The sequence below is a fragment of the Nicotiana sylvestris genome, chromosome 4 (assembly GCF_000393655.2).
Source record: "Nicotiana sylvestris chromosome 4, ASM39365v2, whole genome shotgun sequence".
In the NCBI taxonomy this organism is placed as follows: Eukaryota; Viridiplantae; Streptophyta; class Magnoliopsida; order Solanales; family Solanaceae; genus Nicotiana; species Nicotiana sylvestris.
Genome location: NC_091060.1, coordinates 19,889,652 through 19,961,740, shown reverse-complemented (window position 1 = coordinate 19,961,740; position 72,089 = coordinate 19,889,652). Strand labels below are relative to the sequence as shown.

Sequence of the window (72,089 nt, the reverse complement as noted above, 5' to 3'; positions counted from 1 at the left end):
TCCTTGGATCTTGTGTTTCCAATTTACCATAAACCGACCACCTCAACTTTTTTCACAATTCAAAACAAAACATGTTAGAATGGACTCAGTTGGTCCTTATTATTATCAATATTTTTTCATTTCTTTTTAATGGTGATCGAACCTGATGTAGGTTGCCTACGTATCATGTAGAAACATGAATCAGATCTTGCGTAGTTCGGGAAGATCATAAATAAAGTAAATAAACTAACTTTTTTGAATTTTTTATTTTATTTTTTCGAAAAAAAGAATTATAAAGAAGAAAGGGAATATTTTTGGATTTTGATTTTTCTTCAGCATTTTTGCAAAGAAAGACTTCTAAAGAAGAAAGAAAATATTTTTGGAATTTTATTTTGAATTTATAAAAGAAATGCTTCTAAAAAAAGAAAATATTTTTGAATTTTCTTTTCATTTTGAAAGAAGAATGAAAATATTTTTGGATTTTTGGAAGAAATTAAAAGAAATTATATTTTGAAAGAAGAATGAAAATATTTTTGGATTTTTGGAAGAAATTAAAAGAAATTATTTTTGTATATTTTAAAAAAACAATTAGGGTCTAAAAGAAAGGCTTTCTAAAGAAGCAAGTAATGGAAAATATTTTTGGATTTTTTGAAAATTGGGGTCTCAAAAAAAAGACTTTTCTAGAGAGGAAGTAAAAGAAAATATTTTTGAATTTTTTGAAAATTATGGGTCGGAACCGATGAGATTTGCCTACGTATCTTACATACGATGAGAATCAGGCCCACGTAGTTCGCCTTTTTTGATGGTACAAGGAAACATGACTTTTGAAAACATTGGCTTTTTTTATTTTTCAAAATTTCGGCAGAGTTTTAGGATATTTCAAATACCTACTTCTCACTCTCTTTTCCTTTTTTCTTCTTTCTATTTTTTTTTTTTTTTTTTTCTTTTTTTTTCTTTCCCTATACTAGAAGCCAGTCAACATGCAAGCCGAAACAGATAAATACGCAAGTAGCACGTAAAATGCATCAGGATGGTCTTTAAATTTCGGTTGCACTTATCCTAGACTGACCCAACCCCTGTATTGAGTCCCCAAAGTCAAATGCACATGATCCAAACAAGCGTTCCTACTAGGGATCCGGCATGAGGCTGAGTTATTCTAAACTAAAAATCTGGGTATATTGTTCTAGACTTGTGTACCCGAGCGGACAACTCGAGCCGAGGAGGGAGCTACGTACCGGGAACCAAAAGGTCATCCGGCTTTGTAACTTGTCCGAGCCTCTTTCTTATTTCAAGGTATGACACTAACAGAAGGAGGAGTCATGTCAGCGTGCATATCCCCGAAGATGAGAAGAGAAGGGTTTCGTAACAGTTTATATACAGTTCAAATAATATCAAAGCAGTAAAAAGCGGCATTTAGCACATTAGGCTCAAACATGCAATAAAATCAGATAATAAACAAAGCCAAATATAATAATTATTCTAAGCTCAAATTCTTGAACCATAAACCAGAAGTTCTGGGTTCTCATCCCCAACAGAGCCGCCAGAGCTGTCACAACTCCTTTTTACATACACTCTGGAAGGGTGTAAGGAGGAGTTTTTTCAATTAAAGTGACATCATTTCAAATGAGATTATTTATTTATCAGAGTCGCCACTTGGGATAGTTTATTTGGTGTCCCAAGTCACCGGTTTATTTTAAAATCTCAAATCGAGGAAATTTCGACTTTCCTTTTGAAGTTTGCAAACCAGAAATTCTGAATAAGGAATTCTGTTAACCCGAGGGAATGTGTTAGGCACCCCCGGATTCCGCGGTTCTAGCACGGTCACTTAAACTATCATAATTGGCCTATTATCTGATTTTAATACATGTTTTAACCTACTGTTCAATTTTAACTTTATAACCGCTTTTATTTAATTATTGGGAAAGATTCAACGTCATCTAAAACACGTCATGAACCACGTCACATAAATGCAACCGTGGTCCACGACACATTTTGTCTAACGTTGTTGAGATTTAGATTTGGGTCACATAAATTCACACCCGAGTTTAGGAAAATAATTTTTAAACAGCACGTCTAAAGCAAACTACAAAAGTTCAAGGCATTTTCTATACTAATTTAATATTAATGTGAGGGCCAAATATTTAAGTGATTCAATTGTGAATGGCACTCCTCAATTTATTTCAAATGATTTTTCCACCTAAAGCAAACTACGGATATTCATATTTAAAACTAATTTGAAATTAGGTATCATAACTACGCCACGGGAATCGTACCCGTAGTTATAATGATATAATTACGAATACCATCATAAACTAACCTTTCTTTCTAACGAACCACTCACCATTCAAGAGATCAACTTTGATCAACCAATAATTAATTTTTAGTCATAAACTTCTTCAAGTTAATTAAGTGATTCTTTTGTATATATTCCATACAATCATGCCGAATCAAATAATTCAAGAAACCCACTGTCAATACACAAAAATAATATATTTTTTTGGTATCAGAATACAAGGAAACATCAACATTAACAATTTACATCGTCCAAAACCTAAAAGAAATTCAATTGAAGCTCATGTTAAAAGAAGAAGACCATAACAATACTCTATCACGCCATTTCATTCCAGTAACAAATATAAAATTTCAGCACCTATTTGCAAGTACTCCAAACTTTAGATGCTTGAAATAAAATGTCTTCCTTCAAGCGAGCAAATGAAAATATAGGACTTCAACGGACGTGTTTTTCACTTGAGACAATGAACATAAAACCGCACAAATCAACAAATATACTAGCAAGGAGATACGCTGAATAGAGGAAAATGCCAACCCAAAAAAGCACACCTACTGAAGCACAATCATAAAGATAGAGAAAGAAAGACAGAGGTAGCACATCATTTTACTTCCAAATTTTAAAAAAAAATCAACAATAAAATAATTTCTCCTGGATTCTAGTTACAACACAAAATCATAAAATTTATTAAGTCTCATCAACAGAATTCAAAGAAGGCATTTCAATTTCCTCATTAAAATAAGCTACATCATCACAAACTCAAATACATTAAGGGATTACCGAAGTAGTAAACGGATTACCTCAAAAAGGACAAGGATGAGAAATTTGGACCAAATAAAGGCTAGAAAAATGAAAGATGGAGCGCAGCAACTTATCACGACAGAAAGAGCAAAATCGCAGTCCATTTCGGGTGACTTGCGAAGATCAATAGCAGCTATGGCCTTCTACATATAAGGCAATAAAAGTAGCTATTTGTTTAAAAATCAGCTGTTGTAACAGTCGAAGCAAAAGCAGAGAAAAGAAGAGTATGGCCCCTTTCACGGGGAGCCGATTGTCTTTCTTCTAAAAATAACCTGGAGATTGTTGTCTTCTTTGGGATATATGGCTGTAGATTGGTGAATTTTTGTTAAGAAAAAGCCATGGCCATAGTTGCTTTCTTTAGAGAAGCAGCAGATGATTCCATCCGAGGGTGGGTCCTTTTTGTTGAAAACGGCGGAATGGGTTATTTTTCTAGAGGGTGGGTCCTTTTTGTTGAAAACGGCGGAATGGGTTATTTTTAGGTCTCTCAATTTAGGCATTAGATACTATTACATTTGGGTAGGGATTTTTTTTTTTTTTACCCTCCCAAGTTAGGAGTATCTATAGTGTTTCCACACTTCTCCTCCATGGTGACTCGAACCCAGGACCTAACGATCGTAGGTGGAGGTGCTTTTACCAACTGAGCAAGCCTCACTTGTCTCCTGGGGTAGGGATTAGGTTAGGGGTATGGGCCTAAAAATTATGGGCTTGGGAATTATGTGCTAGGTCCAAAATTAGGCCTAAAATGGGTTGCTCGAGCACAAGTTTTATTCTTTCCACGCGAACGAGATTAAAATATGATCTCATTTATTAATTGGTCCTACTTAAATAAAATAACTATTAAAATAAGGCTGACCATTAAAACAACACTATTTTTGGTATTTTTCAAGATTAAAAATAACTACAAAACATTAATGAAATTATTTTTTTTTGTAATTTTCGTTTTCTTGCAGTAAAATAAAGTAAAAGAGTCAAAAGTAATTAAATAGCTATATTGGGCCTAAATTAAATATCTACGTGCTAAAGTGGGTAAAATTTCGGGGATGGTCAAAAATCACATGTCTACAATGTCTTTAGTGGGTAACGACGGAACTGATGTGAAATGATCGTCGACAATATTGTTGATATAATGTAGCGCTCAATATTATTAATAGTGACAAGGATCTTGAGCTTAAATCTGTCATGGAATTTAGACAGATAAATGATTGGTCAAATGAAAAAAATACACAATGAAATTTGATTTCACCTGAAAAATGTGAAGTTGGACGGTTAGTCCCAACACCTGAAAGTGAAATACAAAATCAAGTCGATAGAGATAAAGACGACTTGTGGCACACGATTTTTCATAAATATCCTGCATTAGTTATATGGAGACAGGTTCTCTTGTGGTGGATGAAATTGTTTTCAGGTTTTAATATGGCAATACATGAAAAACTTGATATGTGTATAATGAAAATCCTTGAAGGATTTAAACTGTTCTGAAGCATATAGAGGTTCCCAAAATTTTTTATTAAATAAAGCTTCAACAAATCCTTATGTGGATTAGAGCAAGCATAGTGTGTATGATTTATTTTTGTGTCTGTTGCAATTGGTGCACTATGTATCTTGCTAGAACCATTAGTATAACAATATGCTAGGAAGATCTAGTTTTATTTCTATATGAAGATATTGGAATACTATTAGTACTATACTGCAAAAGGAATATTTGATATATATTTGTTTATGAAGATATAGATTTGTTTATTTGATATAGAAGTCCGTTCTTCAAACAATCTATTTGTATGTGAGGGAATTATCATATTATCATTTTACAAGGTTGTCAATCATTGATAATTATTCAAGTCATGTCAATATACTAACAACTGATGAAGCAAGTGACTTAACACACTACAGATGTGTGACTTTTCTTCGAAGAGAAGATTCCAATAATAGTGAAGACGCTGATGTTTGCTTATCTCAATTGAAAGAAGGATACATTGAAGGAGACAGAATAAATCCTATATTTCATCAAAATTCTTTGCCAGACACAATCTTCAACAGAATGATGAAATAGATGTTCAAGAAATTCATTCAAGTGATAATTTGGCGGAATAATTCACCAAGGCATTACCGGTCTCAAGATTAGAGAAGTTGTTATACAAGCTTGGAATTTTTCGTCTCCGAGAAATAAAGTGATGTTTTCATCGGGGGGTACATACACGTTGTACTCTTTTTACCCTAGCTAAGATTTTATCCCACTGGGTTTTCTGACAAGGTTTTTAATGAGGCAGCAAGTAATGCGTATTACAATATATGTGTACTCTTTTTCCTTTACTAGGATATTTTTCACTGGGTTTTTTTTCCTAGTAAGGTTTTAACGAGCCACATTATCTATAGACATCCAAGGGGGAGTGTTGTGAAATATTATAATTATATTAGTGGATGTATATAACTTCTAAAGAAGTTACTCCCACTACTCTTCTCCATTATCTTCATAACTCTCACTACTCCAATACTTATGGTTGTAACTCGCATGCTTCCATAACCTCCCTCATGATCTTCCTCAATGATCTCAAATGTTTAATGTCATTCTTTTGTATACCTCTATGTAATCCTATAAATAGAGGGTTTTGGCACCACATTGTACACACTTGGAAAACACTTGAATACATGGAAGAAATAAGAATCCCTCTTCTCTTGCTCCCTACATTCTTGTCTATTTTCTTGTTTTATATTATTACTTTGAGCTAAGTTTCTATAATGACCCGACCGGTCATTTTGAGCTTTTGCACTTGATCGCTAGTTCTTGGGCATGACTTGCCCCGTGTAATGTAATATAACTGATGTAGATCGTTGGTTTTGGTTTTCAGGAAAATCGGAATGAATTTGAAAGAATAGTCTCAAATGAAAGGTTTGACCAAGAGTTGACTTATTTTTATATGAGCTCGGAATGGAATTTTTATGATTTGGTTAGTTTCGTTGGGTGATTTATAACTTAGGAGCGTGATCGGAATTGGTTTAGGAGGTCCGGAGTAGAACTAGGCTTGAATTGGCGAAGTTGAGATTTTGGCGATTTCCAGTTGGTAGGTGAGATTTTGATCCGGGAGTCGGAATGGAGTTCCGAGAGTTGCAGTAGCTTTGTTATGTCATTTGGGATGTGTGTGAAAAATTTCAGGTTATTCGAACGTGGTTTGGTTGGGTTTTTGATCGAAAACGTATTTCAGAAGATTTTAGAAAACTTAGGCTTGAATTCGATGAGTTTCGGGTAATTTGATGTTGTTTGAGGTGTTTTGATGATTGGAACAAGTTCGAATGATGTTATGGGTTATATTGGTAGGTTTGGTTGAGGTCCCGAAGGCCTCGGGTATGTTTCGGGAGGTTAAATAGATCAATTTCATGTTTTGAGAACTTAGAAATTGCAGGTTTCAGTTGCAGGCATGTTGGACTTTAGAAGCTTTGAACTTCAGAAATTGTAGAAATTGCAAGTTTCAGAAATTGGACTTTTGATTTGGGATTTGAAGGCCATTTGGAGTCGGATTTAAGAACCTTTGATATGTATGAACTCATAAGGAGATAAGGAATCTAATGATGTAAAAATTTCTGAGTTTTGAGAAGTGGGCCCGGGGCTCGGGTTTTAGTAATTTCAGGATCTATACTCAATATTGATTGTTTTTGCTTGGGCTTTATTTCCCTAGCATATTGTGATGTATTCGTTCTAATTTTTGATAGATTCAACGCGTGTGGAGGCCGATTTGAGGGGCAAAGGCGTCGCGGGCTAGGGATTTTGCCGGTTCGAGGTGAGTAATGATTGTAAATGATACTCTGAGGGTTTGAAACCCTGGATTGCACATCGTAGTGCTATATTGAGGTGAGACACGCGCTTGATGATGAGCGTGGGGTCGTTTACTATTGGGGATTGTGACTTGTTCCGTCCCGATTGATGATTTTACCGCGTATTTGACTAAAACTTATTTGTTATCATCATGATTTGGGTTGATCGCCATAATTGGGCTTCGTGCCAACTATCTTAACCCTTCAGGGATTTTTATCACTATTTCCTCACTGTTTTTGAATTATTACTTGAACTCAGTCCTGTTGATATCTACTGTTTTTACAAACTCAGCCACTATTACTCAGATTTGAAACTTAAATGATATTTCTAAATGATGTTTTGGGCTGAGAACTACTGTTTTACTAATGCCCGAGAGGCTTGTGATGATTTTCGGACTGAGTGAGGCTGAGGGCCATATGTGAGGATATATTGAGTGATATGAGGCCGAGGGCCTGAGATACTTTTATACGACACGGTGTGGCTTAAGTGATATGAGGCCGAGGGCCTAGATTTGATGCCACGAGATGGCTTGATATTGCGTTTGGGCCGTAATTGGCCCCTCCCGGAGTCTGCACACCCCCAGTGAGCGCGGGTACCCATTGTGATCACAGAGTAAGCCCGAGGGGCTGAGAGTGTTCTGAGAGTGAGCCCGGGGGGCTGGTACTGTTCTATGTGTTTACTTTATTTCCATTTGTCTGCCATTACGTGTTGATTGTGTTACTTTATGTGTTATCTTCCTGATTGCCTGGCATTACCTATTAAATTGAGTGTTGAGCCCGAGGGGCGGATTTCTGTGCTTATCTGCACTAATTATTTTGCATTCATTTGCATAACTGTTGAAAAAGCCATTTTCAAAAGAGGTTTAAACTGAGCTAAGATATTTCTAAAGATTTCACAGCTTCACTGTTTTTCTCAAGGGTTTTACACCGCTTTTATACAGCATGTTGATTTGCTTTACGTGATTTTTTACTGCTCAGTTGTTATTTACCTTTATTACTCACTGAGTTGGAGTACTCACTTTACTCTCTGCACCTCGTGTGCAGATGCAAGTATTTATTCACCCGGTAGCGGGGGTTGAGCTGATCGGAGGCTGAGTCATTAGAGTTTAGCAAGGTGGCTGCCAGCATTCGCAGCACCGCTCTTCTCCCTTCTCTTTCATCAGTCCTGTTTTGTACGTTCAGACCTTGTAGTCGTATTTATACTCTAATAGATGCTCGTGACTTGTGACACCTCGGTTTAGGCTGTGTAGGGATGGTTTCTACTGTTGTTATCGTTATTTCCGCAAATTATGGTTATTATATCATGTTTAGAACTACTTATGGTATTTAACTGTTTAAAAGAGGTGGTCTGTTTTGGTATGGCTGGCCTTGTCTTTACGAGAGGCGCCATCACGACCGGGTTCGAATTAGGGTCTTGACAGTTTCTTAATAGAAAGATATTTTTCCAAAAAAAATATTTTTTGCTAATCAGTTAACGAGTCAAAACATGGAAAAATTGAAAACCTTCCTACAGAAACACCCTTCATGAGAAACTTTTTGCATACAAACAAATATTATTGCATATTTTTAAAATAACAAATTTCAAAAGTTTTATAGTTTAAGACCACAAATTTCAAATATATCCTTTTCTTTTTTAAACTCCAAATGGGTTCGAGTAAATTGAAAATAGAGGGAGTACTACTTATACATGGAATTCTCGAAGAAAGAATCAAATTGACCAACTTGTCGTCTAATCGCTCTACATACAGAAGAAATTTCATTGGAAAACTTACCAACGAAATTCTATAGCAAGTCAGAAGAGGTGCAAGCGCACACATAGCCATTCTCAAAGATGCAATTTAGAGATTAGTCAGTATTTATTTTGTCTTGAAAAATTAAACTAAAAAACTAAAACTCAAGACGCATTGGCTAATTCCTAAATAACAGCCCTTAAGAGTAGCTACCTGGTGTCATTTCTACTCGAGCACAACTATGCGGTGATAGTTCACCCGCCTAGTGAACCATTAGTAGTATTAGGGGTCATTTGGTTGGAATACGATTTATACCGGTATAAATTATATTAGGATAAGTTATGCTGGAATTGTTGTTTATTCATTGTTTGGTATGTTGTATTAAAATGACAGTTGAGTGTTAATTACCCCATCTTCTATAAGGTATAAGTTATCCCAGTGTTAAAATTAACACCGAAATAACTTATACCTGATTTTATCCCAGTGTTAAAATTAACACCGGAATAACTTATACCTGATTTGCTAACCAGCGTATTAAAGTGGTATTAAATTTTTATACTACCCTTATACCTTCTTATACCTCATACCAAACGACCCCTTAGTAGTTGTGCTCCAACTTTTGAGTAGAAATGACATGTCACTCTAAAAGGCTGCTATGTAGGAATAAGCCAAAATTTTAGCTTTTAAGTTCAATTTTTCAGGACATAAATGTTCTGCATTGTCCTGAAATTCGAATTTTTAATTTAAAATTTTAAGACAAAATAAACACTAGTTAATCTCTAAATTGAATCCCTCAGAATGGCTATAGGTGCACTTGACCCCTAACGAGGACAGTATCACATCTCATTTATACAAATAGCGTTGAAAATGATGTGGAAAAAAGGCATAGATATTCTCAATTTAAAAATCGAAATACAAGTATTCTGCCATAGACATACATTGTTCAATATGCAAAAGAAACATTGTTGAGCTACACTTGATAAAAAAGTCCACCACGACACAAAAATAAACAATTTCATCTCCGTGAATGCGCCACTTAAAAGAGAGAAGTTCCCTTTCCCTTCTTATCTCCACCAATCTCAAAGTGCTTGCACCTCTGCAAAGCCGGTGTCAACATAGAATCTCAGGTATCAGCTATTACAATGATGAAAAGGAAGATTGAGAACCATAACAAACCTTGATTGGGTGCTGGGACACATGTTTGCAACCCTGGCATTGCAACCTTAGCACAATCTTCTTGGTAGTTTTTGCCTAGTTTTAGAGGAATATCAATTTATGAGATGAATACCGAGGAAAAGAAGATTATTGACCAGAATTAGTTTAGCAAATGCTAACGTGAAATCTCTTCTACCTTCTTGTGGAAAACGGGTTTCGTCTGCCCACCATAACCAGACTGCTTGCGATCATACCGACGCTTGCCTTGAGCTGCCAGGCTATCTTTTCCTTTCTTGTACTGTGTAACTTTATGCAGAGTGTGCTTTTTGCACTCCTTCGACTTGCAGTATGTCTTCTTAGTTTTTGGAACGTTCACCTGCAAGTACCAAGATTAAAGAAATTTAATCTCATTGCTTAGGCAACAATCAGCTTACACAACTTACGGAACTGGTACCCATTTGGAAATGTTATAGCTACATTAATATGCATATCACAGGCCAAAGACAAACATACCACAACAGAAATGAATATATTGGAGCCAGGAACTGTGATCTAGAGTACGTGAATGCCACTAGACAGAATTTCTCAATATTAGAGCCATTACAAATAGTGTCAAACCAGAGTTACAACAATCCTTTTTAGAATAAGCTAGCTTAACTAACTAAAGAAAAAAGATGGAACTCGATACATTCTTTAAAAAAAGAAAGTGGTTTTGCTTTTATTTAATACAATACAATACAAGGAAAAAGGTCTCTAGGGGTACCACAAATAATGGTTTTACTACTTTTTCTATCAATGATGTAGGGCGAGTCCTACCTAATTCATTGAGTTTGGTTTGGATATCAGAGAACTTTATCTACAAGCAAAATGCAGCGACTCACTGCAAATCACTGAATCAACGATGACTGCAGGCCATGCAGCATAGGTGAAGGATAGTTGAGACTTATCCTGTAAACAATTAAACCACAGCAATAGTTTTGCCACATCTCACAGAGCTGCAGTTTCCATTCTATATCTATGCAACTCCCAGAGATGCAGCATCAACTCGAATGAACTAATATAAGTAGAAATTGGTGCTCAGATAAGAGAAGATTACTACTGTGACCATCTGAGTGCTCATCCACAACTCAGAGGATAGATATACTTTCATACTACAAGAAAGCTTTTAAAAACATTGTAGAAAGAAGAAACATGCAAAACAGAAATATGCTTTCCATGAAATTAATCATCCTCCGTATATGTGTACCTCACAGAAAGGCCCTAGTACACTATCATAGTTCTATACTACCAAGTCCTTTACAAAAGCTATACTGTTGCAGGTGCTAACAACAGAGCAGCTCTATCTTTTTTATTTTGGTATATGGTCCATGACATAATGTTTTTGTCTGATAACTATGCAGTCCAACACATTTATTGGCTCTGGCTAGTGGATACTAAGACGGGAGCACCAAAGCATAGAAGGAAATAGTTAGGGTCAAAAGTTATTTCATGCAGTGGCTCTACTTTCTTTCTTGAGGATTTACACTATTCCTCTACTACTCTTCTCCTGCCTGGCAATAAGTCAAGTCCAGTCCAATCTTAGCCCTTAATTTACTGTTAGGATTTCACTAGGTTCAGCCTTTTATAAAATATTAAGTAACAGATGCAGTATACTGTTTTCCAGAATTCTTTTATGTACTTTAAAAGTTTCACCACCTTCTGATATTTTAGATCTTTCTTTTTCTTTTTTCTTTTTTTGGGATAAGCTTTCAGTTTTTTAGATCTTTCAGGTCAATTTTTATTGTCATAGCTTGTTATGCTTCATTGAAGAATTTACATAGGAGTGTGTTATCACGCCTGGCCAGGTAACAGCAGATTGCTTGTTACTTAAATCACTAATGGTGTATCCAAAGGCCAGGTTACAGTATCTTTTTCTTAATAAAGACAAGGTTACAATATCATATTTCTATACAAGCAACCTATTATTCACAAATATGAAACCAGAACGGATGATTGAGATAATGTGTTTCACGGAGCGAAAATAAATCTTCATCATACATTGAAATCATGCAACTAGAATGAGGTGTGTCATCCACAATGTGAACCCAATAAAATTAAGCTTATAAAAGCCATATAATAGAACAGACGCATAACATCCTTAAACAAAATGCAAAAAGAGACTACACTCTATACATAGAACAGACGCACAACATCCTTAAACAAAATGCAAAAAGAGACTACACTCTATACATAGACAATAGTATTACCATATCATACTTCCTATATTCTGAATATATCTGTATCGGATCGGGAAACAATCCGGTCAAATAGAGGTCATCAATGAATTGATGTTCTATTCTGCAAGCAACTAAACAGCCCTGCTAAGTTAAGAGGTGTCGTTAATTAAACTTTCCTTGATCCTCGAGATTTAGCCTAAAATTAGAACGCCATTGATACTGAAATGAAGCAGAGATCTAGTATATACATAAGTTTAACTTAAAAGCTTCAATACCCTTTGAATTCTTAGATTTCCTACACCAAAGAACATAGGCTGAAAAACCTTCCAAATAATGCATAAATAAGCACCGTTCAGCATATTGCAACTTAACAGCAAGTGTGAGGGGAATAAGCTAGCCCTTGACACAATCCAAGAGTTGCATTCTACATGTGGAATCAATAGACATGTTTGAACCTTTAAAGTATCAATGGCTATGATCGTCTACCAATGGCCATGATCGTCTATGTGTCAATACTATACACTAACCTAAGCCTGAAGTCCAAATTATATTAGATTGCTCAAAATAGAGGTGGATCTAGCATGTAACATATGGGTTCACATGAGCCCAGTAGCTTTTGACCATACCTTGTGTGTATATATATAAGAAAATTCACTAAATACCTATAAAGATATGACTGTGAACTAAGTTATAAGGTTATTGTAGGAACCTATAAATATAGGGCCGTGAACCGAGTTACTATTGCATATTAACTTGAAGTTACTCTAGGAGCCCGTAACTTCAAATCATGTATCCGCCTCTAGCTCAAAATGTGATCCAATGCTGCTCTATCATGTGAAAACAAAGCGTGCCTAGGTGAGGGCATCACAATGAATGCATTCAGAGGAATCTGAGACGAGTGACGGTAATTACACCTTTACCGAGAATCAGAGCTTCTAGTAACACTTTAAAAAACAACTCCGCAAAATACAACAAATTTATATACTAACGAAGACCAACTCCAATTTGGACGGAAACGGCTATACGAGCCCTCTGTATCTGTTCTGCTCTATCACCGTGGAAGTGGCATGTATCCAGATAGGCACGTCGGAACCAATAATAAATCTGATAAACGACTAATTTTACTTGAACTACCTTTCCTTTTTACAAGTGTCAATACAATTAACCATTCGAATAACAATGAGCAAGTTTTGAACTAACAAGTACTTATGAACATTTCATTTTATCACTTCAAAAACTAAAGCTTAGCAACTCACAGAAGCAGCAACAGAGAGAGAGAGAGAGAGAGAGAGAGAGAGAGAGAGTCACCATGGTCGGAGGCTGACTTCAAGTAAGGACAAAGCTGCAGTAGAAACCACCTTTGCTTCTAATGGCGTCCAGAAACCCTTGAAAATGAGAGAAGACGTAACCAGTTTATATGGTTAGGGTTTTTACTGGAATTTTTCCGATTATGGGCTCCTCATGTAAGCAGTCCATGGTAATTTCGGGCTTAATTATGGGCTACTTGGTAGTGTGTGTTACTTGGCCCGTCCTAAATGGGGCATTTGCACAAATGGCCTTTCTTGAGGTTACTATTTAAATTATGAATTTTTATCTCCTATAGCAAAGGTTAACACCTTATTCATTTTAAATAAATACCATTTTAAAAAATTATATTTTATAGATACCTTTTAATGTTTATAACAAAATATCTAATTTTGGTTACCTCCTACCTTTAAGCCACTAAATACACTATTCAGTTACACTATTTTCTTTCTCTTTCTACTTTGATACATGTCAGTCTCTCCCCCCATTCCCTGAAAACACGATACTCAATTTCAAAATCTTCTATTTTCTTAGAAGAAGGGGAAAAGCTTACTAATGGAAGAGTTGAATAAGATCGGAGGGAGGAGTATAGAAACCAAAGCAGTCAGAAAAATGAATCTGCGTAAAACCTAAAGGGAATGAAGGAGCTTATATAAAGAGGGGTAATAAATGTTAGGGTTTTATTAGAGGCGAGCCCTCAGCCCAGCAGCCTCCTTTTAAATTGGAATTTTTACCCCAAGCCAAAGTTTGCGTCTTTGAGAACTATATTCAGATTCTTCTTGCCTTTTGTAATGGATTCCAATGGTGCTGAAGCATCTCGTATTCGCGAGCAACTAGATTTTCTGTTAATATATTTTAATGTATTTTCAAAGTATCATGCTGTATTTTCATGTATTTCATTGTATTCATTGTCTTTTTTTTTCATTGTAATTCAATGTATCTCGTTGTATTCCATGTATTTCATTGTATTCACTATTTTTTTAATTGTATTTCAAGGTATCCCATTGTATTCTATGTATTTTATTGTATTCACTGTCTCGCTATATACCATGAATGTATTCGTATATTTTTTTTAATTAATATAATTTATGTATTCAGATGTATTATATAATTTCTCTGAAGATTGCTATGTTTTTGGGGTATTTTTCGGTTGAGAATCTTTTTCATAACTGGAAATACAAATTTTGTGTGTTATAATTGAGTTTGTTGAGTTATATTAGGAGTCTATTATGTTAATTGATTCACTTTCCGTTTAAAAACAGTGTAATCTCCTGTTTCACGCCGTGAATACAGTCGAATACAATAATCTGTCCAGTTGTAATCCCATGTTTCACGCCATGAATACAGTCGAATACACTCGAATACAACAACTGATTAGCTGGACTTCCCTGATTCACGCTTGTTTTTGCTACTATATTCATGAATACAGTAGCTTAAATACATCTAATACATATTATAACAACAAAAAACGTATCTACAATCCGTAATATAGCAAATGGTATCTATAGATAGCTAATTACCACTAAAAGATAGTGGTTTATGAAAATTTCTCTTTAAATTATGTTTGTTGCTAGTTCAATGGAGTGAAATTTATTTGCAAGAAAAAATATTATATATATATATATGTGTGTGTGTGTGTGTGTGTGTGTGTATGTGTGTGTATGTGTGTGTATGCATTTTGTATGTTATATACAAAATCTAAATAGTTTCTGGCGCGAACTAAAAGTGAAAAAACCAAGAAAAATTCCCCAACTAATTTTAGATACAGAGCTTGGCTTAACTGAGTTAATGCAAACATAATTTAAAGAGTGGTCAAAAAAGGACTTTATCATACAAATAATCCGTCCAAAATTATTGTTCATTTTGTGCCTCTGTGGATCAGAAAATGACAAAAATATGACACTATAAGGGGTGGTCTTTAGGGTAGGTCACCTGACCAATGGGCAAACCTTCAATGTCAAAAATATTGTCCATGGAACAATACTCGTTAAACTTAGAGCTTTGTCTATTTGTCGAGTGACCTACCTCAAAGATCAAAGTTCAAGAACAGTTTCTTTTAAGGTTATTTGTAAACTTAACCCAAAGTTAAGTATTAAACTTTGAGAACAATGACAATCGAAATTTAAAGATAACTTTGTCATAGATCCCTAAAATGTACATTAGTACAAAAAGCAGTTGTATTGCAGTTCATAGCAGACCTTTCACAAATTCTCCCATTTCTTGCATGGGAAAATTATATTAATAATAATGATGTTCGAACCAACTTGTGATATCACAAGCTTGCTCACACCTCGACTCTACCTCTAGGTATTCACTAAGAATTAAAAGAATAACTTGTTTTTTTCTCTATTTGAAGTAAACCCTAATCTCCCATGATTTTCACTCACTTCATTTGCGCCTGCACAGTTGTAGGCACTCCTGTAGGGGCGGCTCTTCCATAAAGCAAGTAAAGCAAATGCTTTAGGCCGCACATTTGTGGGGGAGGGGGAGGGGGAGGGGAGGGGGAGAGGGGGCATTTTTTGTTACACCTAATAGGCTATGTATAAGTTTAGAAAATGGTTAAGTAAAGTGAAAAGGTTTGATTTCTTTCTTTAACAAGTATAGAGAATAAGGATGTCACGACCCCAAATACCCCGGTCGTGATGGCGCCTATCACAATACTAGGTCAGCCAGAAACAACACCAGCAATACAGAGATCATTTATAAATTCACTTTTCTAAACAGATTAAGTCTCAAAGCTTTCAATTTTAAAATATTAAAGAAATACGCGAAATAAGTACGAAAATATATCAACCCAACTGAAATCTGGTGTCACTAGTCATGAGTCACTACATACAACCCACCAATGTCTGATCAATACGAAACTGTCACACCTCATTTTTCACACCCCCAAAAGGGTATAAGAGAGTTTTTTCAATTAAACTAACAATCGAAACATGATTATTTATTTATTAAAAATTCAGAGTCGCCACTTGGGATAATTTGTGGTGTCCCAAGTCACCGGTTCAAATCCCGAATTGAGGAAAGATTGACTCTGTTTTACAGTCCGCGAACACAAAAATCCGGATAAGGAATTCTGTTAACCCGGGAGAAAATATTAGGCATTCCCGAGTTCCGTGGTTCTAGCACGATCGCTCAACTGTTATAATTGGCCTATTATCTGATTTTAATACATGTTTTAGCCTAGGGTACAATTTTAACTTTATAACCGTTTTTATTTAAATATTTTTTTTAGGAAAACATAAAACGCATCTTGAACCACGTCACATAAATACACCCGCAGTCCATGACACACTTATCTAACGTTGTTGAGACTTGGATTTGGGTCACATAAATGTGCACCCGAGTTTAGGAAAGTAATTTTTTAAAATAGCGCGCCTAAAACAACTACGCACTTGAGAGTTGTTTATTTACTTCAACTTGATATTCTTCGTGAACTCATTGTTCATTGGCCCATATATGTCAAGCATTCACTCAATGTTATTAAAGTAATGGAAACGGCCTCCAAGTAATTACCTTAATACTAGCCAAAGATTGAGGCCCAAAGGACGTAACTAATCAACAAAACCAGCAAATCAAGCAATTGGCCAAATAATTAACTGTTGAGAGACTTGATAGAAAATTATATAATTCATTTATTAGAGCAAACGAAAACAGAATATAGAATAGTTGGAATGGAATTATATGAGCATAGAAAATGGGAGTAGAAGACCGCAATCAAAATGAGCAACTAGATTAGATGAGGAAACACAATTCACAAACCAATTAGTAGGAACTTCCAATTAAAGGTCGGTGCAACTCTTATTTGCCATCACACAAAAAAAGAAAAGAAGCTTCCCCTACACACACAAAAAACTTCCCCTTACATGAATTTTAAAAAAAACGTTCTCCATGACAGAAATCAACAGCCAAATAGAGATCTCACAAAATTAATCAACAAAGCAATATCAACAAGAAATCACATATATGAGTCAAAAGTGGGTAAGCAAATAGAAAAGAGGTAAAGAGTAAACCTCAATATAGCTGAAGATTGATTATTTCACTACTTTGAACTTAAAAATGCGACAAACCACAAATGGAACTACGGACGGAATCGAGAACCGAGCCGCAAACGGACTCAATTTGGCTTCTTCATATTTCTGGAATTCCAATGTAAATGAGAGGACTTCTACTTGAACTTAGAGTGAAACGGATACTCTAGTTCTTTAAGATAATCTATGAAATTAGTGAATAATTCTGACTTTTCCTTTTGAAATTTTGAATTAAGGTAATGATGGAGAAGAAGAGGGATTTTTTTGGCGGAATGAGGTGCTGCTGTCATTTTATTTGAAGAAAAAGTGACGTTCTTCTTTTTTTTCATCATATGCGGTTGACCTCAATTTTTAGGTGTAGTTACTATTATATAGGGGTAGGAATTAGGTTAGGAGGTATGGGCCTAGGAGTTATGGGCTTGGTAATTATGGACTAGGTCTAAAAATTAGGCCTAAAAATGGGTTGCTCGAACCCAAGTTTTATTCTCTCTCCGCGAACGAGATCAAAATACGACCTCATTTATTAATTAATCCTACCTAAGTAAAATAACTGTTAAAATAAGACTGATCATTAAAATAAAACTATTTTTGGTATTTTCAAAATATCATACTAAAAGATAAAAAAATAGAAAAATCATTAAGATAACATTCCTAGAATTACTTTTGTATTTTTGAATTTAGTAGACAAATTAAAAATAACTAGATAAAAATATTAACTAGCTAAATAAGAGAAAATAATTTTTGTAATTTTCATTTTTCGTGATAAAATAAAGCAAATAGAGTCAAAATTAGTTGAAATAACTATATTAAGCCTAAATTAAATATTTGCATGCTAAAGTGGGTGAAATTTCCGGGAGGGTCAAAAATCACATGTCTACAGCTGCCCCTCTTTGGCTGAAAATGACAAAGAAAAACTAGATAGGTTTTTGACCCGACCCTTATTAAGGGAGACCAAAACTAAAAGAAAGGAAGAGAATGTGACCGAGCCCTGGTATCTGAGCTACCTACATATCCTTGGCTATAAAGGAATCAGGTCACATGTAGTTCAGAAGTGAATGAGGTGATGGAGTACCGAGGTGGAGAGCCGGTCGAGGTGCCGTTCCGCTGAGGTTCCGGTCTGCGGTCCTGTTATTACATCAAAATCAAAAATGAAAAGACTAACTAAGCCTATCAGCTACGAGTTACAAGATTCCTATTTATGAGTCTTTTGAAGCTTGATCTTAAGTCTTGGTTGGTTCTTCATGTGGACCCTGATCTAAATCTTAATGCTTGTCAGCCGCAGGTGTTGGTTCAATCTTCTTCAACTTTTCAAACCAAGACGGGACATGCAGAGCTTGTGACCTCAGCCCTGTCTTGAGCAGCTCACATCTTTCATTAACTTCTGCATTTGGATTCACTTCTTGTCTTTCCGTTTTTTTCTTTTTATTCTGGATTGTGACTAACTTCTGTTGATCATCTAGGATTGCTGACTCGCATTCTTGACGCGAGCTTCTTTTGTTGCTGACCTGAATTGCATTCTGAATTGAATTTCCTTTTTTTTCCAGGTGGGCGCCTGATTGCTGAAGTTGAACCGTCTTCTCTTGTTACTTGACATTGTTTTCCCTTGCACCTTGAACCATTTTCCCCTGAAACTTGAACTGTCTTCCTTCGAAACTACTTTTCCTTGAAACTCGAGTTGTCTTCCTTCAACACTGCTTTCCCTAGAAACTCGAGTTGTCTTCCTTCAATACTGCTTTCCCTATAAACTTGAATTGTCTTCCCTTGTTCTCCAGGTGGGCGCCTGATTACAACAAAACAGACAAAACAAAAGAAATTTTTTTCTGCCCCAGTTTGCATTAGGAATATTTGTGAGTTGTTAGCAAAATTGTAAATCACTCGTACTATTGATGCAATGATGAGAGTAAACAAAAAGAATAGACTAGGAAAACTATAAACTAAGCTTGATTAAAGTAAAAACTGACTCTATTCTCCAGGCAGGCCCCCCTGATTTCAGGAAAACTAAACATTGATAATCTTAAGAAAACTAAAAAAAATGACTCCCCTTTTTTCAAATCCAGACTTCCTTTTTCTTTCAAATTATCCTAGGAGAAAATTCGTCAGACTAGGTTTTCTATCTTAGGAGAAAGATCCATCAGACTAAGACGTTTATCCTAGGAGAAAATTCATCAGACTAGGTCTTTTTTCTCTTTTTTTTTGCTTTTGTTTTTGGTTTCTTAGGAGAAAGATTCATCCGACTAAGACGTTTATCCTAGGAGAAAATTCATCAGACTAGGTCCTCTTTTTGTTATCTGAGGAGAAAGATTTTTCAGACTAAGATTTCTATCCTAGAACAAAGTTCATCAAACTAGGTCTTCTATCTTAGGAGAAAATTATCAGACTAAGATTTCTATCCTAGGAGAAAGTTCATCAGACTAGGTCTTCTATCTTAGGAGAAAAATTCATCAAACTAAGATTTTGATCCTAGGAGAAAGTTCATCAGACTATGTTTCTTTTCTTCTTTTTTTTTGATACCTTAGGAGAAAGATTCATCAGACTAAGATTTCTATCCTAGGAGAAAGTTCATCAGACTAGGATTTCGATTGGGAGGAAAATCCATCAGACTAGGACTTTTTATCCTAGGAGGAAAAATGTGAAGATCAATGGCAAGATTTTATGCACAATAGCAAGACAAATAAAGGCCAAAATTTGAGAAACTTTCCTTTGTCGGCTCTTCTCGTCTTTTCTCCTTCTTATCTTTTTTTTTCTTTTTTCTTTTTTTTCTCTCTTTTTGAATCACTTTCCCTGCATCGCTTTGTTCCTGTTTCATACAAAGAAAAATTTGTCAGTTTTGTAAATGGTGGTCGGTTTGTGGCCTTGAGTCTTAGGCAGCTTGGCTTCTGCTCAATCAGCTTGAGTCGGCTTGAAGAGACTTTTGCTCTTCATCAACCCTAATTGTTTCACACCTAGTATCATTTGTACTTGCGGCTCAATCAACATTATCCCAACTGGAGATCTTTTCTTAGATGACCTTTTCTGATATCTTGAATGATTTCCTGCTTTTGAGCAATTTGTCTGTCAGAGAGAATCACAAGTTATCTTTGCTTACACCAAATAGGCTGACAAGAGTCTTTTGGGGGAGCCTTTGCATGAATCCTCAAGGCACTTTGACAGTAACAACTGAGTGTACTAGCCACATTTACTTTGTGCAACTGAAAAGCTGGTAGCAGATTTTGAAATCTTTTCTTGCTTGTTTTGACAAGGACTGACTCATAGGGAAGGACACAATGCTATAAAGAAACAATATTAACAAGAAATGCCCCTTGTTGGAAGGACAGAAGGAAGAGTTTTCTTCTTTTTGTTTTTCAATAACTAGCTTAATGGTCATGACATGCATTTTGGACTCAACGGCCTGATCTATCAAACTAATCCAATCTTCCATTTTGCCATTCTTATGAGCTTTGAAGTCGGGCTTGCTCATGCCAATTCTTTGCATCAGCTTCACGACTCACTTTCGACTAGTGGTGCCCCGTGGGGTTTTCACCAACAAGTCTCTCTCATTTATTCATCTCTGCTTACCGTCGTCTTACAGTTCCCATGAGGGTTTTCACTAATAAGAATCTCTCATTTTTCTTTTCTTTTTCTTTCCTTTTTTGTAAGAAACTCGACGGTGTTCTACGTCATGTGACAACCATTGCTCATTGCATGCTTCTCTTTGCATTCTTGAAGGCATATTGGGAGGTCTTTATTTGGAAGGATTTTGGATACGGTTGGAAAGAAAGGACGTCATGAAGGCTCAAAATAAACTCAAAGTAAAGGGGCTTGTGGACTTACAACTCTTGGAATCGATTCTTTAAAAAGTGAAATAAAATCTCTGCCCCAGTTTCAGCTATTGGGGATTTTTTGGGATTTTTCTCTTTTTTTTTTTTTTTGAATTCTTATTTGGTTGGACCGAACCGTGAGGCTGCCTACGTATCCTTTTTTAAGGAATCAGGTCGAACGTAGTTCAAACATCTGACCTAAACTATTTTTCATCTTTCTTTCTGTTTCTCTTTTCTTTTTTTCTTTTTTTTTTCCTTTTCTAGTTTTTTTGTTTGCCCCAACTTCTATTTTTAAGGGCATGGACCTTTGACAATTCATTTTTTTTCCTGAACTTTTTAAGAATTGCCCCAGTTTGTACTCTTGGGACATGGATTTTTTTTTACTCTAAACTTAATTCCAAAAGAGGGTAGTCAAAGAAAAATAACACAGGTTCAAAAGGGGTAGCAAAGGATATAAAGTGTTTGGGTAGCAGAAAAAGGACCTCCCAACCTCAAGAACGTCAAACATAGTATCTTTTCGCAATCACAGCATTGACGAACATGTCTTTCTTCTTGGTGTGTCGTGGTCACAAGACACCTTCCATCCCTTAATGTCAAACTTTCCAACAAACTTCAATTGATTAAACATCCTCAAGCCTGATCTTCACAATGATTTGAAGGTGCATTTTACTCGACCTTAGTTCTAAAGTACTTCAACTCTTTATTCATCTTCAAAAGTTTTTTTTATACAATTCCATATTAAATCAATTTCTAATCTCTGGCCAAAATTTCCGCATGCATGTCATGTCATTAGAACTAGCGAGAAAAGAACTAGGAACAGAATGGCAAAAAAGGACAAACTATATTTTATTGAGTAAATTATGAAAGGGTTTTACAACTAAACAAGCAACCTAAAATACGAGTTACAACCCTAAAATAACCCGAATAATGAAAATAGCAACAGAACAGACAGACAAGACTCATATAAATAGAATGGAGGGATAGAAGGGTTTGACTCAATAAAACAAATAAAATCTGGATCACAACCCTGAAATAACCCAGATAATAAAAAAAATATCAAAACAAGCTACCAAGATTCCTTCCTAGTGAGGAGGGAATGACTTTTCAATTGCTAGGCTTGGCATTTAGCCACAAATTTGCTCATTAGAATCAGCATAGCCTTCTCCAATTTCAACATCATTAACTTCAGTTAGCAAGTTCCCGAGAGGATTCTCATACTCCATGTCACCAGGCATCATTCCCACAAAGTGTGCGTCATGATGTGTAGGTAAAGGGTTCTGCGCGATATTCTGGGTGCCAGTGTCTTGGATCACAATCAGGTTTTCCTGGATCATCCTTTCTATTTCTCTTTTCAAATCCCGGCAGCTTTCAACATTGTGCCCTTGGGCATTCGAATGGTATTCACACCTTTTAGAAGGGTCAAAGCTTCTCGCACGTAGGTCCACATGATTTGGAGGAATAGGTGCAATCATTTCATAATGCTTTAACTTCTCAAATAAGCTTGCGTAGGACTCTCCTATTGGTGTAAAATTATCTTTCAACCTTTGTTACCCTTTATACCTCTGGCTTGGATGTGGGTTATAGGGCACCTGAAAATTTTGTGGAGGTTGCTGGAAATTTCTTGATGCTCGTGCTCGCCTTCTGGGGTGTTTTGGTGGCTGGACAACATACCGAGGTGGAGCGACAGAGTATTGAGGGTTCTGAGGTGGATAATACTGCTCAGGGGAGTCATGGAAAACTTGAGGAGGCTGCTCATACCTTTGAGATGTTCTCCTAGGACCTCTTCTCGACCCTGATGTCATCATGATTTCTTCAACCTTCTCATTTGTGTCGCTAAAATTATCAGATTCAACCCGGACAGCCTGAGTTGCGGCTTTAAAAACTGCTTGACTTATAATTTTGTCTGTCCTAAGACCATTCTCTACCATTTCTTCCATTTTGATTGCTTCCAAGAAGGATTTGCCAACTGCGGACATCATGTTTTGAAAGTAATCTGGCTCTTGCACTTGAAGGAAGACAGCGATTAGATCGTGGTCATCCATGGGTGGCTTAACTCGACCTGCTTGCTCTCTTCATTTAATGGCATATTCCCTGAAACTTTCACTTGGTTTCTTCTTCAGGTTTGAAAGGGAAATGCGGTCTGGGGCAATGTCGATGTTGTATTGGAACTGATTGACAAAGGCCTGTGCTATGTCATTCCAGACGTACCAGCGAGATATGTCTTGATCTAAAAACCATTCAGATGCTACTCCCGTAAGGCTTTCCCCAAAATAAGCCATCAGCAATTCTTCGTTTCTTCCCCCACCTCTCAGTTGATTGTAGTACCTTTTCAGGTGAGCTATGGGGTCTTTATGTCTATCATACTTTTCAAATTTGGGAATCTTGAAACCAGGTAGCAAGTGGACATCTGTGAACATGCATAGATCTTTGAAGGCAACACTCTTTTGACCTGCCAACCCTTGTATGTTTTTCAACCGTTGTTCTAATCTTTTCACTCTTTGGGCCATTTCTTCCTGTACCATCTTTTGGGCAGGCTTCTCAATGTTTGCAGGAAGATCAAACGAGTATGAGTGGTACTCAGGAGAGTGGTACTGCTCTTGTTGTGTAGCAAATTGTGACTCATGACGACACTATTCTTGACCATTGGCCCATGCTTGACACATTTCGGTCATTTGCTGTTTCAGTATTCTATTTTTCTCAAACACAGTAGACTCTGGTTGAACCCTCTGACCCTGAGTCTCTTGAGCACATGTAACAGCTTCGATGTCAGTTATCATTTTTCCTTGGATCTTGTGTTTCCAGCTTACCATAAACCGACCACCTCAACTTTTTTCACAATTCAAAACAAAACATGTTAGAATGGAGTCAATCGGTCCTTATTATTATCAATATTTTTCATTTTTTTTTATTTCTTTTAATGGTGATCGAACCTGATGTGGGTTGCCTACGTATCATGCAGGAACATGAATCAGGTCTTACGTAGTTCGGGAAGATTATGAACAAAGTAAATAAATTAACTTTTTTTTGAATTTTTTTATTTTATTTTTCGAAAGAAAGACTTATAAAGAAGAAAGGGAATATTTTTGGATTTTGATTTTTCTTCAGCATTTTTGCAAAGAAAGACTTCTAAAGAAGAATTTTTCTTTTTGAATTTTCTTTCCTAGAATTTCGAAAGAAAAACTTCTAAAGAAGAAAGAAAATATTTTTGGAATTTTATTTTGAATTTATGAAAGAAATGCTTCTAAAAAAATATATTTTTGAATTTTGAATTTTCTTTTTAATTTTGAAAGAAGAATGAAAATATTTTTGGATTTTTGGAAGAAATTAAAAGAAAACATTTTTGTATATTATTTTTTAAAAACATTTAGGGTCTAAAAGAAAGGCTTTCTAAATAAGCAAGTATGGAAAATATTTTTGGATTTTTTGAAAATTGGGGTCTAAAAAAAGACTTTTCTAGAGAGGAAGTAAAGGAAAATATTTTTGTTTTTTTTTTGAAAATTATGGGTCGGAACCGATGAGGTTTGCCTACGTATATCACATCTGGTGAGAATCAAACCCGCGTAGTTCGCCCGTGTTTTGACGGAACAGAAATTGACTTATTTTGAAATGACATTTCCTCTTTTTTCAAAATTTCGGCAGAGTTCCGGGATAATTCAAATACTTACTTCTCACTCTTGATTTTTCTCTCTTTGATTTTCTCTTCTTTTTTTCTTCTTTCTCTTTTTTTTTCTTGTTTTTTTCATTTTCTTTCCCTATTCTAGAAGCCAGTCAACATGCAAGCCGAAATAGACATATACGCAAGTAGCACGTAAGATGCATCAGGATGGTCTTTTAATTTGGGTACACTGTCCTAGACGGACCCAACCCCTGTGTTGAGTCCCCAAAGTCAAATGCACGTGATGCAAACAAGCGTTCCTACTAGGGATCCGGTATGAGGCTATGTTATTCTAGGTTTAAAACCTGGGTGTATTGTTCTAAACCTAGCTTACCCGAGCGGATAGCTCGAGCCGGGGGGGGGGGGCAGCGTACCGGGAATACAGAAGTTTCACCGGCTTTGCAACTTGTCTGAACCTCGTTCTAAAATTTGGGATATGACTCTAACAGAAGAGAAGTCACACGAAGTGCAAACTTCTCCATGATTTAGAAGACTCAGAGAGAGGAAGGGTTTCGTAGCAGTTTATATACAGTTCATAGAATATCAAAGCGATAAAAGCAACAATTAGCCCATTAGGCCCAAACATGTAACAAAATCAGATAATGGATAAAGCCAACAATAACTCATCTAAGCTCTAATTCTTGAACCCTGAACCAGAGATTCTGGGTTTGATTCCCCAACAGAGTCGCCAGAGCTGTCACACCTCCTTTCTCACACCCCTAGAAGGGTATAAGAGTGTTTTTCCAATTAAAGTGACAATTGAAACGGGATTATTTATTTATTAAAAATTCAGAGTCGCCACTTGGGATAATTTGTGGTGTCCCAAATCACCGGTTCAAATCTCGAATCGAGGAAAGATTGACTCTGTTTTACAGTTTGCGAACACAGAAATTCGGGTAAGGAATTCTGTTAACCCAAGAAAAGAGTATTAGGCATTCCCGAGTTTCGTGGTTCTAGCACGGTTGCTCAACTGTTATAATTGGCCTATTATCTGATTTTAATACATGTTTTAGCCTAAGGTACAATTTTAACTTTATAACCGCTTTTATTTAAATATTTTTTTAGGAAGATTCAACGTCACATAAAATGTGTCTTGAACCACGTCACATAAATGCACCCGCAGTCCACAACACATTTATCTAACGTTGTTGAAACTTGGATTTGGGTCACATAAATGTGTACCCTAGTTTAGGAAAGTAATTTTTTAAAATAGGGCGCCTAAAACAACTACAAACTTGAGAGTTGTTTATTTACTTCAACTTGAGATTCTTCGTGAACTCATTGTTCATTGGCCCATATATGTCAAGCATTCACTCAATGTTCTTAAAGTAACGGAAACGGCCTCCAAATAATTACCTTAATACTAGCCAAAGATTGAGGCCCAAAGGACGTAACTAATCAACACAACCAGCAAATCAAGCAATTGGCCAAATAATTAACTGTTGAGAGACTTTATAGAAAATTATATAATTCATTTATTAGAGCAAACAACAGTAGAATATAGAATAGTTGGAATGGAATTACATGAGCATAGAAAATGGGAGTAGAAGAATGCAATCAAAATGAGAAACTAGATTAGATGAGGAAACACAATTCACAAACCAATTAGCTGGAACTTCCAATTAAAGGTCGGTGCAACTCTTATTTGCCATCACACAAAAAAAGAAAAGAAGTTTCCCCTACACACACAAAAAACTTCCCCTTACATGACTTTTAAAAAAACGTTCTCCATGACAGAAATCAACAGCCAAACAGAGATCTCACAAAATTAATCAACAAAGCAATATCAATAAGAAATCACATATATGAGTCAAAAGTGGGTAATCAAATAGAAAAGAGGTAAGAGTAAACCTCAATATAGCTGAAGATTGATTGTTTCACTACTTTGAACTTAAAAATGTGACAAACCACAAACGGAACTACGGACGGAACCGCGAACCGAGCCGCAAACGGACTCAATTTGGATTCTTCATGTTTCTGGAATTCCAATGTAAATGAGAGGACTTCTACTTGAACTTAGAGTGAAACGGGATACTCTAGTTCTTTAAGATAATCTATGAAATTAGTGAATAATTCTGACTTTTCCTTTTGAAATTGTTGAATTAAGGTAATGATGGAGAAGAAGAGGGATTTTTTTGTGGAACGGGGTGCTGCTGTCATTTTATTTGAAGAAGAAAGTGACGTTCTTCTTTTTTTTTCATCATATGCGGATGGCCTCAATTTTTAGGTGTAGTTACTATTATATAGGGGTAGGAATTAGGTTAGGGGTATGGGCCTAGGAGTTATGGGCTTGGTAATTATGGACTAGGTCCAAAAATTAGGCCTAAAATGGGTTGCTCGAGCCCAAGTTTTATTCTCTCTCCGCGAACGAGATCAAAATATGACCTCATTTATTAATTAATCCTACTTAAGTAAAATAACTGTTATAAGACTGACCGTTAAAACAAAACTATTTTTGGTATTTTCAAAATATCATACTAAAAGATAAAAAAATGAAAAAATCATTAAGATAACATTCCTAGAATTACTTTTGTATTTTTGAATTTAGTAGACAAATTAAAAGTAACTAGATAAAAATATTAACTAGCTAAATAAGAGAAAATAATTTTTGTAATTTTCATTTTATGTGATAAAATAAAGCAAATAGAGTCAAAATTAGTTGAAATAACTATATTAAGCCTAATTTAAATATTTGCATGCTAAAGTGAGTGAAATTTCGGGGAGGGTCAAAAATCACATGTCTACAGAAACAAGTCTAAAATATATAAAATACTAAGATAGGAAGGAGGAAGGCAGAGCTGCGAACGTCGTGCAGCTTCTTTGTAATCTCCGGATAAGACTCTGAGAGTGTTGGAAGCTCTCACTCTGATGCTCGTGCACCTGGATCTGCACACAAGGTGCATAGAGTAACATGAGTACGCCAACTCAGTAGGTAACTAGCATAAATAAAGTCTGAGTACAATGACGAGTATTTAAAATCATATGCATACTTATCAAGAAAATCTCAACAGAAATATCAAGTCAAAATCTCCAGTTCAATATCCAATTATCTCGTAAAACTCCGTTTTTCAATTAAAAATCCTTTAAAGGAATTTACCTAACATTTTTCAATAGAGGCTTAGTATAAAAGAAGAGTGGACGCAAAAAAATGTCATAAACAAGCCCCTCGGGCAAGGAATCACTCATAAGTATAGCCTCTCGGGCAAGCCTCTCAGTCCGTCGCGACTCAGCTCTTGTCAATCAGTACTTACACTCAGCACTCCGGCTCAATAGATCTCTCATAATAATAATAATAATAATAATAATAACCATTGTGGCGTGCAGCCCGATCCATAATATATAGTCGACTACGTTCACTGGGGGTGTACAAACTCCAAAAGGGCTCCTACAGTCCAAACGTCATATTGCTGCGGCGCGTAGCCCAATCCAATACATATCGTTGTGGCGTGTAGCCCGATCCATATAAATATCGATGTGACATGCAACCCAATCCATAATTTACATATATATAATATCGATGTGGCATGCAACCCGATCCATAATATATATATAATCCTCACCATTAGGTCCTCAACCTCTCTCAGTCACTAACATCACGGCCACTCGGACATATCAATGAAAATCAGGGAACTCAGCCCAAACAATTTTCATATATTAAGAAGTAGAGTGATGAAACCGAATTTAAATAATAAAAGGTAAAACATGACTGATAATATGCTTTCAAATCAGAACAGGGTGAGGAAAGTAATAAAATACCCCTAAGAGTTTAAACAGTTCAGCATAAGGCCCCAAACATGGCACTCACCGCAAATTAATGAATTCATTTCTCAAACACATGGATATCATATACAGTATATCAAAATATGCAACTATACAGTCGCCACAGGACGAACCATGTCACAATCCCTACGGGTGCATGCCCACACGCCTGTCACCTAGCATGTGTGTCACCTCAGTCATCAAAATAGTACGAAATTCTGGGGTTTCATACCCTCAGGTCTAGATTTACAATCGTTACTTACCTCAAACCGGATGAAATACTACTGCGCGATGCCCTTGCCTTTCGACTTGGCCTCAACTCAAGTCGAATCTATCCAAAATCAGAATCATAACATCAATATACGCTGAGGGAACAAAGCCCACGTGAAAATAATCAAATTACATCAAAAATTCCGAAATTGGTCAAACCCGACCTCCGGGCCCACGTCTTGGAATCTGATAAAAATTACATCAACAGAATCCTTATCCTCCCACGAGTCCATACATACCAAGAACATCAAAATCGGACCTCAATTGGTCCCTCAAATCCCCAATTTTACCTCTCCAGTTTCAAACCCTAACTTCCCCAAATTTTCACCATTAATCTTATAAATTTCATGCTTAAACAACTGAAAATCAACATAGAATTGAGTTTTAGATTCAAGAAACTCACCTAAATGGAAATCCCTTTGATTCTCTCTTCAAAACCCTCCAAAAAGCTTCAACTCCGGATAAAATGGTGGAAAACAATCCAAATTTCGCGAAGGGGAACTTATATACTTTCTGACCCAGAAATTCCGCACCCGCGGTCCTTTTCACGCTTCTGCGGTTTAACCAATCGTATCTGCGGTTTCCATTTAATGTCTTGGGACCGCACCTCCGCCCATCTATCCGCACCTGCGGTCTCGCAGGTGCATTACACCTCCCGCACCGGCGGCTTCTGGCCTTCTCTCATATGGACACATCTGCAACTGATCTAACGCTTCTGCGATCTCGTACCTACGGTCCCTAATCCGCAGGTGCGGTTATGACAGGAACTCAGCAGCTTCAGCTGTAAACTCTAACTTCCAACTTCCCGATAACCATCCGAAATCACCCCGAGGCCCCCGGGGCCTTGACCAAAAGTACGAACAAGTCATATACCACTATTCAAACTTATACCAATCCTTGGAACACTTAAAAAAACATCAAATCATCAAAAACCCTCGGATTCAAGCCTAAGGTTTCCAAACTTCCGCATCCCACAAATCATCAAAAAGTCTATCAAACCTCGTCCGAATGACCAGAAATTTTGCACACACATCCCAAATAACACAACGGACCTACTCCAATTTCCGGAGTTCCATTCCGACCCTGATATCAAAATTTCCGCTACCAACCGGAAAACGCCAAAATTTCAATTCCGCCAATTCAAGCCTAAATGTACCACGGACCTCCAAATTACATTCTGAACAAGCTCCTAAGTCCCAAATCACCTCAAGAAGCTATCCAAATCATAAAAACCAAAATTCGAGATCGTTTACTCACAATCAACTTTCGGTTGACTTTTCCAACAAAATAACCAACTTAAGAGACTAAATGTCTCATTCATCTATAAAATCACTCCAAACCCGAACCAACCAACACAATACCACATAATACAGTTGAATAAGACATAAAGAAGCAGAAATATGGGAAATAGAGCGATAACTCATGAAACGACCAGCCGGGTCGTTACAAAGGATTTGCAACTGCTATGATTTCTACGAATATTGCACTTGAAATGAATATTGAACCCGAATTTCGTAAGAAATGTATGATATATAGGAAGTAACAATTTGATGAGAATGTTGATAATAAAATATCAAAATCTTTCGAAAAAGTCCTTTGGAGTTGATTACTTTATACATAGTAGACAATGCTATTTTTTCACTTCAAAACAGTCGAAGCATATGAAATTATTTTTGGTTTTCTATTTAGCGTTAAAATTAAGATCACTAGATGACGGAAATTTGAAAAATATTGCCTTAATCTTGAGTATTCCTTAAAGCATAATAACTAATTCGATATTGACGGTTTAGATTTATTTTCAAAATTAAAAATATTAAGAAAAATAGTACAATCAGAAGATAACAATTTAATTGATACACTCAGTCAAATAAAAAGAGTTGATTCTTTTTCCAATGCCTATATTGTTGGGAATAAAAATAGACCCGAAAAAATAATATTTACGGTATTAGTGATAAACGCGGAACACTAAGTTACGGTTAAATCAGCAAGAATAAAAGTGCAACAATAATGACAACAAGATTTTACATGGAAATCCTTCTGAATAACGGAAAAATCACAGCCAAGAAGAGCAACTGATATCACTATAGCAAGGAATTTTACACTGTGTAGTAACGAGTACAAATAATCATAAGACCACTACACCCTCAAAACAAAAAAAAAATACTATTTTGCTTTTTCACCTTACTACAGTATCTATCACACTCTATTTTTCTTCACAGACTATTTTCTTATAGTCTATGGAATGCCTTGCTCTCTCTCTCTCTCTCACTTAGATGTATTGTTTGAAATTTTGGTGTATATACAACTGATGAAATGCTTCCCTATTTATAGGGAAAAAATGGGCTTGCTGATGTAAGCAGTGACTCAAGCAAGCACAAAAAATTTCAATGTTAAGTGTGAAAGATTTTGGTCGTTGGCCATATCTGCAACTTTGACAATTTACCAAAGGAAGAAGACATCTTCCTTAAAACATGGGGCCGGACCCCACAAATCTCCCCCTCCAAACCCATTCACCTGAAAGAGGGTACACCGAGTTTCTTAGTTTGAGTATATGCCTACAAGTTCTTTGCATGATTCGAACTTGTCTCTTGGTACCACCTTGGTCAACATATCTGTAGGATTTTCACTCGTGTGAATCTTTTTGACTTGAAGTGATTCGTTCTCCACTTGCTCAGGAAACTAATGATATCTAAATTCGATGTGTTTTGTTCTCTCATGGTACATAGAGTTTTTGCTCAGATCTATTGCACTCTCACTGTCGCAATAGACAACATACTCCATCTGTCGTAATCCAAGTTCTTGAAGAAATCTCTTGAGCCATATCATCTCTTTGCCAGCTTCAGTAGCCACAATATATTCCGCTTCAATTGTAGATAGTGCGCCACACTTCTGCAACTTCGACTGCCATGATATAGCTCCCCCTAAAAAGGTAAACAAATATCCAGTAGTGGATTTTCTGTTATCAAGGTCACCTGCCATATCAGAATATGTATAGCCCTTCAAAATTGGATTTGATCCTCCAAAACATAAGTGTTCATGTGAGCTTCCTCTTAGATACTTGAGTATCCACTTTATAGCTTCCCAATTCTCTTTTCCTGGATTTTCGAGAAATCTGCTAACAACACCGACTGCATGAGCAATATCTGGTTGAGTGCATACCATTGCATACATCAAACTTCCGACGGCGGAAGAATAAGGGTCTTAGACATTCTCTCTTTTTCTTCCGTTATTGTAGGACACATCTTCCTGCTCAACTTCAGATGACTAGGAAGGGGTGTGCGAACCAACTTAACACTCTTCATATTGAAGTGTTCTAGTACACGTTCTATGTACTTCTCCTATGACAAGTAAAGCTTCCTTTCATTTCTCAAACGAGTAATTCTCATGCCCAAAATCTACTTAGCATGACCCAAGTCTTTCATTGCAAAAGACTTATTCAATTGTTTCTTTAACTCGTCAATCATGGAAGCATTCCTGCCCATAATCAACATATCATCCACATATAGCAAGAGGATAATAAAGTCATCATAAAAAAATCTTTGTACAAACACATAGTGATCTGAAGAAGTCTTCTTGTAGCCTTGCTCCCCCATAACAGACTCAAACTTCTTATACCACTGTCTCGGAGCTTGCTTCAATCCATATAGACTCTTCTTAAGTTTGCATATAAGATTTGCTTTACATTTTGCCTTGAAGCTCTCAGGTTGTTCCATATACATTTCCTACTCTAAGTCACCGTGAAGAAAAGTAGTCTTCACATCCATCTGCTCAATCTCCAAATCAAGACTAGCAGTCAAACTAAGAACTGTCCGAATGGAGGATATTTTCACGACATGAGAAAATATTTCGTCAAAGTCAATACCTTTCCTTTGACAAAATCCCTTGACAACCAATCTAGCTTTGTATCTTCCCTATAAACTATGTTCTTTAGTTTTAACTTTGAACACCCACTTGTTCTTCAAAGCTCTCAAGTCCTTAGGCAATTTCACCAACTCACAAGTATGGTTCTCATGCAGAGAATTTCATCTCATCTTGCATGGCTTCAATCCATTGATCCTTGTGCTCATCTTCTATGGCCTCCGTATAACATTCAGTTTCTCCCACATCATTGTGTAATGCATACTCATTGGGTGAATAATGGGAGGAAGGAGTACGTGGTCTAGAAGACCTCATGAGTGGAATATCTAACTCGTCCACAGCTTCGTGAGTAGGAGCATCTGCCTCATCAGTATTAGCATTGTTATCACCATTAATATGCTGATCTGGAATATGGTTCTGGGCATCACCATCATCATTGATCCCACCAACGCCATCCACATTTGTACGAGGAACTTGATCAAGATTAATTAAACCTTCAGAACTTGGAGATTTTAGCTTCTCCGCTTTGTTAATATCTTCAATGGTTTGATCCCCCACGAAGATAACATCACGACTTCTCACAACCTTCTTCTCAATTGGATCATATAGCCTGTAACCAAACTCATCAAAGCCATAAACAATGAAAATACACTGCCTTGTCTTGGCAGTTAATTTTGACCTCTCATCTTTAGGCACACGTACAAAAGCTTTGCAAACAAACACTTTCAAGTGGTCATAGGAAACATCCTTGCCATACCAAACTCTGTTTGGAACATCACTTTGAAAAGCAACCGCAGGGGATAGAATAACATGTGAGGCAGACAACAAAGCCTCACCCCAAAAGGAATTTGGCAACTTTGCTTCAGAAAGCAAACATCTAACTCTTTCCATCAAGGTCATGTTCATCCTTTCTGCTAAACCATTAAGCTGAGGAGTCTTAGGAGAAGTCTTCTAGTATCTGATACCCTGTTGTTTGCAGTATTCATCAAACGGTCTGATGGATATAAATTATTCTTATATTTTAATAAATAAATATAATATTTTAGATATAAAACATGATCAATTTATGTCCTATTCTCGCACTTTTCTAACAAATTCTTGCAGGAAAAATAATACATGGAAAAAGAGAAAAAGAAATAACCTACAGTTCAAGGAAGAAGGATACATCCATGACAATTTCATCTAATACTACACAAAGTCAAGAGATATAAAAGTTCTGGCAAATTCTCACCAAAATTTCATGACAAATTGTCATATCAATTTCTCTTCAAGGCCATATGATATATTGATATTATCTTGCAAATCCTAACCAAGGTCTTGTAGAAATTTTCATATAAATAGGTGATCACACCCAACTATGCCTTCTAAAAGACAAAGCGATCGTTGTAAATATAGTTTGACTTAAAGTCCGGAGTCGAATCCTCAAGGAACTAACCTATCTATTACAACTCTTTGGCAATGCTATTATCAACTCAACCAATTTCTAGATGCAAGATTTTTATCAATCAATCTTGGTTTTTGTTTAACTACTTCAGATAGTATTAGAAATAACAATATGCTAGATTAAAGATAATTCAATGGTAAAAAGGTCTAGGCCAGTGATTTTCCCAATTGCTAGCTTCGGTCTTGACTCTTTCGCTATAATCTCGCCGTAATATTCTATGAGGATTAAGAGCTATGGGTTATCATAACTATCTCTCGATCAAATATAATAATTTACTAGAGCATTCTCTCGAACTACTCTAGCTGACAATATGTGCAGCTCTAAATTATCCCACCAAAGTTTCGTTATCTCTAAACCCACTTTTAAGTCCAAGTAATGAATCTCTTCAATTACCCAAAAGTGGTGTTGTTCAACAGCAGTCTAACCTAATATTCTTTCTCAAGCAATATGAGGTAATTACACACGATTAATCAAAGGCCCATTCAATTAATCACCATACAAAACGTAGTTGAACAATCATATAATAAATCCGGCTCGATTATAGCAAGTTGAGTCAAAACTTCAACCAACAATTGATTCCATCAACCCTAGATAATTGTTTAGCTACTCATAACACAACAAGATAAAACTACAAAATTGTTCATAATGTTTAATTGCAAGAATTAAAAGGAGATAGAAAAACTATAATGTTTGGTTAATCTTCTCACACTTGTTCTTGCCTCCCCAGTAGTCTAAAAACAAGCTTTTTTTTTTAATCTTGGGCGAGCTTCTAGAGTTTATAAGGGTTTGGAATAAGTTTTCCTCGAGTTACACTTTGGTCCCCAAATTTTATGGCAACTAACAGTTCACCGCGGCCGCGGCACGACCGCGATAAAGGCTAAACATTCTGCCTCGCGTAATTGTCTGCCGCGGACCGCGGTTCCACCGCGGTCGCGATGGATTTCACCTCAGTCCATTTTTTTTATTCTTTATGCTCGGGTACTTCTTGATTGGATGTTTTCTTCATTTTAGTGACTCCAAAACACTCTGTAGTGCTTCCTAACTTAGATTATTCCCTACGAAGCAAAAGAACACCAATTAGAGCATTTGTTATCAATTTGCCTATAAAACAACAATAAAGCATGGTAATATTAAGGTATAAATATCATCTATATAGCTTAATATCAACACCCCACACTTAAATCATTGCTAGTCCTCGAGCAATTCACCACACTCTATCAAATTTCCTTCCCTAAACTTTTCCCTTAACGAAATACACCCTGAACAATTTACCACAGTTGCAATTAGTAGTGAACAACCTTTGCCTCAGAAGTCGAATCTCTCGTACCATCCACTATTCGCACTTACTCAAACTACTCTATACAGAAGTCAAGACTTACCTTTCCTTCGTGAATCACATGCCCTCACATCACACAAGAGAGTAGTTCCACAATTAATATGATTAAGAACAATTAGGAACTCAGATAGACAAAATTCGCTCACTCTCCAATAGAACATTCACATGCCACAAAGATGCACCATAGGCTTGCCCGTAGTGTAATACTCTACTAATCGAGCCTATCCAGTCTAAGATCAATTAGGACTTTATTTGGTTGTAATGTAAACTAAGGGATGGGTAGGATATATTTGGATATAGTGACTAACCTCCCTAAGCACTTTTAATACAAAACACATCAACATTCCAAATCATTCTTATGTCAACCAGACGTTCCACCACAATTTATTTATAACGTCCCATTCCTTTAGGTGTATTTGTATCAAGCTACCACTTATCAACTACTACATTTATTCACAATTTTTTTTCGTGGCGCTTCTTCTTTTATTCTTCAAAGCTGCACCTTTCCTCTATTTCATTGGCTCTACTTAAAACCAAACCACCACCCCACACTTTAACTGTTGCATATGTCAAGGCCATTCAAGTGCTCATGGGAGGTAAAAGGGGTTCAAACAGAAGGCTATTCAAACAATTGGGTAAGGTTTGCAATGTGGTTGCCAAAGAAACATGCTTAGGCTCAACGAGGTTAACTATGATGTATTACATTCAGGTGGGTTTACGTTATATATCTGGCTTACAAAGAAATGCCTATATCACTTCTAAGACTGAATGAAGCTATTATTTTGCTTTGCAAACACACAGGGCAAGTTCTAGGCATCAAATGTAAAGTATAGAATACAATATAGCTTACACACACATGGCATATGACTCACTCCAGATTGATTTATCAAGACATTCTCTTTTGAGTGTTCAAGTCAGTTACAAATATACAACTTTAAGGCACTTTATCAAGAGTCAACCATTGAGACTAGGCGTTACACTCTAGTGTCGATTGTGTTCAGGTGTATTAACGCCAAGGGATTCTCTTTCTATTTCAGTTCGTAGCCCCTCAATGCTAACTAAAACTAAAAACAAAATAAACAAAAACTACCTACACCCGGTTCAAGATAAACCCTTGAAAAAGAATCGTGGCCCAAAGAAAAACCAAGGGGAGTTACTACACTACCTAAAAATAAAAAAAGTAAAAAAAATCTTTTTGGTATTTTCTCTAGACTAACTTCCCTCAAAAACTGTCTCAATTATCCGTCATCAGGAAGAGTCCTTATATTCTCTCTTTTTTTGTTCGACTAATGTCCCTCAAGAGACCTGTCGAAAGGTGTCCGTCTTTGGGCCAAGTCGAAGTTAACTACATAACTCTACCATACCAATCAATCAGAAATAAAGCAACATCATACAAAGTTACACAATCTATTTACAACAACATCATACAACAACAACGATCCCCTACCCCACATTTAAAAATACGGTATGTCCCCATGTCAACAAATATAAAGCAGAGTAAGGTAGGGGGACTTCTCTGAAAATCAGTCCTGATCAGAGATGGTGCCAGGAGCGAGGTGACATGCTCGTCCTAGCACTCGAAGCCATCCCATAATCTTTTTCTCCGACTTCGCCTATTGAGTGGTCAGAGTGTCAACTCTGGTGCCCAGGTCTGGGACAGAAGTGCGGAGACCAGCCGTGTCTTGCTCCAGGGCTGTCAGGCGGGTACTTCGGCGAGGCTGTGATGTGCCTGCCTCTTCAACTCTCGTAGGTGGTGGGACCTCAGCTGCTTCAGTATCATCATCATCCGATTCATCAACATTTACTACCGGCTCTATCCCAATTCTAATTTTTCTTGCCAGGAACGGGGCTTTCAGTGGCAATTTACCATCAACTCTAAGGTTTTCAGGGACTCTAGCAAGACGACACAACTTGGTGACTAGAGAAGGGAAGTAGAAGCCTTTGAGTAACCCAGGTGATCTAATGAACATCTTGTCATGGAGGAGCTGGGCCACATCAAAATCCCTGTTGGCCATGAAACAGTAGATCGTTGCCGCTCGTGGTAGATTGACATCGGTCGTATTGCTGGAGGGCAACAACCGTTGTTGATAATTGTGACCCAACACTTAGCCTCCCAATTAAGAGACTGGGAGTTAAGTGTGATCCGGTGCTTTATCCATATGTATTCTCTGTCAGGCACACAGATAGTCTCAAGAAGAGTTGCCCACAAGGCACTTGTTCGACTATAAGTACGATAAACATCAGATTCCCCCCTGAACACTAGCAGTTGGTACACCTTGCAGATGGCCTCGATGGACGCATTTACCCGAGTATTACATACAGTAACAACCCCATCTCATGTTCCGGGCAGTTAGCATAGAATTACCTTACCATCTGAACATTGGCCTCATCCGATTCGTCAAAGAAGATATCCAGCTGACACCTCCTCAACTCATTGAAGATATTCGGGCATTCCACCTCTAAGGCTTCTCGGTCAATATGCATCCCATGTAACAATTTCTTAGCCGCCTTTGCATTGTACCTGTCCTCTGCCGGTTGGGAGACAAACCTAGTGCTGTCAAACTGTGGCGCACTGGCTTGACTCCTAGCTCTCGAGGAACTTCCGGTCCACTAGCAGAGGACCCAGTGTTGCGTCTCTTCCTAGATGGATTCATTTTACCTGTCAAATAGAGAAACGCCTATCAGTGAGAGTGTGAGATGTGTGAACTATGGGTAGTTACTCAGACTTCACCACAACCATGTCATATTAGCCCTTATAACTCCATTGGGGAAATTCCCCAAACACCTTGTGAGCAAGACAATTCCTCACACATATAGCCCATATGGATACTTCAATATTTCCCCCAAATCACAAGTTGTACTACACCATTACACCCCACAACAATTAGTTCAACACCCACAAACATACACTTATCCACCACATTATATACATAACCCCTTCACAAGTGACTACAAAAACGAAATTCAAAAGAAAAAAAGAAGAAAATAACAAAAATATACTAAAATTACTACACAATTAAAAACAATAAGCTAACATACAACTACAACAAAATACAAAAGGAAAACGTAGGAAGGGGAAGTTACATACCGTGATGAAGAAAGAGTGAGAAGAATGGAGATGTGGGAAGTAGGATAAGTAAAGAAGAAGAGAGGAAGGATTTGGGAGATTAGGGTTGTAGAGAGAGAGAGGGGATGATGGCATGAAGGGGTTAGGCGGGTGGGTTATTTTAATTAGGGGTTATAATTATAAAATAAAAGAAGAATAAAGAAAGAAAAAAAAAAGAAAAAAAGATAAAGTAAAAAAAATACTTACCTGGTACCCACCGCGGTCGCGGTGGATTAAATAGCGTAAGGCATAATACCCGCCCTTCATCGTGGTCCTATCGCGGTCCCATCGCGGTCGCGGTGGGTCTGGTAAAATTGAGGCAGTGTACTCACCTCTCACCGTGGTCCTACCGTGGTCGCGGTGCGATGCCCAGTTTTTGTTTTAATAATGAGAAGTTACATAAAAAACACAAACTACAACATTCGTGGGTTGCCTCCCACGCAGCGCCTGATTTAACGTCGCGGCACGACGCAGGCTCGGAGCATCACTCCTCATTCACATACTGGGGCTCTTCCAACATTATTATCTCTCTGTCCCCTTTCTTATTTGCCATTCCAAGGTAATGTTTCAACCTCTGACCATTCACTGTGAACTTATTCGTCCCATCCTCTGATTTAAGCTCAATAGCTCTACTTGGGAACATTTGCAGCACTCTGAAGGGTCCTGACCATCGGGAATTCAACTTACCCGAAAACAATCTCAATCTGAAGAAGCGGTACATGATTTCACCATTCGTGAAAGGACAAGAGTAGAGGTTTCAATTTAGCAATGAGAGAACAAAATCGCACGACAGAGAAGAATGGAAGTGACTCTTCGGATTTGACGTTTCGGTCCACGATGTGCTTGCCATGCATCAGTTTCATCCGTTATTTATATAATCTAGCACTCTCGAATGCCTGGAACCTGAATTCCTCTAGCTCATGTAACCCAGTGACTCTGTTAGTGCCTGATGTCTCCATGTCTAAGTTCAGCTGCCGCAATGCCCAAAGTGCTTTGTGCTCAAGCTCCACTGGGAGGTGGCATGCCTTTCCAAACACCAACTTGTACGGTGACATACTAATTGGAGTTTTGAAGACTGTGCGGTATGCCCACAATGCATCATCCAGCTTCCTTGCTCAATCAGTCTTTGTTGCATTCACTGTTTTTGTAAGGACACTTTTAATGTCACTGTTGGACCCTTCGACTTGCCCGCTCTACTGTGGGTGGTACAGGGTGGTCACCTTATGACGAACTCCATACTTTTCCAACAGCCGTGCGAACGCTCTATTGTAGAAATGTGTTCCGCCATTACTGAGTATAGCTCTTGGGGTGCCAAAACGTGTGAAAATGTTCTTCTTTTGAAAGCCTATTGCCACTTTAGCATCATTGGTCAGAAGAGCCACTACTTTGACCCATTTGGAGACGTAGTCAACTGCTACCAATATGTACTTGTTACCATACGAGCTGACAAATGGCCCCATGAAGTCGATCCCCCATATGTCAAAAACCTCCACCTCTTGAATTGTGGTCATTGGCATCTCGTGTCTGCGAGATATGTTGCCTGTCCTTTGGTATTCATCGCAACTTTTGACCCAAACATGGTCATCCTTGAACAGAGTTGGCCAATACAAGCCCGACTCCAACACCTTAGCTGTTGTCCAAATTCCTCCAAAGTGTCCACCATATGGTGAAGCATGGCAAGCCTGCAAAACAGAATTTTGATCTTTCTCGGGGATACACCGCCGGATCATGTTATCTACACATATTTTAAACAATAGAGGTTCATCCCAATAATAAGACCGATAATCACGAAAAAACTTTTTCTTTTGAATTGAAGAGAGTTCATAAGGTACAATACCACTTGCTAAATAATTAGCAATGTCAGCGTACCACGGTGCCTCCTCCATTGTCATTGCTAGTAACTGTTCATTCGGGAATGTTTCTGTTATATCGTCAACCTCTACCTTCTTTTCATCTCCTTCTAACCTTAAGAGGTGGTCAACCACTTGGTTCTCTGTCCCTTTTCTGTCACGTATCTCCAGATCGAATTCTTGTAACAGAAGAACCCAGCGAATCAAGCATGGCTTTGACTCCTTTTTTTCTATCAGGTACCTAATTGCTGCATGGTCAGTGTAAACAATAACTTTTGAGCCAATCAAGTATGACATGAATTTGTCGAATGCAAAAACGACAGCCAACATCTCCTTTTCCATTACGGTGTAATTAAGTTGTGCACCGCTTAGCCTTCTGCTTGCATAGTAAATCGAGTGCATCGGTTTATCTTTTCCCTGCCCCAAAACTGCTCCTATAGCATAATCACTTGCATCGCACATGAGCTCAAACGGTTGCTCCTAGTTGGGTACAACAATGATGGGTGCATTCACCAATCTCTTCTTCAACTCCTCAAATGCCAACCTGTAATCATTAGAAAATACAAAGGGGTGATCCTTTTCAAGGAGTTTACATAACGGGTTAGCAATCTTAGAGAAATCTTTTATGAATCGCCTGTAGAACCCGGCGTGCCCAAGGAAACTTCTCACCGCCTTGACTGAAGTAGGTGGTGGCAACTTCTCAATCACATCAACCATAGCATGGTCAACCTCAATTCCCTTACTAGACAATCGATGCCCTAGGACTATCCCTTCTTGTACCATAAAATAGCATTTCTCCCAGTTCAACACTAAATTTGTCTTCACACATCTTTTGAGCACTCGTCTTAAGTTGTGAAGACAGTCTTCGAATGAATCCCCCACCACGGAGAAATCATCCATAAAAACCTCTATAATGTCCTCCACCATGTTTGTGAAAATGGCTAACATGTACCGTTGAAATGTTACCGATGCATTATAAAGCCCAAAAGGCATTCTCCGAAAGGCAAAGATGCCATACAGACAAGTGAATCATGTTTTCTCTCTGTCTTCAGAGGCTATTGAGATCTGATTGTACCCCGAATATCCATCTAAGAAACAAAAGTGCAATCGCCCAGCCAACCTGTCCATGATTTGGTTAATGAATGGCAGGGGGAAGTGGTCCTTCCGGGTGGCTTCAATTTTCAGTAATCCATGCAAATCCTCCATCCCGTAACTGTAGGAGTTGAGATCAACTCATTATTCTCATTTTGTACGACCGTCATTCCCCCCTTTTTTGGCACACATTGAACAGGGCTAACCTAATTGCTATCAGAGATGGGGAAGATGATTCCCACATCTAACCATTTGATCACTTCCTTCTTCACCACCTCTTTCTTATTCGGGTTCAGCCTTTGTTGATGTTCTCTGGAAGGTTGTATGCCCTTCTTCCAAGAGAATTTTGTGCATACAGAAGGCTGGGCTGATACCTTTTATGTCTGCCATGGTCCAACCAATGGCAATATTACATTCTTGTAGTATCTGTAGGAGCTGCTCTACCTGCACATCTAGCAAACCGGATGATATAATGACAGACAAAGTAGAGTCAGGGCCTAAGAAAACGTACCTGAGGTGAGCTAGGAGCGGTTTCAGCTCCATCTTGGGTGGTTCCTTTACTGATGGCTTTGCTGGAGGTGTAGCCCTTTTTTCTAACTCAAGGGACTCGAACTGAGGTTCCCTTTTCCAGAATCCTTGGCCTTCAAGTGCCATGACCCACTCAGCTAACCCTTCACCATCCATCTCCTCTAAATTTGTCAGACAGGCCTCTAATGGATCTTTAACAGTCAGGGTCACATCATCTTCGTGCAGGATCACATCCACTGCCTCTACTAGGGAGTAATTAGCATATTCACTGGGTCTCCTCATGGATTGCTGAACGTTGAATATGACTTCTTCATCGTTCAACCTCATTTTTAATTCCCCAGTTTCACAATCGATCAGTGCTCTCCCAGTGGCTAAGAATGGACTCCCTAAAATGATAGGTATCTCCCCATTTACCTGACAATCCAGAATAACAAAGTCTGCAGGAAACACAAACTTCCCCACTTGTACCAACACATTATCAAGAATCCCAGTTGGCCTTTTAACCATGCGGTCAGCCAGTTGCAATAGCATCGAAGTCAGCCTAGCTCTGTCAATGCCCAGTTTGGTGTATATAGCCAGAGGCATCAAATTTATGCTGGCTCCTAAGTCACATAATGCCTTTGCAAAGGCATAACTCCCAATAGTGCATGGAATAGTAAAGCTACCTGGGTCAGACATCTTTTGAGCCATGGGTCTTGTCACTACTGCGCTGCAGGTCTGCATCAGAGTTACTGTGGATAGGTCCTGAAAATCAAACTTCTATGACATTAGGTCTTTCATCATCTTTGCGTAGCCTGGCATCTCCCTCAAGGCATCCATCAAAGGAATATTCAACTGAATTTGACGCAACATCTCCATGAATTTCTTATGTTGATCTTCCTTCTTTTGTTTGACCAGTCTCTGAGGGAATGGTGCAGGTATCACCCTTTGTGCACTGCTTGTTGGCTCCTCTCTATTGGGGTTCTATGGAACAAGAGGTACCACCTGTTCTGCAGCTTGTTCACTCACCTTAGCTTTACCCTTTTCATCTTGACCATGTTCAACCACCACTTCAGTAAGTTCTGCTGGTTCATCTACCTCTAGTGGAACTGGAGTGGCTGGCGTAGTCTCTTTGCTGGCTTGTGCAACTTCCTGCTCTTTGTCTAAATCTCTCCCATTCCGGAGACTTACTGCTATCAACTAATTCGGGTTTTGCTCCTTGGGGTTGATGTTTGTGTCCGCTGGCAATGTTCCTTGGGGTTGGTTGTTTAAAGCCATAGACAGCTGCCCCAACTGAGTTTCAATGTTCTTTATAGCTGAATCATGCACTGCCAACTTTTCCTGTATCTTACCATTTATCCCAATAAGTTGCTGAAGCATACCCCTAATCTCTACCATGTTGCTACCTTGTTGCTGAGGAGGTGGCTGATATGTCAACTGTTGCTGGTTCTGTTATGGATAGCCCTGTTGTTTCTGGTGGTATGGCACCATTTGGCCTTGAGGTTCAATACCCCCAGGCTGTGGCATGTTTGGTCTGTATTGTTGATTTGGTGTCGGTATCCACTACTATCCTCCTTGCCTCTGACCCCTAAAGTTGTTGACATAATTCATATCTTTTCTTGCCCCTTGATTGTCACCTTTTCCACTCCATGATCACACATAAGACTAATTAACACAGGGTGTACACAATCATCCATTTGTTGTGTCAACAATATGCACCTGTTTTGTACCCATCTCATCAATCTTCTTTGTCAATATACTCATCTGAGTCATGAGTGTGGCCATGTTCTCTGCATGCGAATTATTTGGGTCAAGAGGAATTGAATATACTATGGGTGCCAGTGTTGTACCTCTAGCCATCCACCCCGAATTCTGAGACATCTTGTCAAGAAAGACTTTGTACTCGGTGAATGTATTACTCAAAAATGCACCTCCAGCTGAAGCATCCACGCTGGCCTTTAGATTGTCAGCTAACCCCATGTAGAACCTCTGGCCGAGCATCTGGTCTGGAATGCCATGGTGAGGACACTTCACTAGCATCCCTTTAAATCTTTCCCAAGTTTCTTGTAAGGTCTCAGTTGGCTGCTGCTTGAACTGCAATATTTCATCAATCTGCCTTGCAGTCTTATTGGGCGGGTAGAACTTATTCAGGAACTGCTTGACTAATTCCTCCCAGGTGACAATGGAATTTATAGGAGCAAATTCAACCAAGTCTGAGCTTCACCAGTCATAGAGAACGGGAACTATAATAGCTTGATAGCTTCCGGGGTCACATTAGGTTGCCTTTGGGTCACACAAATCGACATAAAAATTTTCAAGTGCTGCTAAGGGTCTTCAATGTGTGACCCGGAGAATAATCCCTTATTCTGCAGAAGATGCAGCATGTTGTTGGTGATCTGGAATGTCTCCGCTTGAATTGGGGGCACAGCTATGGCAATAGCCAGGTTGTCAGCCGTAGGCTATGCCCAATCATAAAGTGCAGCTTCTGGCACAAAAGGTGCCACTACTCTAACATTTGGGGCAGCTGGCTCATCCCCGACGTTTCCGTTAACGTTTTCTACGTCACCCATGTCAATTTCAAGTTTGTGTAGTTGTTGTGATTGTTGGATCCTCTTGTTAGCATGGTTCAATGCCCTGAATGTTTTATCGGGGTCTGAGAGTCATTCAAGCAGTTCTCCAGTCCTCGAAGAATTTCTAGGCATACACATGAAGTCCACAAGAGTTCAAACGTGAGAATTTCAATGAAAAGATTGTTTAACACCTTCGAAAATTGATTTAAACTAATAATTATAACACTACTTCTAAGTTTTAATAAATAACACCGTTAGTTCCCCGGTAACGGCGCCAAAATTTGATCACGCCCAACTATGCCTTCTAAAAGACAAAGCAGACGTTGCAAATATAATCCAACTTTAAGTCCGGAGTCGAATCCTCAGGGAACTAACCTATCTATTACAACTCTTTGGTAATGCTATTATCAACTCAACCAATTTCTAGATGCAAGAATTTTATCAATCAATCTTGTTTTTTTTTAACTACTTCAGATAGTATTAGAAATAACAATATGCTAGATTAAAGATAATTCAATGGTAAAAAGGTCTAGGACAGTGATTTCCCCAATTGCTAGCTTCGGTCTTGACTCTTTCGCTATAATATCACCATAATACTCTATGAGGATTAAGAGCTATGGGTTATCGTAACTATCTCTCGATCAACTACAATAATTTACTAGAGCATTCTCTCGAACTACTCTAGCTGACAATATGTGCAGCTCTAAATTATCCCACCAAAGTTTCGTTATCTCTAAACTCACTTTTAAGTCCAAGTAATGAATCTCTTCAATTACCCAAAAATGGTGTTGTTCAACAGCACTCTAACCTAATATTTTTTCTCAAGAAATATGAGGTAATTACACACGATTAATCAAGGTCCCATTTAATTAATCACCATACAAAATGTAGTTGAACAATCATATAATAAATCCGGCTCGATTATAACAAGTTGAGCCAAAACCTCAACCAACAATTGGTTCAATCAACCCTAGATAATTTTTTAGCTACTCATAACACAACAAGATAAAATTACAAAGTTGTTCATAATGTTTAATTACAAGAATTAAAAGGAGATAGAAAAACTCTAATATTTGGTTGATCTTCTCACACTTGTTCTTGCCTCCCCAGTAGTCTAAAAACAATTTTTTTTTTAATCTTGGGCAAGCTTCTAGAGTTTATAAGGGTTTAGAATAAGTTTTCCCCGAGTTACACTTTGGTCCCCAAATTTTATGGCAACTGAACAGTTCACCGCGGTTACGACACGACCGCAACACGACTGCGGTGAAGGCTAAGCATTCTGCCTCGCGTAATTGTCTGCCACGGTTCAACCGCGGTCGCAGTGGATTTCACCTCAGTCTATTTTTTTCTTCTTTATGCTTGGGTACTTCTTGATTGGACGTTTTCTTCATATTAGTGACTCCAAAACACTCCGTAGTGCTTTCTAACTTAGATTATTCTCTGTGAAGCAAAAGAACACGAATTAAAGCATTTTGTTATCAATTCGCCTATAAAACAACAATAAAGCATGGTAATATTAAGGTGTAAATATCATCTATATAGCTTAATATCAATAGGCATATGTTTGTAGAAGAAAGAACATCCCACTTTGTATCTAATTTCCTATCTAGTTTTTTTTAAGTTTCTAATGAGAAAGAGAAGAGTAATCTTGGTCTCTTCCTCTAGTCTTTCTCTTTGTAGTAAAAATAATCTTAGTCTTTTGAACGTATTTTTTAGCTTTCTTACTTCATAATGGAGTAATTCTTTTTTTTGGGATAGTTGATAAAGCTTGATATAATTATAATACTATCTCAGTTCAATACATTCCTGGCCTGAAACTATATTTATATTTCATACTGTGCTGGAATGATAATTTTTTAAACATTATTATCACATCTACATATTTTATATCTAAGTTATTCTTATATTAATTTTGTAATTCTCACGGAGAAAAATTAATATATAATAACTGATGAATAGAATATTAGAGTGAAAGTAATTTTTGGTAAAATTATTATTTCAAGTCTGTAATCTTGCTTTCCTCAGTTTTAATTCTCACGGAGGAATTGTTGAAGGCAGGATTATTGATTTCTATTAAAAATATTCTCACGAAGTTTTTACTACACTTGAGCACAATCTAGGCAAGATATTTCAGTTTAATCGTCACAAGTTTTAAATCAATTGATTGACATAACCTCACGGAGTGTTAATTATTTATTTTTTTCTTAGTGTAAAAATATAATTGTATTATCAATAAGCAATTATTCTTTAGAGAAATACGTATAAAACTGAGATTTTATTGTAATGATATATTAAGTGAATTCTATAATTCCCAACTCTTTTTAAATATAAACTTTTCAGAAGAAATTTGTCTTAATTTATAATTTCAAACACAACTTTCATCAATTTGGTTCTCTCAAATAGTAGTCAAAATATTACAAGTTTGTATCTTAGATTGTCCAATCTCTGTAGGACGATATCATAAACTATACTAGAATTTGACAGAGTACGAGCAGAAAATTCTATACACACAAGCTTCGTCAAATTTTTGGCGTCGTTGCCGGGAATTGGCACACATCTACTTCAGATTAAATTTTTTATTACTAATTTGAGAATTTATTATATTGTTAATTTTCCCTTCAAAATGTTATCTCCTACGTACTACTATCATAATTGTTACTACTATTAGGAGCAATTCTATATAATATTGTAAAAAATCATATAAAAAAAGTGAAATCCCTCATAGTTAGTACTTCAACCTACTTTATTTTATATTTTATTATTATATTATTATTGTTAGTACTAACATCTATATAATAATATATTAGTTTTGTGATTCACAATCTTATTTTTTTATTTGTCATTTTTAAGTATATTTTATTATTATTATTATTATTATTATTATTATTATTATTATTATTATTATTATTATTATTATTGTAAGTACTTGTTTTTACTATTCTAGTTCTAAAAGTATCCTTTGTATTATTCTATATTACTATTATTATAACTATTACTTTTACTATATTTTTATAAAATAATATTTTTATTCAATTTTTTTTTAATTGATAGTACTTTAATCCTTCAGCATACTTAATTTATTATTGAATTTTTTTCATATAATATAATTAGTATTATATTATTTCTTTTGACGGTTAGTTACAACTTACTATTTTAGTTAACTATAATATTACCGTACTATTTTTTTATTCATTTTTAAAAATTATCTATTACTATTTTAGGGACTATCTTTATTTTACTTTAATTTCAGATAGTTTATGACCCGCTCTTCTACAAAAGAGTTGGCCAATTACGATCCTGAAATTGAAAAAACTTGGCGATTGTGCAGGAAAGGACAAATATCATCTCAAAACATAACTTGTAACAGAATGGAGCACCAATATTAGAAGATGATAACAATCCACTACAAATTCCATCACCAGCTCATGTAGAGGAGCAGTTTGATGAAGTGACGCCAAGACCAGCAAACATAATCCTAAGGGATTATGCTAGACCTGATCGCTTTAACTGTGAATCTAGTATCAGGAAACCTCAAGTAGCAGCTAATAACTTTGAAATCAGGACATGTCTGGTTCAAACGATTCAACAATCTTGCATTTTCACCGGTGATCTAAGTGAAGATCCACATAGTCATTTAAATGACTTTTTAGAATTGGTTGAAACTGCAAAGTATAATGGAGTACCTCCTGAAGCAATTAATTAAGGTTATTTCCTTTTTCTTTAAAAGGAGAGGCCAAAACTTGGTTATGAAGTTTGCCGCAAGGGTCTATTACCACATGGGACCAAATGACTCAGAAATTTTTAAATAAATATTTTTTCCCTGCTAAAACAACAAAGTAAAGACAAGATATATCTAACTTCTTGCAGACTGGCACTGAGTCAGTTTATCAAACTTGGGAAAGATTGAAAATAATGTTAAGGAAATGTCCATATCATGACATTCCTGAACATATGCAGTTGTACATCTTTTATCATGGTTTGAAACCATCTTCTAGAAATGTAATAGATGCAGCTGCAGGAGGTTCCATAATGGGAAAAACCACAGAAGAAGCATTGCAATTGCTTAATAAAATTTCTAAAAATGTCATACAGTGGCCATCTGAGCGTGTAATCATTAAGAAAGATGCTACAGTAAATTAGGTGGCTGTTTTAAATACACTAACACAACAGATTGTTTCTTTGGCACAAAAATTTGAATCTTTTCAGGTAAATACACAACAACCAAGCCAATCTGAGGCTTGTGACTTGTGTGGAGGAAACCATCTAAGCCACGAATGTCAAGCAACCAATCAAAATGATGAACATGTCAATGTCATCGGATACAAGCCGTATCATTTTTGGAAGTCCATTAGCACAAGAACATCCAGGATTTCAATGGAGCAATGCAAATGGTGCTGAAAACTCTCAAAACTACAAAAAGTAACAGGTACAGAGTCCACCCGGATATCAAAATCAAAATCGCGGACAACAAAATTTTAGGCCTTATCAGCAAGCAACTCCATATCAACAAAGGCCTCAACAAGGCCATCCAAGTCTTGATGACCTTTTGTACAAGTACATTAAGGTTACTGATGAATAAATGGAAAGCCAAAATTCAGCTCTAAAAAAACTTGAAATTTAGTTAAGCCAATTTGTAACTCTTATGTCTGAAAAGATTCAAGGTCCTTTACCAAGCAATACAAAGAAAAATTCAAAAGAACACTTGCCTTACAGTCAGGTATAACTCTTGATGAACCCTATGCAAAGAAACAAGAAAAGAATCAATCAGAACAACAGGTATGCAAGGGTGAGAAGGTTGAGACACCCTCTCAACCATCAGAAGAGAAAGAAGCCAAGAAAAAAGAAGAAAAAAATACTAAAAATTTGACTTCTTTCCCCGTTACAATTCCTTTCCCACAAAAGATGAAAAAAGAAAAGCTGGGTAATCAATTTCAAAGTTTTTGGAGATTTTAAAACAAATTCACATTAATATTCCTTTTACTGATGCTTTATTGCAAATGCCTTCATATGCCAAATTTTTGAAAGAAATTTTATCAAGCAAAAGGAAATTGGAAGAAGTTTCTGTGGTAATGCTTACAAAAAATGCAGTGCTATACTTCAAAATAAGCTACCACAAAAACTCAGTGACCTAGGTAGTTTTACCATTCCATGTACTCTGGGAGGAGTATACATTGAAAAAGCACTTTGTGATTCTGGAGCTTCAATAAATTTGATGTCATTTTCTATTTTTTTAAAAAAATAGATCTTGGTGAAATGAAAGACACATGTGTTTCACTTCAATTTGCTGATCAAAGTACCAAGAGACCAAAGGGAATAATTGAAAATGTGCTTGTAAGAGTAGATAAATTTATTTTTCCTGTAGATTTCATAGTGCTTGAAATGAAGGAGTGTTCTGATGAACCAATTATTTTTGGCAGACCATTTCTTATAACAGGCAGGGCAGTCATAGATGTCCATCAAGGACAACTAATTTTAAGAGTTGATGAAGAAAGAGTTATTTTCAATATGCAAAAGATACTAAGATTCTCAAAAGATGGTACATCATCTTCATGTTTTTCAATTGACATGATTAATAATCTTAGATGAATTCAAAGATGATCAATTAATTTCTGACTCAATGGAAAGATGTTTGTCCAAATCTGGCACCAGACAGGATGAAGATTCGACTATCAGAAATGATGCAAAATTATTGAAAAAAGATTATGAGGAAGGAAGCATTCATTAGAAGAAGTTCAACCAAAAATTGAACTCAAAACTCTCCCTTCTCATTTGAAATATGTCTATCTTGAGCATGAGTTATTCCCTATAATTATTTCATCTTCTCTAACTACAGAACAGAAAGAAAGATTGATTGAAGTATTAAAAGCACACAAAGGATCCTTGGGATGGACTGTAGAAGATATCAAAGGGATTAATCCAACAATTTGTACGCACAGAATCCTCATGGAGGATATCTACAAATTGATAGTCCAACCCCAAAGGAGATTAAACCCAGCAATGCAGGAAGTGGTAAAAAAGGAGATTGTAAAGCTTTTGCCGGCATGTATTATTTACCCTATTTCAGACAACACTTGGGTAAGTCCTATTCAGGTAGTACCAAAAAAGAGAGGTATGACAGTGATAAAAAATAAAAATTATGAACTAATACCTACCAGGACCGTCACAAGATGGAGAGTCTGTATAGATTATAGACGTCTCAATGATGCCACTAGAAAAAATCACTTTCCTTTGCCATTTATTGATCAAATATTAGAAAGAATTGCAAGATATGGTTTTTATTGTTTTGCTGATGGCTATTCAGGGTATAACCAAATCTCAATCGCACCAGAAGATCAAGATAAGACAACTTTCACATGTCCTCATGGAACATATGCATATAGGAGAATGCCATTTGGTTTGTGCAATGCTCCTGCCACATTTCGGCGTTGCATGTCAGCAATTTTTTCTGACATGACTGAAAAATTTCTTGAAATTTTCATGGATGATTTTACACTCTTCGACAAGGGTTTTGAGGATTGTCTTCATCATTTAACTTTAGTTCTTAAGAGATGTGAAGAGACAAACTTAATTCTTAATTGGGAAAAATGTCATTTTATGGTTACTGAGGGAATTATTTTAGGACATAAAATCACTACTAAAGGGATAGAAGTTGATAAGGATAAAATTAATCTTATAGCAGGATTACCCCTTCCGACAACTGTTAAAGGCATTAGAAGCTTTCTAGGTCATGCAAGTTTTTACAGACGGTTCATAAAAGATTTTTCAAAAATTTCAAAATCGCTGACTAACCTTTTAATGAAAGATGTTAAGTTTGAATTTTCAGGTGATTGTATGAAAGCCTTTGATACCCTTAAAGAAAAATTATCAACTGCCTCTATAGTTGTGTCCCCTGATTGGAACCAACCTTTTGAGGTCATGTGATGCTAGTGATACAACAGTTGGAGCTGTTTTAGGCTAGAGAAAAGATAAGATTTTTCGTCCAATTTACTATGCCAGCAGGATACAATCTCATTACAGTCTCATTACCCATACTCAAAGTTCCAAAGTCTCATTCCAAACAAATCGTTCCAACACCAACCACCCTAGATACAGTCTCATTACCCATACTCAAAGTTCCAAAGTCACCGTGAGTATAGGATAAGAAACATTCCTTCCTTGATGTCACATGAGATGCGGCACCACTGTTCGCAACCCAGCTTGACTCATCACAAGCAATATTTATCAGATTCGCATCAAGGATAGTAACAAGATCCTCTGTAGTGACGATAGCCACACGATTGCCATCTTCTTTCTGTTCTTCCTTGTCTCTATTCTCCTTTTTTAAAATCCGGCAGAACTTCTTTGTGTGCCTTTCTTTCCGCAATGATAGCACTCAATATCTTTAAGTCTGCTTCTGGATTTGCTTCTATTATGTTCTCTGTTTTGAGAACCCCAATTCTTGCTTATCCCCATAGAGTCAGTCACCAAGACATCTGATGAGGAGGAACCCTGAGATTTTCTTCCCATCTCTTCATTTAAAACACTACTCTTGGAAAGATCCATAGAGACCACACCATCCGGAGCAGAATTTGATAATGAAGTTCTAAGAACTTCCCAAGAATCTGGTAGGGAACCAAGTAGAAACAAGCCTTGAATTTTTTCATCAAATTTAATGCCCATAGCATATAACTGGTTCATGATCCCCTGAAAATTATTCAGATGATCTGTCATCGCGGAACCATCGTGGTATTTTAAACCCAACAACCGTTTTATCATAAACATCTTGTTGTTCCAGTTTTCCGAGCATACAAACTTTCAAGGTGATCCCATAGGGTCCGAGCATGTGTCTCCCCAGAAATATGGTTCAAAACATTATCGTCAACCCACTGTCTAATAAAGCCGCAAACGTGCATGTGTATCAAATTCCACTCTTCATCTGATTTATTATCAGGCTTTTTAGTGGTGAAGACAGGTTGAAGAAAATCTTGACTTAGAGCAAATCTTCCATTTTGCCCTTCCAAATGGCATAATTTGTGCCACTCAAAGTAACCATCTAACTAGTGTTGGCTTCCATCGTTTATCACAAATACAAATACTATTTATTAGGAGACCAAAGTAATTTTTTCCTGATGTGAAAGTTCAGATTGTGCTGCAACCACAGAGAATACTCAGATAGAACCTTGGCCCTAATACCACTTGTTGGGAATAAAAATAGACCCACAAAAATAATATTCACGGTATTAGTGATAAACGCATTTTTTCAGGTACATATTCTTCATTGGTTTTTATTGAGAATTAGAATGAAGTTGGCAAAGCCTGCAAGACAATGAGATATCTTACGGCTCTATACTATTATGGATAAGAAAAACTAAGGCTTCATTTATTTTTTAAGATTAAAACGTCTGAATCTAAATGCAGAACAGTAGTCATACGAACTGCTAAGCTATGTGAAGATTGCTTGCTTTTTTAAGTTGATATGACATTCATGTCAAGTATTTATGAGACTAATTATGTAACTCAGACAGCTATGTGTCGTTAGCTTCTTGATTACCATCTTTAGTTCTTGTGGTGGTGGTTTTATATTTTTTGCTAACGATCCAGATCTGCATGGTAAGTTGGTAACTGTGATTGGTTTCTTGACAGACCAAGCAGCTCTGAGAAGACTCCCTCGAGCAATCGATACCCTGATTTGTTTGGTTCATTTCAATCCCTAAAATTGAAGTCTTCCTCCCAGCCAAGAGTTTCACATTATGGTGGTCCTAAACCGGAAATTCAGAAACTTGCATCTGAAGGTTTTGAGATGGCTGTCTATCGGAAAGGAGTATCACATTATTTAGAAGATGGACCGTTTTTCAAGTCAACTCCTCATTCTAATCCACCACTCAGTCTTCATAGAAAATGTAAAAGCGTAGCTAATGATATGTCAGAGAATGGAGTTCTGGGCAATCATTTGTCACAAGATAGCACAGAAAATGGCTCGGATAGATGGTTCGAGAAATTCTCAAGAAGGCATCAAAAATCTGAGGCTGATTTCTGTTCTCGCACCCCAGAAGTACTGTTGAAGAAAGATAATAACAGTGGCAGCGGGTTTTCTGCCGTTGCTGGGAAAGATTTGGCTTTGCGACCTAAGTCAGCTAGTCGAACTCTCTCTGGACCAGATACTGAAGCAAGTTCAATAAATCCTATCCCTATGGCATTGAATGATTCTTTACTAAACGAAAGTACTAGTGTCAGGAAGTCATCAAGTACATCGAGTTTGCAAGATTCAGATAGTAGCGGCACATTATCTTCCCTGTGGACACCAACGAAGTGGAATTTGAAGCCAGATTTTCAGGCAATTTCTGCTGCAGCAATTACCAAACCAATCTTTGATAGCCTTCCTAAACCAATTACTGCGCGAAAAAGCAAGACTGCTGTTGATTAGCAACTATTTCTGCATATCTTCTTACCCCTTCTTCAACACAGAGAAACTAAAAGTAGAACTATAGAAGTAAACCATTAAATGCTTACTTAGTCCTTTTCTTATTTCAAAGTTTTGGTTAGAGGATGCTCAGATCTTCCATTGGTAAAAGGTGAAGTTTATCCTTGGAGTTAAGAATTTGTAGCAGTGCAGCAAAGATTACTTTGTAGTAGAATTTTTTTTGCATGGTAATGCTTCATGAACCTTAAACATCCTATGTAGATTACATATTTAAGTCTATTTATCTGTAATTGGAGGAAAGAACATTGGTTATTATTATATTAGACATTCTTTCTGCATATCTTATTTCACAATTTTCTGAAAACATTGTTGTTATTTTTATTACGCATTTTTATGGTACTAATATATCATCTCCTATTGCTTTTTTGAGCCGAGGGTCTCCTGGAAACAGCCTCCCTATCTTTCGGGGTAGGGGTAAGGTTTGCGTACATATTACCCTCCCCAGACCCCATTTGTGGGATTATACTGGGCCGTTGTTGTTGTTGGTATTAGTGATAAACGCGAAATACTAAGTTATGGTTAAATCAACAATAATAAAAGTGCATCAATAATGACACCAAGATTTTACGTGGAAATCCTTCTGAATAAGGAAAAAACCACTGCCAAGAAGAGCAACTAATATTACTATAGCAAGGAATTTTACACTGTGTAGTAACGAGTACAAATACTCCTAAGACCACCAACACCCTCAAAACAAAAAAATAGTATTTTACTTTTTCACCTTACTACAATATCTATCACATTCTATTTTTCTTCACAGTCTATAGAATACCTTGTTCTCTCTCTCACTCAGATGTATTGTCTGAGATTTTGGTTTATATGCAACTGATGAAATGCTTCACTATTTATAGGAAAAAAATGGGCTTGCTGATGTAAGCAGTGACTCAAGCAAGCACAAAAAATTTCAATGTTTAAAGTGTGAAAGATATTTGGCTGGTTGATCATATCTGCAAACTTTGACAATTTACCAAAGGAAGAAGACATCTTCCTTAAAACATAAGGCTGGACCCCACATATATTACTTATGAAATAATGTTAGTAACTATTGTTATCGTCGCTTCAGTTGAAAGAAATTTTCAAATTTAAAATTGATAAAATCTTACCTAAGATCAACAATGTCTCAAGAAAGGTTAAGTGAATTAGCTATATTGTTAATTAAGAAAGATTTATTAGGAGTTATTGATTATAAGAAAATTATTAGTAATAACTTTGTATCTAAGAAACTCTAGAAAAATAGACTTCAAACAAATAAATAAATAATTTTAAGAAAATAAAAAATTAAGGCCCCTCATAAAGTTTGGCGTTAGGCTACAGAACTCGTCGGGCCGCCCCGAACTCCCGGTTTCGATATCTTAACAAGTGTACACGGCAAGCATGGCCTGCTTTGAGTTCTTTTTGGTTAAAAAGCTGACCAATGCAGTGTAAACTTGTTTTCAATCTCCAGTCTACAGGCATTGCGGCAGAACTACAGTGATCTACGTTGAATAAATCAAAACAAAGTGAAATAAGATATGCAGAAAGAATGTCTAATATAATAATAACCAGTGTTCTTTCCTCCAATTACAGATAAATAGACTTAAATATGTAATCTACATAGGATGTTTAAGTTTCATGAAGCATTACCATGCAAAAAAAATTCTACTACAAAGTAATCTTTGCTGCACTGCTACAAATTCTTAACTCCAAGGATAAACTTCACCTTTTACCAATGGAAGATCTGAGCATCCTCTAACCAAAACTTTGAAATAAGAAAAGGACTAAGTAAGCATTTAATGGTTTACTTCTATAGTTCTACTATTAATTTCTCTGTGTTGAAGAAGGGGTAAGAAGATATGCAGAAATAGTTGCTAATCAACAGCAGTCTTGCTTTTTCGCGCAGTAATTGGTTTAGGAAGGCTATCAAAGATCGGTTTGGTAATTGCTGCAGCAGAAATTGCCTGAAAATCTGGCTTCAAATTCCACTTCGTTGTTGTCCACAGGGAAGATAATGTGCCGCTACTATCTGAATCTTGCAAACTCGATGTACTTGATGACTTCCTGACACTAGTACTTTCGTTTAGTAAAGAATCATTCAATGCCATAGGGATAGGATTTATTGAACTTGCTTCAGTATCTGGTCCAGAGAGAGTTCGACTAGCTGACTTAGGTCGCAAAGCCAAACCTTTCCCAGCAACGGCAGAAAACCCGCTGCCACTGTTATTATCTTTCTTCAACAGTACTTCTGGGGTGCGAGAACTGAAATCAGCCTCAGATTTTTGACGCCTTCTTGAGAATTTCTCGAACCATCTATCCGAGCCATTTTCTGTGCTATCTTGTGACAAATGATTGCCCAGAACTCCATTCTCTGACATATCATTAGCTACGCTTTTACATTTTCTATGAAGACTGAGTGGTGGATTAGAATGAGGAGTTGACTTGAAAAACGGTCCATCTTCTAAATAATGTGATACTCCTTTCCGATAGACAGCCATCTCAAAACCTTCAGATGCAAGTTTCTGAATTTCCGGTTTAGGACCACCATAATGTGAAACTCTTGGCTGGGAGGAAGACTTCAATTTTAGGGATTGAAATGAACCAAACAAATCAGGGTATCGATTGCTCGAGGGAGTCTTCTCAGAGCTGCTTGGTCTGTCAAGAAACCAATCACAGTTACCAACTTACCATGCAGATCTGGATCGTTAGCAAAAAATATAAAACCACCACCACAAGAACTAAAGATGGTAATCAAGAAGCTAACGACACAGAGCTGTCTGAGTTACATAATTAGTCTCATAAATACTTGACATGAATGTCATATCAACTTAAAAAAGTAAGCAATCTTCACATAGCTTAGCAGTTCGTATGACTACTACTGTTCTGCAGAAACTAGTGACTGAGAAGTAATATGAATCAGATGTGCATTTAGATTCAGACGTTTTAATCTTAATAAAAATAAATGAAGCCTTAGTTTTTCTTATCCATAATAGTATAGAGCCGTAAGATATCTCATTGTCTTGCAGGCTTTGCCAACTTCATTCTAATTCTCAATAAAAACCAATGAAGAATATGTACCTGAAAACAATTTTCTGCATCTCCATGAGACCCTTATTCCATCCATTATATGTTCTCGAGGGACTCTTATAGATATTTTTATCGCTTAAATATTGAATACTTTATGAAGTCAAGGCAAGAACCAACTAAACATTAGCTTCGTATCCAAACAGTTTGCAGATACAAGAAAATTTTGTGGACAATCTTTTTTTTTCCAATAAAATTCTTGTGGATTAAAGGGGGGCCTTGGCTTAACTGGTAAAGTTGCTGCCATGTGACCAGGGGGTCATGGATTCGAACCGTGAAAATAGCCTCTTGCAGAAATGCAGGTTAAGGCTGCGTACAATAGACCGTTGTGGTCCGGCCCTTCCCCGGACCCCTCGCATAGCGGGAGTTTAGTGCACCAGACTGCCCTTAAAATTCTTGTGGACAAAGTAAAGCTTGTCAATCTTTCTGTTTTTCTGACAAGGACAAAGCTTATCAATCTTAATACATTGAAAAAAGTGTTTTGCACTTGAAAGCGATGGTTTTCTCCTTCAGAAATTGAGGGCATTTCGCCAGAGTATGAGCCTTTTAAGTCATTAGATAGGAAATAGTTCTATAAGTTAGTCCCAGATAAAGTGCACAAATGCAAACTGAATCCACTTTGGAACCTTAACAATCTTAAAACTAGTAGTCCACTAAGTTGCTAATGATATGCAAAGAAGCGTATGCGAGATCCTACTTATTAGTACTCCAGCTTGGTTACTTGCTGCTCCACCTGTAAGTAAGGATTTCAACCACATAGTACGTACAGCCAAGATCTAATAATGCTGGTGCACTAGTTATTAAATGTTCTCTACAAGCAGATCACCTTATACACCTAATGACAAATTCTAATAGCCTGGGAGAAGAATGATGGTTGTCCTTGAAATGCAAATCTCTGATTCGAAAATGCAGCAGAGATCCACCTAAGACAAATGGGCTCATTTGATGTTTTTCTCTGCCATGCCCATACAAAGCTCTTGGCTAAACAAACCAGACTTAAATATCTAAGTGATAAAGGGCTTGTTCACTTCTATTGACGACACAATTAAATTACAATTACATAGAAACAGAAGCTGATATGACTTGTTCCATGTAGTGAAGGATGAAACAAAAAGATGAGAATATCCAACTAACAAATAAGGAGTACATTATGGTTTGCTACATCGATGCAAATTTCACCATGAAAACCGGAGCTTAAAGCAGCTAAATTTGTAAAGAAAGAGAAGGAAATAAGTATGAAGAAAGAAAAAGCTCAAACACATCTATGCCTTGATTCAACCTCAACTTAACATCTACATTTATAAAGGCATCTCTAGGTAAGTGTGGTCAGATCTCCCTACCATCTTATATTAACGAGTTGTAATGCAACTGAGTGCAATGAATTTTGCAGACTCTGTGCACCCATACAACAATCACTGATTTTCCGATGGAGTTGAATGCCGCTCGAACAGTTAGAGAACTTTATATGGTTTTCATGTCCATAATAATAACAGAGGAAACAAGCAACACATATTTTATGATAGACTGATAGGTAAAGAGTTGGTCACATGTAAACAAGCGATTAACATAAATCTAAAACAGAAAATGAAAAAAGACTAGATCAGCGACTTATCCACAGGGAAAGAAACGCTGATATAAGATTCTAAAGTAAGAAAGTTAGAATACCCATGGGCGTCTTGGCCATTTGACACTACGGGTGATGGTGGATGCCTCCCGTGTAATGGTATTTGAAGTGTCTTTAGAGCAAACATTTGGAGGTCTGAAACCAGCCCATTCAACCTCTTAATATCAGCTACCTGTCACATTGGAGACGAATGTACACCATGTTAAAGCCATCATCTATTTGGAGGGCAATCCCAGGTGCAAAATGGTAAAGAAATGTAAGTAGACATTGGTGCACTTTGCTTTGCAATAAAAAAAAAAAGCAAACCCAAGTTCACAATCACAGACTGCATGCTTTAGCATGTCACCTAATGGAATAAGTAGAAACTTTCTAGAATCAGCACACTATTTATCCTCGCATGTGGTTTCAAAACATTCAGAAAAATCAGCTGTGCAAAAGAAATATGTACTGATGATAGCCAAAGGCAAACTTGTAAGTGACAAAGAAAAGCTTTAGCATTTAAGCGGCAGTGGCTGGCTAGTCACAACTCTAGAATCCAATGAACTGACAGCAGAGTTGAGAGACATGCCAAAATGAGCTCTGCCTATACATATCTACAGCCACTAAAGGATCCACCTGAATTTGATGCTATAGTTATGCTTGTCACCGAAGTGGAGCCTTGGCGTAACTGGTAAAGTTTCTGCCATGTGACCAAGAGGTCACGGGTTCAAGCGGTGGAAACAGCCTCTTGCAGTAATGCTTGTTAAGCCTGCATACAATAGACCCTTATAGTCCGACCCTTTCCTAGACCCCGTGCATAGCGGAAACTTAGTGCACCGGGTTGCCCTTTAATTAAGCTTGTCACCAGCAAAAACTGCTTGAGCTACAACATTTAGGCCCTTCTTCCTTCCTATGAATAATGTACCACGTCTTTTCATTCAAAAATATCACTCAAGGGTGTGGCCTAAGTGGGTCCAACTAGGTGATTATTCCCATCTGTTATTTCCATTCGTATATGTTGATGGGAGGTAGCAAGTATCTGGGGAGTCATTTAGGTGTATGAAAGCTAGCTCGGATGCCACCGATACAAAAGAAACTGTTTTTTATTCAAAACTCCTCAATTCCTCCTCCATTCTTTCTATGATCAAATAACAAAAGTAAAAATCCAGTATACACAAACAAAATCTGATAAATACAGAAAACTTAATATTTAAAACGAAAAAGAAAAATTACCTCAACGCCATATTTGATTGCTACACCAGGAAGCGTATCAAATTTTGAAACTTGGTGTTCAATATAATTCAATCCTCCTCCACCGACACTACAAGCACCGCTACCACCACCAGAATGCGGCGGAGATGATGACCTCATCATGGCGGAGCAATCTCCCCCGCCAAAAAGAAAACAAAAAAAGAGGGGAAAAAAAAAACCTAATCCAGTTTCAATCTAAATTATTTGATCAATTAACCAGTTACAAAGATTAAAATTATGTGTATATCATGCTTCTCTAAATATCAAAAGAACCTAACCCAGTTTCAATCTACACATTTTGATCAATTAAACATGTACAAAAATTAGAATTATGTGTATATTATGCTGCTTTTAATATCAATAAAGATTGTAATTTTATTACCAGCACCCCCAAAGAAACAAAAAAAAAATCAAAAGAATATATCCCAGTTTCAGTTACACATTTTGATCAATGCCCATCTAAAAAAGTAGAAGTAAAAATTAAATCTTGATTGGCAGATAAGGAAGAAATGGAAATGAATATAAGAGATGATAATTGTAAGATTTAAAATAAAAAGGCTTCTCAGATCTGCCGATTTAGTGGGTTTTTTTTTTAAAAAAAAAATTGTTAGTTCCTTTTTCCTGGGGGAAGAAAAATGGGAGAGAGTGAATGAAAGATAAAGGTGACGGTGATGATAGGGGAATGATGACAAATTCTACTTTTGCAGAATCCTTTGTTTTGCTTTGACTGTAACTACCTTTTTATATCTTCTGAAAATGAAGTACGAAAATGAGGTAAAAATTTGTCTTACTTCCGGCTTGTTTGGATGGTTGTTACAAATTGTACCGTATCGTATTGTTACTTTAAATATATTGTTTAGTTTGATTGTTACTTAAATTTTATTGTATTATATTATTAATTCATCGTTACATAACGATGAAATGTGTCACTTTATGTAACGACCGATTTGGTGCGGCCGCGTCGTTACCTTGTCTTTTTCTCTCAATCTCACCCTTTATTATTATTAAATTATTTTATTTTATCATTTACCCTACTTTTTTATATAGTAATGTTACCTTGCATCATAATTTTTCTTTATAATATTGCAAGTTTATTCTTCATATTGTTGGTGCGTGATATCATAAAACGATGACAAACGATACAATCTATCCAAACATTGTATTTATCAGACGATACAGTACAATACAATACAGTACGATACGATACATTATGAAACGACGTGTAACAACCATCCAAACAAGCTTTCGTGTTTACACAAAAATGTACAATTACTAAACTTTTTATAATTTAATAGACAGTTTTGTCAAGTTTCTAAAATTAATTTATTTTGAATTTTTTTAAATACTTTTCAAAGAAATAATTTTGTGAATAGTGATTTATATTTGACTAATTAGTTTAAAAATTACTTTGAGCAGTAATTAATATTTGACCAGCTTTAAAAGAATATTTTTAAGTATATTTTTCTCAAAGGTATTTTTTTTTTAAACTTTTTGGAGATAAGTTATGTTTTCTGCTTCTCAGAAATTGCTTATGTTTCTATTCAACAATATTTTTTTTTTCTTCTAAAAAATTAACCAAACACTTTGACTTTTGAAAAAAAAATGGCCAAAAAGAAGCTCGTCAAACAAGCTATAAGTAATCTAACAAGGTGATACGAAAATTAGTTAGTCAAAGTCAAACAAGAGAAAATATATTTATTGGTTCTTTTGTGCGAATAAATATTTATGAAAATTAACACATTTAGTTAAGAACTTGCTGTGATTTGGAAAATACATTTTCTTATTATTTTGTAGTTGTATTGGTCAAAATCTGACAACTGCGGTCAAGCAGACCAACATTCCGTCCAAGCGACGGGGTATCGAAAGACGATATGGTCCATTCTACATCCCACACTCACGATATCCGTCGAGTCAGAAGGAACAACGTCCAGGGGACGACCAAGGAAGATAGTGCGAGAGAGAGAGAGAGTCAAATCAAGTAAATAGCAAAGGTCCCATGACTATATATAAAAAAGGAAAACCTTCGGTTGTACGGGGCTTCTCTCTCTCTCTCCTTACCTCCCTCTTTTGCAATCTTCTTAAGAAAAAGAAGAATGTAGCAATCTAATGCTGCTCGGTGGGCCGGGCCTGAACCGGACCGGGCCGGGCCCGCGGTCCTAACGGGCCTGGTGGGCCTGGTCCTGGGTGGGCCGGTCTTGGTGGGCCTCTTGAGCCCGTCACGGGCTAGTCTCCATGGTTGAGCCCACGAGCCCGGGACCGTTTAGCCCGGGACCGGCAGGCGGGCCTGGGCCGGTCCTGGCGGGCCCAACGGCTATTTTTCAAAAAAAAAAAAAAAAAAAAATCTCCAACGGCCATATTTAAAATCTAGCCGTTTGGGCTGAAAATATGACCGTTTTTTAAGTTTAAAAAATGGTCATTTGGCCCCCAAACTTTATTTTAACCCCAAACTTTATATAATTACACTTTTCCCCATTTCTCAACTATAAATACCCCCTCATTCTTTCATTTTTGTTCACCAATTCATCAATATCTCTCAATATCTCTCAATCTCTCTACTACAATTACTTAATTTATTGTTGAAATTTCGTGAAAAATTGTGAAGTTGTTGAATTGAAGTTTTCAAGTGTTCAACGATTTTCAATTTTCAAGAAGTTGTTCGGCAATCCGGTAAACTCGTTTCAACTCTTACGTTTTTAGAATATATTTTTGTGTGGTTTAGTTTGCATAATTATAATTAATATGGCATTTACTTTGAAAAAAATGTTTGGTAAAGGAAAAGATAAAACCGGTGAAAGTAGTGGCCAACCAACTACCCTTCCCCCGGCTCCCCGACCTAGAAAAGATAAGCAAGTTGAAAGTAGTCGCCAACCTAGACGTCCTCCTCCTTCCGTAATTCTTGATAGTGATCACCCTTGTTTTCAATTTACCGATAGTGAATTTTATCATAATGTTGCACCAGGTGATAGATTAGATGATGAAATTATGAATGCTCTTTATCCTAATGAAACCATCTTAGAAGATGATGATGAAATGCTTACCACTCAAGATTGGACTAATGTTAAAATTCTTTTAGATTTTTTAGAACATTTTCAAATTGCAACAAATGCATTTTCTGGGCAATATTATCCTACTATTTCAAACTGTTTAGTTTATATTGCAGCACTATCTGATTTGTTTGTTGAATTTAGTGAGGGTGGGGATATTTATGAACTTGCTATAAATGAAATGAAACAAAAGTTTAAAAAATATTTTTTTCCTATCCCTCCTATTTATGGTCTTGCTGCAATGCTAAATCCTACAATGAAATTGGGAGGTCCTCATTTTTGGTATTCAAATATTTATAAGGCTTTAGATCTTTCAAATGAGGAAATTGCGACACTTGCAGATGCAAAAGCTTCAATTAAGATTAACGCTCAAACAGTTTATAATGCTTATCAACTTGCCTTAGAGCATGCTAGGCCAACTATTCCAACCCCTACTTCGTCTAGCTCACAATCCTCTAAAAGAGTTGCGGGCTTAAAAGCTCTTAAATCTTGGACGGAGTTCAGGGGGTCTCAAGGTGAAAATTATGATGAAACTTCACATCTAAATGAGCTTCAAGTTTATTTGTCTCAGGGACTTGAAAAGGAGAATCCAGACGGCTCTTTTGATCTTTTGGAATGGTGGAAGGCAAGGGAAAAACATTTTCCTGTTCTTGCAAGGATGGCTCGGGATATTTTATCAATTCAAGCTTCAACTGTTGCATCAGAGAGCGCTTTCAGTCAAGCAAGACTGCAAATAGGTGATCATAGAGCGTCTATGAGGGATAGCTTGGAAAAATCAGTATTGTTTAGAGATTGGATCCGCTCGGAAAGAAGAAACTTTGGAATTGCAGAAGCACAACCGGCGATAGATGAAGCTTATGAAGAAATGATAGCGGAACTTGCGGAGGATTCGGCTTCGCCCGGAAGTGGTGATGAACAAGCTTCTTTTCCACCACCACCAACGCAACCTCCTCCGAACCTTGAAGGATTTATGAGATTTGTTAGAGATAATACATAGAATAATATGTAACTTGTATTTTGGCAAATATATATACTACAAGAAAATATATAAGAGAATATATATACATAAGATACAATATAATATACTACAAGAAAATATATTATGCTACAATATATACATAATATACAATATATATACTACAAGAAAATATATTATGCGAATATATATACATAAGATACAATATATATACTATAAGAAAATATATAAGAGAATATATATACATAAGATACAATATAATATACTAAAAGAAAATATATTATGCTACAATATATACATAATATACAATATATATACTACAAGAAAATATATTATGCGAACATATATACATAAGATACAATATATATACTACAAGAAAATATATTATGCGAATATATATACATAAGATACAATACATATACTAAAAGAAAATATATAAGAGAATATATATACATAAGATACAATATAATATACTACAAGAAAATATATTATGCATGACAATTTAGTGTTTTACTATTGTTTTGTTATTTTCTTTTTCGTCAAGCACTTTAATAATTAGATATACATATATACTACATATATATTTTTAATATAGCCATGATACTACAAGAAATTGTCTTTAAAAAAAAAAAAACCGCTAGGCCCGCGAAGCCCACGAGCCCGGCACGTTAAGAACAGGACCATGTGGGCTTAGGCCCGTCACGGGCCGGTTCCACCCATTGAGCCCACAAAGACCGGGACCGCGAGGCCCGGGACCACGAAGCCCGGGACCGCGAGGCCCGGCCCGTTAGGCCCACTAAGGCCCGGGCCCGGGACAAAATACAGCATTATCTCCAAGAAAACATGTAAAAGAACCTCCCCATTGATTAATGGAAGTCACAACAGAAGTTTCAATAAGATTGGCTACCTCTATTTCATCTTATGTACTATTTGTTCAATTAGCTCATTGATTTGGAATTTATTATGTTTAACTAAGATTTACCTTCACATTTTTTAATTGATTTGTTCAAAAAGATTCCAATATCTTTTGAGTCAAACAATTTGGCGCCGTCTGTGGGGATTTCTTAGTGAAATTTCCTAATCTCTTCCAGATCAAAGACAAGAAACACGATTACCCACCGAACTCACGTAGGGCAAAGGCAAAGCATATGAGGGGAAAGAGAGCTAGAAATAGCTACCGAATTTAGGAATCATCGCCCCATCAACTGTCAAAATGCCAGACAAAATGAACAACGTTACAAACCTACTCTCATTCACCGATTCATCGAATGGGGGTAAGGAAAGTGTCATTTTAACTCACCTTCTGCTCTATACTCAAGCAGGAACACAAGTGCCGCACGGGCGAGCGAGCAAAGAAACATCTCAATCAGAGAATGGGAAACTACTACAAGAAAACCGAAACATCGCCCCCCGACGACACCTCTAGGCCGGAAGGCAGGAATCAGACGGGGAAATTCTGATGTGTGCGCAAAACAAATATAAGTGAAACATCAACGTTTTCCATTCTCCGACATTACACTCCCCGATGCAAAAAATATCAAGCGAACTGGGACTCCCCCAGAAGATGCCTGATTCTCCAAAAACTGGGACTGATGACGAGTTATTATTTCGATAAGATCGAAATAATATCCTTTAAGGAAAAGTGCCTTCGCCAAAAGAAGAGTTTGACCTCGATCGAACGACGATGGGTTACTATTTTGATAAGATCGAAATAACACCCTTTAAGGCCAAGGACCTTCACCAAAAAGAAGAGTTCGACCTCGATCGAATGATGACGGGTTACTATTTCGATAAGTTCAAAATAACACCCTTTAAGGCCAAGGGCCTTCGCCAAGAAGAAGAGTTCAACCTTGATCGAACGACGACGGGTTACTATTTCGATAAGTTTGAAATAACACCCTTTAAGGCCAAGGGCCTTCGCCAAGAAGAAGAGTTCGACCTTGATCAAACAACGACGGGTTACTATTTCGATAAGTTCAAATAACACCCTTTAAGGCCAAGGGCCTTCGCCTAGAAGAAGAGTTCGACCTCGATCGAACGACGACGGGTTACTATTTCGATAAGTTCGAAATAATACCCTTTAAGGCCAAGGGCCTTCGCCAAAATGAAGAGTTCGACCTCGATCGAATGACGATGGGTTACTATTTTGATAATTTCAAAGTAACACCCTTTAAGGCCAAGGGCCTTCGCCAAGAAGAAGTGTTCGACTTCGATCGAACGAAGACTGGTTATTATTATAATAAGTTCGAAATAACATCCTTTAAAGCCAAGCGCCTTTGCCAAGAAGAAAAGTTCAACTTCGATTGAATGACGACGGGTTACTATTTTGATAAGTTCGAAATAACACCCTTTAAGGCCAAGGGCCTTCGCCAAGAAGAAGAGTTCGACCACGATCGAACGACGATGGGTTACTATTTCAATAAGTTCTAAATAACACCCTTTAAGGCCAAGGGCCTTCGCCAAAAAGAAGAGTTTGACCTCGAGCGAATGACGACGGGTTAGCATTTTGATAAGTTCGAAATAACACCCTTTAAGGTCAAGGGCCTTCGCCAAAAAGAAGGGTTCGACCTTGATAGAATAACGATAGGTTGAAATTTCGACGAAAGTTCAAAGTTACACCCTCAAGGCCACGAGCCATCGCCAAAGAGAAAATACGAAATATCCTTAAGGCTAAGGGCCGACAGAAAATATAAAGTGAAAGAAAAACTAGGACTCGCCATATGGGAATCTACCTCGCACCAAAGTCATGAAAGGCAAAAACAAAGACAGAGTACAAGGAATATAACAATGAAAAACTCTTTATACAAATTCACTACGCAAACAATCGCAGAATACACACGGCCCAAGCCAACAATAAAAAAAAGGAAAAAGGAACAATGATGACCGATAACGAATGTAAAAAAAAAAAAAAACAGAAAATAGACAAAGGCAGTATTCTTTCACTCAGCGTCATCACCGCTACCATCATCTCTAGGAAGCCCTCCATTATCATTCGCGCCCTCATCAACCTCTGGGGTCGCAGAGTCATAACCACAGTTGACGCGGGCCTCCCACACCTTTGCTCGTGCTCCTTCATATGCGGCCTCAGTAACATTGCCCGCCTCCCACAAACTCGTGTATATATCCCGCTGGGCCTCAGCATAAACCTAAAGCTCGTGCAAGTGGCGGGGGACATTGGTGGAGGAAGACTCAATTTGAGCCAACAGTTGCTCCTTTTCAGCCTCCAGTGCGGCGACTTGATCTCCTAAGGTCGAAGCTTCCCAGTCAATCTCACCAATGCATTCCTCAAGCCTTGCCTCCATTATTGTGGACGTCGCTCTCTCCGACTCCTACTCAGACTGTAGGATGCGGATAGTGTTCTCCAGGGTCGCCGCCCTTGCCTAAGCCGCAGACCAGGCGCTCTTGATACTTTCCAACCCGGCAACCTTTCTCTCCAACTCGGTCAACTTTCCTATCCACTCCGCACTCATCGCCTCGACCTTGATAAGGTGCTGATCCATTTTGGCCTGCATTGACCTCAGTCTCCCCTGCAAATAGTCACACTCTGCAGCTACCCCCTTGCCCAACTCAAGATCTTCGTCCTTCGCCGCGAAGTTGCTCCTCGAGCACACTATTTTTACGAACGGCTTCCATCAACTACTGATCTCTCTACTCCAATTCCTCACCAAGGGATCGAGCATCGGGATTCTCCCTCAGCCGCCCGTGTATCTCACGGCACCTATCGCGATAGCGTCGATACTTCTCCAGTGTCTTTAAGAAAATCTTGGCCCGAATGAAGGCCCTGCGCATACTCTCCACCTCCACCATGTATGTCTTAAAAACGAAAAGATGGGTTAAAGACATATCAACAAGAAAAATGAGAGAAGTATAAAACAAAAAGTGTAACGTACTCTCAAGCCCATAGTGGCCACCTCATTCACCAAATCGATATCAGGAACATTTCGAAGAGCCCCGTTCTCAGCAGCGGAGCACAAAATGTCGAACTGCGGCACCAAATCCTCTGTGTCCCCCAGAAGGTTAACATCCGAAGAGATCTCAAGAACACGGGCCGGGCCTCCCGCACGAACCACCGAGTGGGTAATACCCTCCTCAAACATCCTGACATTATCAGGATCGAGGTCCGACTCAGACTCATAATCGTCGACCACGACACCCTTTCCTCTTTTAGCAGCTGAGGAGGAAGCACGACCAGGTACAAAGGATGAGGGTACGTCTAAAACCACAACGGCAACCTCTGAAATCTGGCCCCCCGCTATGGTAGGTTGCTGATCAATGACAATGGCAGGAATCTCCATCGGCGGGGCAGATACGACGACTAGCTTCATCTCTACGGGTGGAGTGGTATCAATCCCCGCCCCAAATCCTGTCAAGGGAGAGTCATCCAGGTGTATCACAGTTGGAGGGGTTGCCTCAAACTCCACTCACCACCTTTTGGATGGCCCTTCCTCTTCCTCAGCACGGAGAGATTCTTTCGTCAGACGGGCGATACAAGTCGGGACCTTAGTCTAAGAAGTTGTAACGACCCGACTGGTCGTTTTGCTTTTTAGAACCCCGTTCCCTTAAATAAAACTTTCCACGCTTGCTTTAACTAATTTACGACCTGCGGGGACGGTTGGTTTGGGATTTGGAAGAGCTTGGGTTGAAAAATGTTCATTTGACTGCTTAAGATTTTCTTAAAAGGCTAAGTTTGACTTTGGTCAATATTTTTAGCAAACGGACCCGGATTCGTGTTTTGACGGTCCCGAAGGGTCCATAGAAAAATATGGGACCTGGACGTATTCCCGGAATCGAATTTCGAGGTTCCTACCCGAGTAATGAATTTTTATTAGACACTGTTAAACTGAAATTTTAAGGATTTAAAGAAACTAATTAATGATTTATTACATTGGTATCGGGCTCGTATGTTGGTTCCGGAGTCCAGTACAGGTCCAACATAACATTTAAGACTTCCCTGCCAAATTTGGTGTCAATCCGAGTAGTATAAGTACATTTCGGCACATTAGAAGTGAAATTAAGAACTTGAAGTTCATAAGTTTGATTTAATTGAGGTTTTTGGCCAAACTTATTTGGGGAAAAAAGTGCTTTTGGGAAGAAGCAGAAACAGTTTCAGAGAAGCAGAAAAAAGTAGTTTCTTTCCAAAAGCAGAAGCAGAAGTAGTTTTGGCTTTTCTTCTTACCTAAAATACCCTTAATAAAATATAGCATATACCAAAATAACCCTTAAACCTAATACTTAGGATATTAATTTATAAATATTTCTTTTTACTTTTAGGAAAACTTTCTAATATATAGTGACTTTAGGGGTGAATGCTTTTATATTTGTTGAAGGAATTTTAATATATTTAACTTATATTAAAAGAACTAAGTACTTTTTAATTTTATTTTCATATTTTACTTAAATAAAATGATTTTTTTAATTATTTCATGTAATAACAAAATTTTGAGATTATTTATTTACTTATAATATTAATTATTAAGTACATCTATTCATGTCCTTATTCGTAATTTGACACTTAAAAGCACTTTTTAAAAAGCTTGGCTAAACACAAATTATTTTTCAAAAGTGCTTTTCAGACTGATTAGCCAAATACAAACTACTTCTCTCCAAAAGTATTTTTTTCAAAAGCACTTTTGAAAAAAGCACTTCTCAAAATAAGCTGATTTCTCCAGCTTGGCCAAATAGGCTATTAGCATTGTTTTGGGTGTTCCAAAGGTTCGAGCGGGTCCGTTTCATGATTTCAGACTTGTTGATATGTTCGGGTGGGCCCCAGGAGCCCCGAGCGTCAATTGGACAAGGCTCAAGTGAAGTTGGAAAAGTTGAAAAGGGCTGAAGCATCTGGTATCTGTCATAACCGCACTTGCGGTTGGGCGGCGTAGGTGCGAGACCGCAGAAGCGGTAGCCCTCTTGCAGATGCGGCCAAGGCAGGCTAAGCCAGAAACTGCAGAAGCGGCTCCCAAGCAGTAGAAGTGGCTTCAAAACCGCAGAAGCGGTCCCAACCCACTTGGACTATTCAGCAGATGTGGTCTCTTCCTCGCAGATGCGGAAATCGCTGAAGCAGTGAGCTTCATTTAATACGGGTTCTAAGTCATTTTTACCACTTTTCACTCCTCCATTGGCAATTTTGGGAGCTTTTGAGAGAAGACTTCCACCTATCATCTTGAGGTAAGTTATCCCACCTATTCCTAATCTAATACTTGTGTCTTAGGTTAGATTAAACACTAAGATTAAGGTAAAATCATGGGGTTAGAGCAAAACCTAGGGTTTTAACAAAAGTTAGATTTAACCAGGAAATTTGTTATGAAATGAATTAGACATCGTATATTATTGATCCGTAGATTATAGAGAACAACTTTCTTCGAAAAACTTTAGAATCCGAGCACGTGGGCACGGGGTCGAATTTTAGGAAACTTGTGTTTAAGGGTGGGAAATTGCTTAAATAGTTAGAATGCGATCTTGTGAGCTTATATTGACTAGTTCCTACCTCGTTTATCTAGTTTTGGATCGTTCGGCTCCAAATTGAGAGTTCAGGCTAGTTCTTGGTATTGGAAGTGCACTTTGGAGCGAGGTGAGTCTCCTATCTAACCTTGTAAGAGGGAATTTTTCCATAGGTGATGTAATCTAATAATTTGCCATTAAATGTGGGGGCTACTTTCCTTCTAGGTGACGAGAGTCCATACATAGCTACTATTATGCTAAGTTCGGATAGTTTAGGACCCAGAAGCATGCTTTATGTGGAAATCTTGCAACGCTATGTTTAATTTGGATTGCTTAAATCATGGTGATTATGATAAATGAGACTAGTTAAGAGGAATGATCTTTCTTGGCCTTTTTAAAGAGAAGTTGATAACTCAGTGAGTAATTTCTCCCCAGTTATGTGTTCTTGTCTACTTGTTGTTGTGTTTAATTACATTGACTGCGTCGCATGGTTGATTCGCGAGCGGGGTAATAGATGCATCTATGGTTCATGTCGTTCAACCCTCGACAGTGCACAATTTACTTTTATGTTGGATCGAGCCGTACGACCTCGGCACTACTTCCACATGCTTTACTCAGTATTTTTCTATGACTTGAGTTTATTATTTGTCATGGAATGGGAGTTGCCAGCTGTGACATTATCTTGGAGAGGACTTGTTAGTTCTTGCTACACACTGCTGATTATTTGTTTTATCCATGCTCAGTATAATTCATCACTCATATTATTTGACCCTAGTAAGTGTCAAGTCGACTTCTCGTCTCTACTTCTTTGAGATTAGACATGATACTTACTAGGTACATATTGTTTATGTACTCATACTACACTTCTATACTTAATTGTACAAGATCTGAGGCAGGTACATCTGGTTATCAGTCTGGTGCGCATCCCTGAGCAGATTTCAAGACTTCTACGGTGAGCTGCTTCCCTTCCTATGTCGTTCAGCAGCTTGATGGAGGCTCTCTTATTTATTTTTGCTATCTATTCTATTTCGGACAGTATGATAGATTGATTCTTTTGTATATTCTACTAGTTGCCCACAATGTGTGACACCAGGTCTTGGCACACACATTAATAGACTATTCTTTTGGGGATTGTATAATTATCTTTGGTATTTTACTGGTTATTACTCGTTCTAACCTTAACTTAAGAAATTATTGCAATTATTTTGGTAAAAGTAAAATAAGAACTTATTTGGTATTTTCCGCATTGGCTTGTCCGGCAATGGTGTTGTGCGCCATCGTGACCTATTATGGGTCATAACAACATGGTATCAGAGCACTAGGTTCACGTAGGTCTCACAAGTCATGGGCAAACCTAATAGAGTCTTGCGGATCGGTACATAGACGTTTGTATTTATCTTCGAGAGGCTATAGGGTGTTAGGAAAACTACTCTTTATTCATTTCTATCGTGTAGTGGTTGGTATACTAAATTTTCCCTCTTCTATTCTCTCACGGATGGTGAGGACACGCACGACAGATGTTCTAGACCCGGGAGGGGCTGCTACCCCCGTTGCTAGAGGCCGAGGTAGATGTCGGGGGAGGGCACCAGCCTGAGGTAGGGGACGAGGGCGTCCCAAAGTTATCCCAATAGTACCACCAGCAGATCCTGTGGAAGATCCTATTATTGAAGATCAAGGCGAGGTGCCCGCAGTTGAGCCTACCCCG

The 72,089-nt window shown here is 37.3% G+C and overlaps 3 protein-coding genes and 1 non-coding gene across 4 annotated transcripts; 1 reads left to right on the top strand and 3 right to left on the bottom strand.

The window, feature by feature from the left end:
- Positions 1-9,480: 9,480 nt before the first annotated feature.
- On the bottom strand, positions 9,481-13,413 carry LOC104247015 (large ribosomal subunit protein eL42). The gene is made up of 4 exons (XM_009802947.2): positions 13,287-13,413; positions 9,959-10,138; positions 9,784-9,858; positions 9,481-9,703 (listed from the first exon to the last, which is right to left on the bottom strand). The coding sequence occupies exons 1-4, from the start codon at positions 13,287-13,289 to the stop codon at positions 9,644-9,646; spliced, it is 318 nt and encodes a 105-aa protein (XP_009801249.1). The 5' UTR covers positions 13,290-13,413; the 3' UTR covers positions 9,481-9,643.
- A 28,350-nt stretch (positions 13,414-41,763) lies between these two features.
- On the bottom strand, positions 41,764-42,699 carry LOC138889306 (uncharacterized). The gene has a single exon (XM_070172598.1). It carries the CDS (start codon positions 42,697-42,699, stop codon positions 41,764-41,766), a length of 936 nt encoding a protein of 311 aa, XP_070028699.1.
- A 1,300-nt stretch (positions 42,700-43,999) lies between these two features.
- LOC138890957 (small nucleolar RNA R71) lies at positions 44,000-44,106 on the top strand. Its single transcript, XR_011407319.1, has one exon. It is a non-coding gene; the product is annotated as a small nucleolar RNA R71 (small nucleolar RNA).
- An 11,424-nt stretch (positions 44,107-55,530) lies between these two features.
- LOC104247017 (uncharacterized) lies at positions 55,531-60,628 on the bottom strand. Its single transcript, XM_070171811.1, has 3 exons — positions 59,912-60,628; positions 58,741-58,871; positions 55,531-56,646 (listed from the first exon to the last, which is right to left on the bottom strand). The coding sequence occupies exons 1-3, from the start codon at positions 60,050-60,052 to the stop codon at positions 55,866-55,868; spliced, it is 1,053 nt and encodes a 350-aa protein (XP_070027912.1). The 5' UTR covers positions 60,053-60,628; the 3' UTR covers positions 55,531-55,865.
- Between the last annotated feature and the right edge of the window lie 11,461 nt (positions 60,629-72,089).

Bases quoted from the DNA above. Each gene is read 5' to 3' on its own strand.
- LOC104247015 (XM_009802947.2), bottom strand. The intron at 9,859-9,958 runs GTAGAAGAGATT...CTCTAAAACTAG, and splicing joins AACCCGTTTTCCACAAGAAG to GCAAAAACTACCAAGAAGAT. The intron at 9,704-9,783 runs GTTTGTTATGGT...CCGGCTTTGCAG, and splicing joins TGTCCCAGCACCCAATCAAG to AGGTGCAAGCACTTTGAGAT.
- LOC138889306 (XM_070172598.1), bottom strand. From the start codon at position 42,699: ATGGCTCAAAAGATGTCTGACCCAGGTAGCTTTACTATTCCATGCACT.
- LOC104247017 (XM_070171811.1), bottom strand. From the start codon at position 60,052: ATGATGAGGTCATCATCTCCGCCGCATTCTGGTGGTGGTAGCGGTGCT. The intron at 58,872-59,911 runs GTAATTTTTCTT...CCAATGTGACAG, and splicing joins CAATCAAATATGGCGTTGAG to GTAGCTGATATTAAGAGGTT. The intron at 56,647-58,740 runs GTATTCTAACTT...GTTTCTTGACAG, and splicing joins AATGGCCAAGACGCCCATGG to ACCAAGCAGCTCTGAGAAGA.